Raw genomic sequence first — 72,089 nt, 5'->3', positions numbered from 1 at the left:
CTCTGAGTCCCCTAACAAATGAAGTGACTAGCAGATTCTGTTGGATCCTCTGACCTTCATCGAACCCTTGGTCCTTGAAAAGAGTATAGATTCTGGTGTAAAAATTTTTGACATTCTCCCCTGATTCTTGAGTACAGTCCGATACACTGGTAGATGAGCACATTGCTGAAGTTGTGGACAAAAAGCTCCTCCTGATTGGTAAGTCTCATTGTCTATCATTTGGCTGTCATTCAGAGCTACTTAATTATTGGCCAGAAGGCATCTTCCGCTTTAATGCTAGTTATTTCATGAAGATCTTTCCAAGTGGCTGAATAAGTTTGTTGAATTTGTAGATGAGTCTTCAGTAGAACGCCATAGGGTGTCTGTTTGGGTCAGGTAGTTGACTAATCACTTGATTAACTTGCGAGGGTGTGAATGCCACATATCTATCATGGTGATCTGGCATTGGAGATTCTGACTGAGAAGATGTTGAAGGAGATACCTACAACACAGCAACAGGAGGTGGGCTTGTTTGTCTAGGAAATAGTTAATTTGGGTTATCTTCTGAGGTCATCTGGCGGCTGGGTGGGTCTAATCTATCTGTGTGTCTATCTGTGTGTCTATCTATCATTGCTGATTAGTCTTATCTCCTCCAACATAGTTAGTCCTCTATACTCCTGTATAGCTTGGATTATTGCTTGGGCACAGGCTTGCATGAGAAATCCATACATTCCATGACTTGTAGCAGTAAGAGAAATAGAAGTAAGGTTTCTTGTTCCAGCATAGTTGAGAATATTGTTGATTGTAGCTCTAAGTTGTGACACACACTAATCATGATGATCTTCATCATACACTGGACCTACTGCATGAATGATAAGCCTGCATGGTAATCTCCCAGGTCTGGTGGCTACCAGGTCTGTTGCCTCCACCGGTCCTGAAGAATGTACAATGCTGTTACAGTCTTCCTGAATAGCATTACCTCCAGCTTGCACAATAGTCTTAGCCCTATGTTGTAATCTAGGGTTTGCTGCATTAACTATTGCATCCACCCGCTGTGTTACCAGATCCCCCAGACCTGCTGTTAGTACCGTTGATGACTTCCAAATCATTCTTTATGTCCATTGGTTCCACACCTGTGGGTATTCTTCATCTGAAAGGGTAGCACAGGAATCCTCCCGATCCAGAGAAAATTCTGATATTGGTGTACGAAATGTCACATGTGCCGGTTTACCTTCTAGATCGCTTATTGGTGTGGACGCTGCTGGTGGTGGTGGTGCTGCCGCCTCTTCATCCCACAGCTCCTCCGGTTCAATAGTATTTCTCCTTCGGTTAAGGGCCTGCCAGAATTCCGGATTATTAAATACAGTTTCGGCACTAGGCAAATGAGGATTGAGAGGGACATAGTCTTTTGGGGCATAATACCCACCATCCGAAGTGACAATCGGACACACTGGTATAGGAGTAAATGTTGCGGTTGATGTTCCGGGTGTAGTGTGTATTGCGGCCAGTATTCTGGGTGTGCCAAGATGGCGGCCACCGGAAGGAAGCACACTACAGGAAGGGTGCGTGCCACTGGGAAGGAGCACACCCACTGACATCTGGTCAGAGGCCGGAGGTGATGCAATGGGTGTAGTAACATGGCCGCTGCAGGATGAGGATGGGGCACTAGGAGTGGCTTGGGTAGTAGCGAGGGATGGGCCTCCTGGACGGGGCGCGTGACATGCAACACAATAATCTGTTGACAATGGATTCTGCTGGCCACAATTAGAACACACCCTACAATTCATTGCGCCATCATTATAGGGCGGTGGCGGAGGCATCTCTCTAACATAGAAATAACCAGTTATGTTTCCTTTGTTATCCATATCCTCAATCTCCACAAACCCTTCTTTCGATTGACTCAGTGCAACCTTTTTCCACATGTATGCACTTTGCAACAACTCAGTATCTTCCAGTTTTCCCCTGTTTTCACAAATTGCTGCATTCAACATCTCGTACTGTAATCTACCCCCCCGGCTACAGCCCACACAATCACATTACTTTTTTTGGTTTTCTCTACATATTTCCTTCCTTCTCTTCTAGCAACTATATCTTTAGGGTCCTGTCGCTCCTGATCGAGTGACCCCTGCGACACAAACAATGTCTCTAGTTTCCTCATGATTTTGGTTCCCCTTAGACTTATGATCAGACCAGGCAGCTGATACACAAGTAGAATTGTAACAGGTCCCTACACTCTCTATCAAGCACTGAATTGATTCTTTTACAACTTAATGAAGCACTGAACACCCCGCGCACCTGCGTCCTAGTGACGTCTTAATATACGGCTTAACGATGCAGTTGACTCCCCTCGTATCCCACGTCTTAATAGAGGATTGGTTAACCCCATGTGCCCATGCCCTAATGGCGTCCTAATACACGACTTATCAGTAACTTCACTCCCCACGTGTCCCACAACTTAATACACAACTTAATAGAGGCCCCGCGTGCCCGTGCCCTAATGGCGTCTTAATATACAACTTATCAGCAACATCACCCCCACATGCCCGCGTTATAAACAAAGAAATTTTCCTAAATTTTCAAGTGTATACTTTACATCCCTGCGTACAAAGATCGTTCTAATGGGGCGGAACACCTCAGACACCACAGAGCAGCAGTTAGCCAGGAGCGACTACACACCAGAGTTCTTGGAATCACACAGCAGGGACCCGCCTAGTCGCACAGGGCTGTCCCTAAGGGCCAATCTAGACACCACAAACTCACCAGAGACCGCTCAAAACACGAATAAGCACTATGGATTCATTAAATCTGCAGACTTACCATATTCAGTGATGAGAGTTGATCAGGCTCTCGCTTTGAGCAGTCCCGGCTCGTCCGTAGTTGGTCCGGTGATGAGCACCCCAAGACCTAGAGTCCCCTCGAGTATGATCCGAGTCACGGCACCATTTGTGGAGGTTTCACCAATTTAAGATACACCAGGTAACTGCTCTCCTCCAAATTAAAGATGTCTGAGTGCATGCAGAGAAGCTAATTAACCAAATCTGCTAATCAAAAAACTTCACTCAGAGACTGAACCACGCAAAATGGCATACTTTATTACGTAGACATGGGGTTATATAGTATTCGACTTCTAGGTGGGATTAGTAAAATTCATTGCTTTTTTTGATAACTTGGCACACTGCAATTTGCTCATCCATGTATCTCTTAATCTCAGTAACGCCTTAGGAATTCTGATGGGAGGGGTGAGTTCGTCTCTCAGCGACATCTTTGCCAACTCAACATGAATCTCTCTGTTATCAGCCATGCACATGCATACATCATTCTCAGGAAATCATTTACTTGTTCATGTCTACAATAAGAACCGGAACTGTTAGTTATATATTCATTAACTATTAACATAATCCATGTGCATATACACATTTGCATACATACATACACATAGATTATTCCATCATCTCTAAATTAATTCACATTGATTAGGTTATCTATTAAAAGAAACTAATTGATTTTCTAAAATATATATATTTTACCTTGAAGCCTGCACCGGCAACTGATGTCCTTGCAAAAAACGTTTCAGGTCGAAACGTTGGACAAGATCTGTTTTTGACTCCTTGCTGGATCAAAATAAATTAACACTGCAAAAAGACCCACAGACTCATTTAATTTTCTTTTGTGGTGCTGAGGTTCCAACCTCAACAAGTCTGGACCACGAGTCCTTTCCTCAAGCATGCAATTCTTTTAAAAGGACAGTGTGATGGTCTTTCTCCTTCTAACCTTTTAGCGCTCTCGTGGAGCCAGCGCATGTAGCTTCAGAGGTCTGCAACGGCTCCATAATTGATATCTTTTCCATTGGAAAGTTACCAAAACCATTGGCTGCAGCAGTCAAGATTCCATTTCTATTTAGATAGCTGAAAGGTATTATGTCAAATAATTATAACAGTTTAGCTACAATTGGTTAATTTCATAACGAGAGTGTTGGACCAAATTTTCCTTGGACTCCACTAATGCCATTAGTTAATGCCATTATTTAATTAGTTAATTGGTACCTTCAGTCACTACTCTAGTGAGCCAATCTAACTTTAATGACAACTCCTTTTAATGCGCCCTTTAAGATTTCAAAGAGCATCTCCTGTCTGACTAAATATGATATGGGGTACTATTTGAGATTCATACAACATCAAACTACACATTATACATTTCCCATTCAGTGGCCATTGGGAGATGCATGACTAATCTGTAATTCCAAAAAGATTTTCTGAAGCCGGACTCATGACATATAGATGATTATTGGGCTCGCTACAGTTTAAAAAGGCAGTGAACCCCTTTCATATTCTTTATGATTAAAAGTTTTGCATGACATACTTCCCCCTGTTCTTGCAAGTGGAGTTCTCAGGTCATAATAGCCCAGTTGCAGGATTGGACAAATTCTAAACACCTAAACTCTGAGTCATCAATCGGAGTAAAAAAGTTTTAAATTTAAAATGGTGTAAAATTGACCATTTTTTTTGTGCAATTTGTTTCTATGACTGACAAATTCATCAAAATTTATGACAAAACAGTGGTGTAAATTATAACAAAGAAGCACTCCAGTTTTTGATTGATTGCATTATTTGTGGTCATACATGGCAGCTGAAGAGATACTGAATTTTACCAGGTACACTTTTCTTAATGTATTTGGTGAGTCTTACTCCCGCGCACTCTTCATCAAGCCTGGCATACAATACACCAATCTTTATAAATCTGTGCCAATTCCCAAATTTCTCACTAAAAATTAGATCTTTATACAGAAATCGGAGACCCTTGTTTTGGGATATGTGAAAATTAGAGATGATTGATTCTTTTGAAATTTGAACTCACCAGGTTCCACAAATTGTTGCAAAAAATCAATTTGAAGCAAATTAAATTCTTTGAGAATTGCTATAGTACAAAGCCTCCAATAGCCTGAAAAGACAGGTGGAAAACTCTTAAGCCTCTTAGAACTGTATCCAAACCCTTTCAAGTTCTTTAACTCAAACATAGGTTTAGCTATGTCAAAGTGATCTCACCATAACTTGGCAGTAACCAATTTAATAACACAGTGCACTCACAAACTTTTCATGTCTTAAATTAGAAAATGGTTGAAAAATTTGTAATTTCTAATCAGGTAGACCGTTCTGTGCAGAACACTGACTCAAACATACGGTGTTGCTGTCAGAGGTAACATCCTCCTGCTGTGAGTGAGATGAGTGATGTATGATTTGCCATATAGTCGATAACTCTTTTTGCTTCTTACCACTAAAATTCTTACTGGATGAAAAGGAGGCCAACTCTGACCTGCGTTTTGTAGATCTACTGCCCAATGGCTGGTACCAGTAGTGGTGCTTCTGTTGCTTCCCCTTCAAACTGAATAGCATAGTCTGCTACATTATTTTTTTACATTAGTAAAAGGCCATAAAAAAAGAAAGAATCAAACACACTATTTTAATTAGTTAATCTGCTTCATATTTCAAGAGTCTGTTAAGAGGGCTGGTGGACCTATTTTTTTGGAAACTGCACCACTCTTTTCCATAACCTTTGTCTGTTATTTCCGGTCATTCAAGAATCAATTGATTAAAATGAACTGCAATAACAGAGACAGTTTAGAAACCAAATGCTGATGTTTCTAGAAAAAAAAACCCTTATTCTATTCTTGGACAACCTGTTAAGGTTTGACCTTTATCTGTGCTTGCAGATGTGTACTGATAAGGTTCCTACTTATACATGCCATGTCATATGCAGGGATTTTTTTTTTCATTGAATAACCTAAGGATTTGTATTTGTTGCCATGTTCATAGCATTTCAATACAGGCACTCTGTTTTGAAACACGTCCAAATCTGGAAAACATAACTTTATTTTTCTTGTGAAGACGTCTCATGCTTTGAAAAATTCACCTACCAAAATGTGCCTGTAGTATTCCCGCAAAGAGTTAAAGGTGTTTGTTTCATAGGAAATTGGAAGAAATTTATGTGCGCAAGTGAAATTGAAAGGTCGAATGTATGAGTCATATCTATTGACAGATGGAATGAGCATAATATAAGCAGACAGACTAAGAAACGAGCAGGTTGTGTGAAATTATTTTTAGAGGATAATTTCTACCCAGCTGTGTCATCTATGAATGGGAAAAGTTTCAAAAAGTTAGCTAGTAACTGTCTAATTTATACTAATTGATATATCATAAAACCAATCACATTTAACTTATATAATTCTGCACCAGTATGAAAAGAGCAAGACTAATTCAATAAGCAGCTGAGTGAATAAATGCATATGTTTTCTGTCTCCCCACATCACAAAGTAATAATATCCACAGAATAGGCAATCTTTTGGAACATATACAGACAATATGTACTACTCTACACTATAACAGTAATCTACTCCTATTCTACATGCTAAACCAACCAACATGTGGCTCTTGCAAAACTACAACAGAAAGTGAGAAATTCAATGTGACGTGAAATAAGCCCAAATTCGATCTGAGAAATAAGGTACTTTGGTGTCTGTTTGGCAATTGGTCTTTTTAAAATAATTGTCGGCATACAATGAAAAATATAAAAGTTGTATAAAAAATATTTTCATATTATTTCCTGCTAAATTTATTTAAAAAATAAACTCATCACTATAGGAGTGATGAGCGAGCACTAAAATGCTCAGGTACTCGTTGCACGGGTCGAGCAAATTGGAATACTCAGGTGCTCGACCTGAGCGACCAGTCCAATGTAAGTCTATGGGAAACGCAAGCATTTTTCAGGCGGCTCCCCCCGGCGGTCTGCAGAGGGCCTAAAATTTGCCCAAATCGATGGGAACAGTGCTCAAATGACATTGGAACAGAATGGGGAAGAAACCTGGAAGCATCTCTGACTCCCAGATCACTGCTGTCAACAACGTGGTCAGAGTATTTCGCCACTTTTACGGACTCACAATAAAACATACAAAAACGAAACCAAAATGGATTTTCCAGGGAAATATGTTAAGGAGCATCCTTTCCAGGGTGATGACTTGTATATAAGGTAAAATAAATAGCCAAAAACCAAAATACTCCTCCACAACTTGGGCTATGTTCACACGTAGCATTTTTGATGCGTTTTTGCCCTTTTGCATTGCTTTCAACCCAGACAAATGCATTTACCAGGAAATGTCATTTTAACATTTTACAACCTTATATGGCCATGTGGTGTGAGACACATCATCAGACACATACATACAGTGCTGAAAAGACATGGGAACAGCATGGGGAAGACCCCTGGAAGCATCTCTGACTACCAGGTCACTGCATAAAAGTGTGCCCATCATAAGTGATCCTTGGCGCATGCGAAGATGCCTCCCACCATGCACCTGTCGTTGCAGACTTGCAACAATCACCATCCACGTCCTTGTCCCACTGCAGCGTTCAGTTGTCCCTACTAGTGATGAGCGAGTATGTTCTGTTAACCCTTTCGCCGAGTATGCTCGGGCCGAGCTCAGAGTATTTACAGCTGCTCGGTGATATGTTTGTGCATGATTTGCAACTGTGTGACAGCTTTATTACATGTGAGGAATGTGTAAGAAATAGACTTTCCTCCCATGTATTAAAACTGTCAAACAGTCGCAAATCATGCACACGGGAGCGATTCAAACATATCACCGAGAAGCTGTAAATACTTGGAGCTCGGCCCGAGCATACTCGGCGAAAGGATTAACAGAACATACTCGCTCATCACTAGTCCTACCCCATTCCTTGGAATGAAAACGCAAGTATGCAGGCATCCACCAACCCACCCACAGGCTACAATACTATACTGCCAAATTTTTGACAGCTGCTTGCACTTGAAATGTGGCCTTTTAGGCTCATGGAGGCGGAAGCTTTTCATAAACTCATGCCGGTGGTGGCCGGGTGTCCATACTAGAGATGAGCGGTGTTCAACTCGAACTGTTCGCCAATCTCAAATTCGAGCTGTTTTGGGCAGTGTTCGTGCCGTTCGGCGAACACGAACGATTTGAAAAAAATTTGGCTGTTCGAGGTTATGTTCGATAACTGTTCGTGCACCAAAATCATAACTGGAATTTTTCTCAGTAATGCTGAAAATTAATGTTAATACGCAGTTTGAGTGTACAGCGGGGCGGGGGGAGGGGCAGGGGATGGATCTCTGCAGAAATAATGAAGATCTCCATTTTTTTTTCTCTTTCCCGCATTTACAGTGGGGAGGTGCAATCTGTCAGCCTATCAGCAGTGCACACACGGAGCGAACTGCTTTTTTTCACACAAGCAAGGGCATGTGTCATTGGCAGTGTATGTCACATGTCCTTGCCCTATAAGACCCAGCCATTTTCCCCGTCGCCACCATTTTCTCACTGCTGCAGCTGCGTGTTAGACGGCACCGCTGTTGCTGTGTGCGCTATACTTTGTTAATTTCAAGCCAATTTTCGCACAAATCTACAGATAGCTTGGGAGTAGGGAATAGTTGTGATTGCAGTCCTTTTAAGGACTAGGTTACATAATTTCCTATGACTTTTATCAGGCAGGTCTGTGCTCTTAAATAGATAGGTTGGGAGTAAAGACTAATTGTAATTGCTGTCCTTTTCATGGCTAGGTTACATCAGTTCCTATCACTTTTATCAGGCAGGTCTGTGCTCTTAAATAGATAGGTTGGGAGTAAAGACTAATTGTAGTTGCAGTCCTTTTCAAGGCTAGGTTACATCAGTTTCTATCACTTTTTGCAAGGCAGGTCTGTGCCAGTGCTGTGCAAGTTTTTTTCACAGCATTTGGCTAAATCTAGCAAAGCTAATCCTTTGTGTCCTCTTGCAGTGTGTGCTAGTCAGTGGAGAAGCCTATCTGTGTTGCAAGCTACACCACCTGTCTGTAGAATACAAATTTTTTTTACTGCACCTAGTGAAGTAAAACCTTTTGGGCATAGCATCATTCTATTAGTCCATCTATACTAACCTCCATCAGGTTGCAAATTCAATATAATTTTTTTCTGCAACTAGCTCTGAAAAACTATTTCGGCTTCTAGCAGTGTGTGGGACTTGTTCTATTAGTCCATCTATACTAACCTCCATCAGGTTGCAAATTCAATATAATTTTTTTCTGCATCTAGCTCTGAAAAAATATTTCGGCTTCTAGCAGTGTGTGGGACTTGTTCTATTAGTCCATCTATACTAACCTCCATAAGGTGGCAAATTCAAAATAATTTTTTTCTGCATCTAGCTCTGAAAAAATATTGCGGCTTCTAGCAGTGTGTGGGACTTGTTCTATTAGTCCATCTATACTAACCTCCATCAGGTAGCAAATTCAATATAATTTTTTTCTGCATCTAGCTCTGAAAAAATATTTCGGCTTCTAGCAGTGTGTGGGACTTGTTCTATTAGTCCATCTATACTAACCTCCAGCAGGTTGCAAATTCAATATAATTTTTTTCTGCATCTAGCTCTGAAAAACTATTTCGGCTCCTATCAGTGTGTGGGACTTGTTCTATTAGTCCATCTATACTAACCTCCAGCAGGTTGCAAATTCAATATAATTTTTTTCTGCATCTAGCTCTGAAAAAATATTTCGGCTTCTAGCAGTGTGTGGGACTTGTTCTATTAGTCCATCTATACTAACCTCCACCAGGTTGCAAATTCAATATATTTTTTTTCTGCATCTAGCTCTGAAAAACTATTTTGGCTTCTAGCAGTGTGTGGGACTTGTTCTATTAGTCGATCTATACTAACCTCCATCAGGTTGCAAATTCAATATAATTTTTTTCTGCATCTAGCTCTGAAATACTATTTCGGCTTCTAGCAGTGTGTGGGACTTGTTCTTTTAGTCCATCTATACTAACCTCCAGCAGGTTGCAAATTCAATATAATTTTTTTCTGCATCTAGCTCTGAAAAAATATTTCGGCTTCTAGCAGTGTGTGGGACTTGTTCTATTAGTCCATCTATACTAACCTCCAGCAGGTTGCAAATTCAAAATAATTTTTATCTGCATCTAGCTCTGAAAAAATATTTGGGCTTGGGCTTGTAGCAGTGTGTGGGACTTGTTCTATTAGTCCATCTATACTAACCTCCACCAGGTTGCAAATTCAATCTAATTTTTTTCTGCATCTAGCTCTGAAAAAATATTTCGGCTTGTAGCAGTGTGTGGGACTTGTTCTATTAGTCGATCTATACTAACCTCCATCAGGTTGCAAATTCAATATAATTTTTTTCTGCCTCTAGCTCTGAAAAACTATTTCGGCTTCTAGCAGTGTGTGGGACTTGTTCTATTAGTCCATCTGTACTAACCTCAATCAGGTTGCAAATTCAATATAATTTTTTTCTGCATCTAGCTCTGAAAAACTATTTCGGCTTCTAGCAGTGTGTGGGACTTTTTCTATTAGTCCATCTATACTAACCTCCATCAACTTGCAAATTCAATATAATTTTTTTCTGCATCTAACTCTGAAATACTATTTCGGCTTCTAGCAGTGTGTGGGACTTGTTCTATTAGTCCATCTATACTAACCTCCATCAGGTTGCAAATTCAATATAATTTTTTCTGCATTTAGCTCTGAAAAAATCTTTCGGCTTGTAGCAGTGTGTGGGACTTGTTCTATTAGTCCATCTATACTAACCTCCAGCATGTTGCAAATTCAAAATAATTTTTATCTGCATCTAACCCAGCCAATACTTTTGGGCTAATACCACAGTTTGGCCACTCAGCTCTGCTCGGTTCCCATCCATTGTTTTTTGTGCAAACAACTCCAGAGTTGTGAATTAGTTAACCACCAAAATGAGTGGAAAAAGGCCTGCTGCTGGTGGAAAGGGGAATAGGCGTGTTGGGAAGGGAAAAAAAGGTTGTGTCCATGGGGTAGGTGTTAAAGCAACAGTAACATCTGCAGAAGAAAGAACATCTTCCAGCCAAACTAAAATGTCTACTTCTTTTAGCGGACAATGTGATAAGATCCCTTTCTTACGGCCACGCCAATCGCTACAAATTCCAGATGAGGCACAAAAACAGCAGGTGCTTCAACGGATATCAAGTGCTCCTTTAAGTGGGCTCTCCTCCACCTCAACTTCAACATCACAAATACTCCAGTCCTCAGAGGTGTCACCCCAATCGCACTTGCTTCCTCACAGCTCCCAAGTCTCCAGTAGAGATGAGCGTTGTTCTACTCGAACTGTTCGCCAATCTCAAGTTCGAGCTGTTTTGGGCGGTGTTCGAGCCGGTCGGCGAACACGAACAATTTGAGAAAAATTCGGCTGTTCGAGGTTATGTTCGATAACTGTTCGTGCACCAAAATCATAACTGGATTTTTTCTCAGTAATGATGAAAATTAATGTTAATACGCAGTTTGAGTGTACAGCGGGGCGGGGGGAGGGGCAGGGGATGGATCTCTGCAGGAACAATGAAGATCTCCATTTTTTTTTCTCTTTCCCGCATTTGCAGTGGGGAGGTGCAATCTGTCAGCCTATCAGCAGCGCACACACGGAGCGAAGTGCTTTTTTTCACACAAGCAAGGGCATGTGTGATTGGCAGTGTATGTCACATGTCCTTGCCCTATAAGACCAAGCCATTTTCCCCGTCGCCACCATTTTCTCACTGCTGCTGCTGCGTGTTAGACGGCACCGCTGTTGCTGTGTGCGCTATACCTTGTTAATTTCAAGCCAATTTTCGCACAAATATACAGATAGCTTGGGAGTAGGGAATAGTTGTGATTGCAGTCCTTTTAAGGACTAGGTTACAGCATTTCCTACGACTTTTATCAAGCAGGTCTGTGCTCTTAAATAGATAGATTGTGGGAGTAAAGACTAATTGTAATTGGAGTCCTTTTCAGGACTAGGTTACATCAGTTCCTATCAGTTTTTGCCAGGCAGGTCTGTGCCAGTGCTGTGCAAGTTTTTTTCACAGCATTTGGCTGAATCTAGCAAAGCTAATCCTTTTTGGCCTATTGCAGAGTGTGTTAGTCAGTGGAGTAGCCTATCTGTGTTGCAAGATATACCACCTGTGTATAGAATACCAATTTTTTTACTGCACCTAGTGAAGTAAAATCTTTTGGGCATAGCATCATTCTATTAGTCCATCTATACTGACCTCCATCAGGTTGCAAATTAAAAATAATTTTTTTCTGCATCTAGCTCTGAAAAAATATTTGGGCTTCTAGCAGTGTGTGGGACTTGGTCTATTAGTCCATCTATACTGACCTCCATCAGGTTGCAAATTAAAAATAATTTTTTTCTTCATTTATCTCTGAAAAAATATTTGGGCTTCTAGCAGCATGTGGGACTTGTTCTATTAGTCCATCTATACTGACCTCCATCAGGTTGCAAATTAAAAATAATTTTTTTCTGCATCTAGCTCTGAAAAAATATTTGGGCTTCTAGCAGTGTGTGGGACTTGGTCTATTAGTCCATCTATACTGACCTCCATCAGGTTGCAAATTAAAAATAATTTTTTTCTGCATCTAGCTCTGAAAAAATATTTGGGCTTCTAGCAGTGTGTGGGACTTGGTCTATTAGTCCATCTATACTGACCTCCATCAGGTTGCAAATTGAATAAAAAAATTTTCTGCATCTAGCTCTGAAAAAATATTTGGGCTTCTAGCGGTGTGTGGGACTTGGTCTATTAGTCCATCTATACTGACCTCCATCAGGTTGCAAATTAAAAATAATTTTTTTCTGCATCTAGCTCTGAAAAAATATTTGGGCTTCTAGCAGTGTGTGGGACTTGGTCTATTAGTCCATCTATACTGACCTCCATCAGGTTGCAAATAGTGTTGAGCCACCCCCGTAGTGTTCGGGTTCGGTTCGGTTCGTCGAACACCGGGATGTTCGAGGAACTGTTCGTCGAACTGTTCGTCGAACACCTTAGAACACCGTCGAACACCGTTAAAACCAATGGCAGGCAAACAAAAACACATAGAAACACATAGAAAACACCTGCAAAGGTGTCCAAAAGCTGACAAACTGCTCAGAAGACACTCTCTTTAAAAAAGCCGGCCGGCAAATTCAGCAGCGGCATACACCGGTACCCGACAATTTAGACAAGAAGGAATAGAGCATCACACATAGATTAGATAGATAGAAACATGTCAGTCACACATATAAGAAGCACAGTGACAGTGTTGGTTACTGCACTTGTCATTTAGTGTAAAGGATTTATTAAAAAAAATATTAGTGTTTTCATGCACCGTCTCTTTAAAAAAGCCGGCCGGCAATTCAGCATCTGTACCCGACAATTTAGAACAGAAAGAATAGAGCTTCACACATAGATTAGATAGATAGAAACATGTCAGTCACATATATAATAAGTACAGTGATAGTGTTGCTTACTGTACTTGTCATTTAGTGTAAAGGATTTATTTAAAAAAATAATAGTGTTTTCATGCACTGTCTCTTTAAAAAAGCCGTCCGGCAATTCAGCAGCGGTACCCGACAATTTAGAACAGAAAGATAGAGCATCACACATAGATTAGATAGATAGAAACATGTCAGTCACATATATATGAAGTACAGTGATAGTGTTGGTTACTGTACTTGTCATTTAGTATTAAAATAAAGGATTTATTATTAAAAAAATTGGCGTGGGGTTCCCCTTAATTTTAGGCTCTAGCGGAGGTTAAGCAGACGGCTGGGGCAGATGTTTGAAGCCTGGGAAGGGGGTAATACCCACGGAGCTTCCCAGGCTACTAATATCAGCCCCCAGCTGAATACATAGCCTTTACTAGCTATTAAAATGGGGGACCCCCCAAAAAAAATGACGTGGGGTCCCCCCTAATTTAATAGCTAGCAAAGGCTAGGCAGACAGCTGGGGGCTGATATTAATAGCCCAGGAAGGGAGCCATGAATATTGGCCCCCTCCCAGGCTAGAAACACCTGCCGTCAGCCGCCCCAGAAATGGCGCATTCATAGGATGCGCCAATTCTGGCACTTAGCCTCGCTCTTCCACGCTGCCCTGGTGCGGTGGCAGGGGGTAATAGGGTTGGGGTTGATGTCAGCTTATAATGCCAGCTGACATCAAGCCCAGGTTAGTAATAGAGAGGCGTCTATAAGACACCCCCATTACTAACCCCATAGTCAAAGTTAAAAAAAACACAAACACCCAGAATAAAGTCCTTTAATTGAAATAAAGACACAATCCTTTATTGTTCTAAATTAAACCATACTTACCATCACGCCCATTCCAGCTGAAGCCAACGATCTCCTGCAATAAAAGAAAAATAATAAAGCAACCTCATCCTTACCTTTCCATGGTTCCCACGACAGCTTCAGCTCTGCTACATCGAGATGACAGGCTGGACCGCAGCAGAACGCTGCCATCCAGCCTGTCATCCCGCAGACACTGAGAAGCGCAGGCTTGCTTGCGCTGCTCAGCGTCTCTCTGTGACGACATCCAGATGAGCCGAGTTCATGTCCAATGAACTCGGCTCACCTCATGCACGTCACTGACAGCGTGGGAAAATTCTCACGCTGAAGCGCTGATTGCAGGAGAATTTTCCCACGCTGTCAGTGACGTGCAGGAGGTGAGCTGAGTTCATTGGACATGAGCTCACCTCATGCACATCACTGACAGCGTGGGAGAATTCTCCTGCACTCAGCACTTCAGCGTGAGAATTTTCCCACGCTGTCAGTGACGTGCATGAGGTGAGCCGAGTTCATTGGACATGACCTCGGCTCATCTGGATGCCGTCACAGCGAGACAGTGAGGAGCGCAAGCAAGCCTGCGCTTCTCAGTGTCTGCGGGATGACAGACTGGATGGCAGCGTTCTGCTGCGGTCCAGCCAGTCATCTCGATGTAGCAGAGCTGAAGCTGTCGTGGGAACCATGGAAAGGTAAGGATGAGGTTGGTTTATTATTTTTCTTTTATTGCAGGAGATCGTTGGCTTCAGCTGGAATGGGTGTGATGGTAAGTATGGTTTAATTTAGAACAATAAAGAATTGTGTCTTTATTTCAATTAAAGGACTTTATTCTGGGTGTTGTGTTTTTTTTAAATACATTACTAGAAATTCATGGCGGTCATGTCTAATACTGGCGTGACCCCATGAATTTTGGGCTTGGGGCCAGCTGATAATACCAAGCTGGCCCTAACCCCTTTATTACCCAGTGAGCCACCGCACCAGGGCCCTGGATGAGTTGGGTACAGCGCCAGAAGATGGCGCTTCTATGAACGCGCCATTTTCCGGGGTGGCTGCGGACTGCAATTTGTAGCGGGGGGGGGCCCAGAAAGCTTGGGCCTCCCTGCGCTGCAGATTCCAGCCCCCAGCTGCCTAGTTGTACCTGGCTGGACACAAAAATAGGGCGAAGCCCCACGTACTTTTTTTTAATTATTTCATGAAATTCATGAAATAATTAAGAAAAAAAGGGCTTCCCTATATTGTTGTGTCCGGCCAGGTACAAATAGGCAGCTGGTGGTTGGGGGCAGCCCGTTCCTGCCTGCTGTACCTGGCTGGACACAAATATAGTGCGAAGCCCCACTTCAATTTTTTTTAATTATTTCATGAAATTCATGAAATAATTAAGAAAAAAAGGGCTTCCCTATATTGTTGTGTCCGGCCAGGTATAAATAGGCAGCTGGTGGATGGGGGCAGCCCGTTCCTGCCTGCTGTACCTGGCTGGACACAAATATAGTGCGAAGCCCCACTTCAATTTTTTTTTATTATTTCATGAAATTCATGAAATAATTAAGAAAAAAAGGGCTTCCCTATATTGTTGTTTCCGGCCAGGTACAAATAGGCAGCTGGTGGATGGGGGCAGCCCGTTCCTGCCTGCTGTACCTGGCTGGACACAAATATAGTGCGAAGCCCCACTTCAATTTTTTTAAATTATTTCAGGAAATTCATGAAATAATTTAAAAAAAATTGACGTGGGGCTTCGCACTATATTTGTGTCCAGCCAGGTACAACTAGGCAGGAACGGGCTGCCCCCAACCACCAGCTGCCTATTTGTACCTGGCCGGACACAACAATATAGGGAAGCCCTTTTTTTCTTAATTATTTCATGAAATAATTTAAAGAAAATTGACGTGGGGCTTCGCCCTGTTTTTGTGTCCAGCCAGGTACAACTAGGCAGCTGGGGGCTGGAATCCGCAGCGCAGGGAGACCCAAGCATTCTGGGCCACCCCCGCTGCAAATTGCAGTCCGCAGCCACCCCGGAAAATGGCGCGTTCATAGAAGCGCCATCTTCTGGCGCTGTACCCAACTCATCCAGGGCCCTGATGCGGTGGCTCACTGGGTAATAAAGGGGTTAGGGCCAGCTTGGCATTATCAGCTGGCCCTAAGCCCGAAATTCATGGGGTCACGCCAATATTAGACATGACCACCATGAATTTCTAGTAAAGTATTTAAAAAAAACACAACACCCAGAAAAAAGTCCTTTAATTGAAATAAACACACAATTCTTTATTGTTCTAAATTAAACCATACTTACCATCACGCCCATTCCAGCTGAAGCCAACAATCTCCTGAAATAAAAGAAAAATAATAAAGCAACATCATCCTTACCTTTCCATGGTTCCCATGACAGCTTCAGCTCTGCTACATCGAGATGACAGGCTGGACCGCTGCAGAACGCTGCCATCCAGCCTGTCATCCCGCAGACACTGAGAAGCGCAGGCTTGCTTGCGCTCCACAGTGTCTCTCTGTGAGGGCATCCAGATGAGCCGAGTTAATGTCCAATGAACTCGGCTCACCTCATGCACGTCACTGACAGCGTGGGAAAATTCTCCTGCACTCAGCGCTTCAGCGTGGGAGAATTCTCACACTGAAGCGCTGAGTGCAGGAGAATTCTCCCACGCTGTCAGTGACGTGCAGGAGGTGAGCTGAGTTCATTGGACATGAGCTCACCTTATGCACGTCACTGACAGCGTGGGAAAATTCTCCTGCACTCAGCGCTTCAGCGGGAGAATTCTCACCCTGAAGCACTGAGTGCAGGAGAATTCTCCCACGCTGTCAGTGACGTGCAGGAGGTGAGCTGAGTTCATTGGACATGAGCTCACCTTATGCACGTCACTGACAGCGTGGGAGAATTCTCCTGCACTCACCGCTTCAGCTTGAGAATTTTCCCACGCTGTCAGTGACGTGCATGAGGTGAGCCGAGTTCATTGGACATGAACTCGGCTCATCTGGATGTCGTCACAGAGAGACGCTGAGCAGCGCAAGCAAGCCTGCGCTTCTCAGTGTCTGCGGGATGAGAGGCTGGATGGCAGCGTTCTGCTGCGCTCCAGCCTGTCATCTCGATGTAGCAGAGCTGAAGCTGTCGTGGGAACCATGGAAAGGTAAGGATGAGGTTGCTTTATTATTTTTCTTTTATTGCAGGAGATCGTTGGCTTCAGCTGGAATGGGCGTGACGGTAAGTATGGTTTAATTTAGAACAATAAAGGATTGTGTCTTTATTTCAATTAAAGGACTTTATTCTGGGTGTTTGTGCTTTTTTTAACTTTGACTATGGGGTTAGTAATGGGGGTGTCTTATAGACGCCTCTCCATTACTAACCTGGGCTTGATGTCAGCTGGCATTATAAGCTGACATCAACCCCAACCCTATTACCCCCTGCCACCGCACCAGGGCAGCGTGGAAGAGCGAGGCTAAGTGCCAGAATTGGCGCATCCTATGAATGCGCCATTTCTGGGGCGGCTGACGGCTGGTGTTTCTAGCCTGGGAGGGGGCCAATATTCATGGCTCCCTTCCTGGGCTATTAATATCAGCCCCCAACTGTCTGCCTAGCCTTTGCTAGCTATTAAATTAGGGGGGACCCCACGTCATTTTTTTTGGGGGGTCCCCCATTTTAATAGCTAGTAAAGGCTATGTATTCAGCTGGGGGCTGATATTAGTAGCCTGGGAAGCTCCGTGGGTATTACCCCCTTCCCAGGCTTCAAACATCTGCCCCAGCCGTCTGCTTAACCTCCGCTAGAGCCTAAAATTAAGGGGAACCCCACGCCATTTTTTTTAATAATAAATCCTTTATTTTAATACTAAATGACAAGTACAGTAACCAACACTATCACTGTATTTCATATATATGTGACTGACATGTTTCTATCTATCTAATCTATGTGTGAAGCTCTATTCTGTCTGTTATAAATTGTCGGGTACAGATGCTGAATTGCCGGCCGGCTTTTTTAAAGAGACGGTGCATGAAAACACTATTATTTTTTTTGATAAATCCTTTACGCTAAATGACAAGTACAGTAAGCAGCACTGTCACTGTACTTCGTATATATGTGGCTGACATGTTTATATCTATCTAATCTATGTGTGAAGCTCTATTCTTTCGGTTCTAAATTGTCGGGTACAGGTGTATGCCTCTGCTGAATTGCCGGCTTTTCATGTTTCACTGTTGGCACTGTTCCCATCGATTTGGGCAATCACTGTAATGCCACAACCACCATGGCTGTGGCATTACAGTGAGTGGCAGACAATCCCTGCATGATTGGTGCTCTAAATAGCGCCAGACATGCAGGACACGCTTTTGGTGCACGAACAGTTATCGAACATAACCTCGAACAGCCGAATTTTTTGCAAATCGTTCGGGTTCGTCGAGCAACTCGAACACCGCCCAAAACAGCTCGAATTTGAGATTGGCGAACAGTTCTAGTCGAACACCGCTCATCTCTAGTTGCAAATTAAAAATAATTTTTTTCTTCATTTAGCTCTGAAAAAATATTTGGGCTTCTAGCAGTGTGTGGGACTTGTTCTATTAGTCCTTCTATACTGACCTCCAGCAGGTTGCAAATTGAATATAATTTTTTTCTGCATCTAGCTCTGAAAAAATATTTGGGCTTCTAGCGGTGTGTGGGACTTGGTCTATTAGTCCATCTATACTGACCTCCATCAGGTTGCAAATTAAAAATAATTTTTTTCTGCATCTAGCTCTGAAAAAATATTTGGGCTTCTAGCAGTGTGTGGGACTTGGTCTATTAGTCCATCTATACTGACCTCCATCAGGTTGCAAATTAAAAATAATTTTTTTCTTCATTTATCTCTGAAAAAATATTTGGGCTTCTAGCAGCGTGTGGGACTTGTTCTATTAGTCCATCTATACTGACCTCCATCAGGTTGCAAATTAAAAATAATTTTTTTCTGCATCTAGCTCTGAAAAAATATTTGGGCTTCTAGCAGTGTGTGGGACTTGGTCTATTAGTCCATCTATACTGACCTCCATCAGGTTGCAAATTAAAAATAATTTTTTTCTTCATTTAGCTCTGAAAAAATATTTGGGCTTCTAGCAGTGTGTGGGACTTGTTCTATTAGTCCTTCTATACTGACCTCCAGCAGGTTGCAAATTGAATATAATTTTTTTCTGCATCTAGCTCTGAAAAAATATTTGGGCTTCTAGCGGTGTGTGGGACTTGGTCTATTAGTCCATCTATACTGACCTCCATCAGGTTGCAAATTAAAAATAATTTTTTTCTGCATCTAGCTCTGAAAAAATATTTGGGCTTCTAGCAGTGTGTGGGACTTGGTCTATTAGTCCATCTATACTGACCTCCATCAGGTTGCAAATTGAATAAAAAAATTTTCTGCATCTAGCTCTGAAAAAATATTTGGGCTTCTAGCGGTGTGTGGGACTTGGTCTATTAGTCCATCTATACTGACCTCCATCAGGTTGCAAATTAAAAATATTTTTTTTCTGCATCTAACCCAGCCAATAGTTTTGGCCTAATACCACAGTTTGGCCACTCAGCTCTGCTCGGTTACCATCCATTGTTTTTTTGTGCAAACAACTCCAGAGTTGTGAATTAGTTAACCACCAAAATGAGTGGAAAAAGGCCTGCTGCTGGTGGAAAGGGGAATAGGCGTGTTGGGAAGGGGAAAAAAGGTTGTGTCCGTGGGGTAGGTGCAGAAGAAAGACCATCTTCCAGCCAAACTAAAATGTCTACTTCTTTTAGCGGACAATGTGATAAGATCCCTTTCTTACGGCCACGCCAATCGCTACAAATTCCAGATGAGGCACAAAAACAGCAGGTGCTTCAACGGATATCAAGTGCTCCTTTAAGTGGGCTCTCCTCCACATCAACTTCAACATCACAAATACTCCAGTCCTCAAAGGTGTCACCCAAATCGCACTTGCTTCCTCACAGCTCCCAAATCTCCAGCTGCCCGTCTGAGTATGAGGTAGAACAGATGGTTGAGTCTGCAGAGCTGTTTACTCATACTATAGCCTGGGAATCAGAGGTCGACTCCAGCGCTTCTGTGAATCCAGACGAGGAAATGATCTGCACTGATGCCCAGAATCTTTATGAGTCGGATCCAAGACCAGACGCAGAAGGTTCTGACCATAATGTAGACCCTCATTCCCAAACTGTAACTCCTGTTGGTGGAGACAATGAGGAAGACGATGATAAGACTCAAATACCTGATTGGAGCGACAACTTTAGTTTTTTGTCAGGGCAGGAACAGGTTGGCTCTGAGGACGACGGGTGTGATAACGCACAGGGTGATGATGATGAGGTCGGAGATCCCACTTACTGTCAACCCACAGTCAGCCAAGAGATGAGGTCAGCAGAGGAGGTGGAGGAAGATGCTAGTGACGACGAGGTCAGGTTGCGCCTTCCTGGACAGAGACGTAGTACTGGAAGCACGTCAACAACTGCATCCTCAAACACAACTCTGCCTCTCACCACAAGTCGTGGTGGCTCTTCAGGTCGCATGGGTGCTAAGCCTTGCATAGCCTGGGCATTTTTTCAGATCGATAAAGATGACCCAACTCGTGTTATCTGTAACATTTGTCAGCAAAAGCTAAGTAGAGGCCAAAAAATACATAGTTTGAGTACTTCATGCATGAACCGGCACATGAACATGAAGCATAAGTTGCAGTGGGAAGCTCAGTGTGCTACAATGCGGCCTAGCCGGCCGGGCCAACCACCGTCTGCCATATCTTGTGCATCCGCGGCCTCTTCATCCTCTGTGACTGGGGGGACAGCAGTCACACCTGTTTTGGGGCGCAGACCTGCCACCTCTTTACCCACAACAGCCAGCGTGATTGGCAGGTCATCATTTTCTTTGGAGGTGGTAACACCAGCTGGTCTTGAGCGCTGTCCGACATCGATAGCACCACCTTTGGATCAAGGCAACCTAACATGTCCGCCTGCATCTTCCTCACAGACCGGCAGTTTGCCGGGGACACCCTTATCAACCCCGTCTAAGCACAATAGCCAGCCCTCGGTCCCTCAGATGTGGACAAGTAAAAGACCATTTCCTCCTAGCCATGAGAAAGCTAAGAGGTTGAATTTCACCATCTGCAAGCTCTTGGCTACAGAAATGCTGCCTTTCCGCCTGGTGGACACAGAGGATTTTCGAGACCTTATGTCCGTCGCAGTGCCCCAGTACCAGATGCCCAGTCGGCACTACTTCTCAAAGAAAGGTGTGCCTGCGCTCCACCAGCATGTCGCACACAACATCACCGCTTCTTTGAGAAACTCTGTGTGTGACAGGGTGCATTTCACCACAGACACTTGGACGAGTAGGCATGGACAGGGACGTTACATGTCGCTGACTGGGCACTGGGTAACTATGGTGACAGCAGGACAAGGGGCTGCTGTCCAAGTCTTGCCGTCCCCACGAGTTGTGCGTCAATCCTCTTTATGTAAAAGTTCCTCCACTGCTTCTGCCTCCTCAACCTCCTCTCGGTCTTCCACCTGCACCCAAAGCCTGTCTGGTCATGCCACAAGCTTTCTAACTGCGCAGAAGGGATCCTGCACACCTCCTTACTATGCTGGCAGTAGGGCTCAACGTCATCAGGCGGTTTTTACATTGAAATGTCTGGGAAATGTGAGTCACACAGCTGAGGAGTTGTGGTCAGCTATGGAGAACCAATTTCATGAATGGTTGTCTCCACTGGACCTGAAACCAGGGAAGGCCGTGTGCGACAATGCTGCAAACCTGGGTGCGGCCCTTCGCCGGGGCAATGTCACACACGTGCCTTGTATGGCTCACGTGTTGAACCTGGTTGTCCAGCAATTTTTAGCCCACTATCCCAGACTAGATGGCCTTCTGCAGAGGGCACGGTCGCTGTGTGCTCACTTCCGCCGTTCGCATCCCGCAGCTCAGCGACTTACATCTCTACAGAAGTCGTTGGGCCTGCCACTTCACTGGCTAAAATGCGATGTGCCTACCCGGTGGAATTCAACTCTGCACATGTTGCAGTGACTGTGGCAGCACCGACAAGCCCTGGTGCAATACGTTCTGACATATACCCTGGGCCAACGAGATTCAGAGGTGGGGCAAATCACGCTGGAGGAGTGGTCTCAGATCAGGGACCTATGCACCCTTCTGCACAGTTTTGAAATGGCGACGAAGATGTTTAGTGCTGACGATGCCATTATCAGCATGACTATTCCGGTGATTTACATGCTGGAGCACAAGTTAAACAGAATTCGGAGTCAGGTGGTGGCACAAGAGGAGGTGGAGGAAGTAGAGGAGGAGGAGTTGTATGCGGAAGGGCTAACATCTGCAAGGTCCAGACGGTCGGCAGCACCAAGGCGGCAGGCATGTGAGGGTGGGGGAGATGATTTCACCAGGGCGCATGGTAGCAGCCAAACTAGTGAGGAAGGTGCAGGAGCCCAGGAAGAAGTGGAGGACGAACTGATGGAAGACTCATCAGATGAGGGAGACCTTGATCACATTTCTGTTGTGCGAGGTTGGGGGGAGAGGACAGAGGAAGGAAGCATGATTGTTACCTCGCCACCAACACAACAGGGACTTGGTGCTCCTGGATGCGCAACACACATGAGTGCCTTCTTGCTGCACTACCTGCAACATGACCCTCGAATTGTGAGAATTAGAAATAATCCTGACTACTGGGTTGCCACACTGTTAGATCCCCGGTACAAAAGTAAATGTGCAGAAATTATTCCTGCCATAGAAAGGGATGCACGCATGCAGGAGTATCAGCAGAGACTGTTGCAGAATCTTACATGTGCTTTTCCACAAAATACCAGTGGTGCACGTAGTGAATCTCACAGTTCCAACTTGCCAACCGTGGGACCGTCAAGTGTTCAGCACTCAAACCGTAACAGAACCACAGTATCTGGTGGTAACATCAATTTTGCGGAATCATTTCACCACTTTTTTAGCCCATCCTTTGCAAGGCCACAGGAGACAAGAAGTCTGACACATAGTCAACGCCTAGAGACGATGGTACAGGAGTATCTCCAAGTAAACATTGAAGCCACGACTGTGTCACTGGACCCTTGCTCTTTTTGGGCTTCCAATCTGGATAAATGGCCGGAGCTAGCCACTTACGCCTTGGAGATCTTGTCATGCCCCGCAGCCAGCGTTCTGTCTGAACGTGTGTTCAGCGCTGCTGGTGGTGTGCTGACAGATAAGCGCACGCGGCTCTCCACTGATAATGTAGACAGACTCACGTTCATAAAGATGAACAAATCATGGATCCGAAACGACTTTTCTACCCCTGTGTCATCCTGGGGAGAGTAAAAGCTTGATGATTGGTTAAAATCACCCTACCAACCGTTTTAAGCTTTCAAATTACTAATCATGTTTATCTGTATCTTGACTGGAAAATAATTTGGGCTTTGTAGCAGTGTGCAGCACTGATCCTATTAGGCCATCTATAATAAGCTTCACCAGATTTAAAATTAAAAATAATTTTTAGCTGCATCTAGCCCGGAAAATAATTTTGGGGCTCCGAGATGCGCAAGACACATAAGTGCCTTCTTGCTGCACTACCTGCAGCATGACCCTCATATTGTCAGAATTCGAAGTAATCATGACTACTGGGTTGCCACACTCTTAGATCCCCCAAACTTTTCGATCAACCTTTTCATTTTAATAAAGACCAAAAAAATGGTCATTTTGGAAATTATAAGCATTAGCAGGTTGTTAGAAACTGAAATCAAACAGTTTTCAACTCAAAACTTTATTCTAGGTGATGTTACATTTTCACATAGGACCCCTTGTTCGAAAGGAGCTTCTGAACTCTCTCGTCCATTGAATTTGTCAGGTTTTGGATGGTTTCTGCTTCAATTGTTTTGCATGAGGACAGAATACCCTCCCAGAGCTGTTGCTTAGATGTGAACTGCCTCCCGCCATCATAGACACTCCTTTTAATGATGCTCCAAAGGTTCTGAATGGGGTAGAGGTCAGGGGAGCATGGGGGTCACACCATAAGTTTGTCCCCTTTTATGCCCATATCAGCCAGAGATGCAGATGTTTTATGTGCAGCATGAGATGGTGCATTATCATGCAGAAAAATGATCTTGCTGTGAAACACACGGTTCTTCTTCTTGAACCATGGCAGGAAGTGCTGTTTGAGAAAATCCACATACATTATGGAGTTCATCTTTAGCGCCTTCAGGGATCCTAAAGGGGCCGACAATCTCTCTCCCCATGATTCCAGCCCAAAACATTACTCCACCTCCTCCTTGTTGGCGCTGTAGCCGTGTTTGCGTGGGGTGTCCATCAACCAGCCATCCTCCACTCCATTCATCTGGACCATCGAGCGCTGCACGGCACTCATCCGTGAACAAAACAGTTTTGAAATCAGTCTTCATGTAATGTTTGGCCCACTGGAGCCGTTTCTGCTTGTGTGAAGTGGATAGAGGAGGTCGACAGGATGGCATATGCATAGCTGCAAACCTCTGAAGGACCCTGCATCTTGTTGTTCGGGGGACGTTGGAGGCACAAGCAGCTTCAAAAACTTGTCTGCTGCTATGACAAGGCTTTTTTGCCGCTGCTCTTTCAACCTGACGTAATTGCCTGTAGGAAAGAGTCCTCAATTTGCCCTTATCAGCACGCACACGTGTGTACTGTGAATCAGCTACATACTTCTTGATTGCCAAGACACTTCATCCTGATCATCGCACAATGTTGATTGTAGTCATGCCTTGACCTAAACACTCCACAATTTGTTGCTTCTCAGCAGCCGACACATCCTTTTTCTTTCCCATTTTGGCAGAAAATGTAGGCTGCTTAATAATGTGAGAGAGCCTTCTTAAGTAGTCTTGCCTTTCATTGGACACACCTGCCAAACTAATTAGCACAGGTGTCTGCAATTGCTTACAGTGATATAAAGAGCCCTGACACACATCACCATCAATGAGTTTAACTGACAAACAAACAAATTCTTCCCTTATCACTCCTAAACACTTTTTGCATAATAATTTGGAACGCGGTGTACATGTGCTTTTCCACAAAACACCAGTGGTTCACGTAGTGAATCTTACAGTTCTAACTTGCCAACCGTGGACTGTATGGAATTGTTCAATAAAGGGCCCAAAATTAAGATAACATAGATGGGAGAGGTCTCTATGAATAGGAATTCCTAAGTATTTGATACCCTGTGAGGGCCAGGCAAAGGGAAAGTTGGACTGGATGGAATCCTATATGGATTTAGGGAGGGAGACATCGAGGGCCTCAGACTTCGCTGCATTGATTTTAAAATTTTACCATGTAACAAAGTGATCTATTTCAGCCATAACAGCAGGGATGGATATATGTGATTGAGTGATATATACTAGGACATCATCAGCAAATAGAGAGCACTTGTACTCGGTGCCTCCCACCTCAATCCACCTAATATTGGGGTTATGGCGAATTGATGAGAGCAGGTGCTCCGTCACTAGGATGTATAAGAGAGGGGACAGAGGAGATCCCTGCCTTGTCCCATTGGTGATTGTGAAAGGTGATGAAAATGTTCTGACGCACCCCCTGGGCCTTGGGACACCCGGAGCCGGACCCTTTTTGGTGGATGCTGGTGGTTGTAGTCTTCGTGGCGGCGATCCGGTTCCGTGGCTCAGGGCGGTCAAACCAGTGGCGGAACTATTTATGTGGTTTTGATGTTTAAATGTCCGACTACGCCACCCGTGGATTGCGGTCAGAGTGAACCGCCGCTACAGGGCAGACCGCTAAGGCTGGTGTTGTGGGTGCAGCAGAGCGTAGCATAACTCCCCACGGGAGGAGTATAGCCTCAGGGCAGTGTATGCGGAGGATGGGGGTGATGGTGCAGGGCAGCAGCAGTAACGACACGGAGTCAGTGATGCAGTTCAGGGCCTTTACTCACAGTTCTTATTATCCAGACCACGTCTGCAGGTAACGGCTGCCCACGTCGTACTGTGCTCACCAGGTGAGGGGCTCAGACAACTCCCAGATAACTTTGGAGCGCTTCACAGGACCCCCTTTGTGTGTCCTTTGTCTGGCCTTTCTTACCAACACTTCTGTCCGGCTGCCTCGGGCCTCCTCTTGGTAAACTTGGCGCCAGTTTACCTGACCCTATGTGGTGCCTTCCTAGCGGGTGGAGCAAGGGGCTGCGCCACATAAAATGTCAGAGCCTCCGGTTTCTAGCTGAGGGTCGTTTCCTGCCTCCACTAGTTCGAGGACCGGTCTCCCCCTTTGGCCTGACCCCTCCACGCAGGTGGATTCGGGCGTGCGGTGGCGACTCGCCCGTCCGCACCCCTGGGATCCCTTCATTCCTCGTTCCTGGAGCCTTCTCCGCTCCTCTTCCTTCCTTCTCCCTCTTGCAGGCCTGGGCCTCTGTTACTAGGCCCACCTCCGGAGCAGAGCTCATGCAGAGCCCCTGCTCCCTGCCACTTCTGCTCAGACTTCTCTGCACTGAACTAAGATGGTGCCCACCTTTTATACTCCCTTCTCAATGCACCCAGGAACTGCTTCCTCCCTGCTCCTGCACTGCAGGGTTCCCCTTCCTCAGTGTTCCCTCCCCCCACTCCAGCCAGGGACAGGGACTGTCGTGCCCATCTCAGGGGCATATTGGTCGCCCTGCCCCACGGCAATGTGGTGTAATGCATGCAGGTGTCGGGTCCTGATCCACACTCCATCCTTATTTGAGAGTGAGATATCACACCTCTGGGTGAGGTGCAATACGTCTGTAGCAACCGAGCCCTCGGTGCTACAGTTCCATTTATCTTCAGCCTAGGTGACGTATTGTGATACAGGGCCGTGATTTTGGCTATAAAAGGGTCCCCTAGACCCCTACCCCAAGCTATTTAAGAGAATCATATATGGCGTGCCAGGAGACTCTATGGAATGCTTTCTCAGCATCCAACGAGAGTATCTACTTACAAATTTTTAACTGCATCTAGCCCAGGAAATACTTTGTGCCTAGTAGCAGTGTCTGCTAGTCAGCGGATTATCCCGGCTGTTAAGCAAGCTACACCACCTGTAGTTTGGACACTTAATTTTTTCAAAGGAAATGCTTCGGGACCACGGGATACTCAGTGAAGAGCATCAGGAGGCACCCCAAGGCATAGGGGCTGGGACTGGCACTAGGATGCCTTGCGGTGGACAGCCAAGCTCGATCCTTATAAAAGCTTTTTAACTGCAGCAGCTTTAGTGGACGCTACTGGAGCTGGAATTACGCGGCTGCTGGCATGAGACTTGCCCTCCAATAGATCCTTGTAAATGGATTTAAAGTGTATTCATTCAAATTAGAGGGACAATTTAAATTAAAAAGCTTAGAGCTGCCTCCACCACAAGGGAGCTCTCTCGACCCACCAGCGGACAGGCACCAGTATTGGGAGAGGGGGGCTGGCCGTCAGGGTTCACCGCGGCTCTGGCACAAACCCGGCGACACGGAGGTGGCACGGGCAGGAGCGGACTGGCCGTCTCGGCTTCTCACTTTTTGGATTTTAGAAGGGCATGACATGCCTATATCTGTGTCTCCCCCTCCTTTTACTCCTCCACCTCTTTTCTTTTCGCATGACTATATGTACTTGTCACTTTTCCATGTGTTAGTTGTGTCTTCTGAGCAGTTTGTCAGCTTTTGGACACCTTTGAAGGTGTTTTCTATGTGTTTCTATGTGTTTTTGTTTGCCTGCCATTGGTTTTAACGGTGTTCGAAGGTGTTCGACGAACAGTTCGACGAACAGTTCGGCGAACACACGGGTGTTCGACGAACCGAACCGAACTCGAACACTACGGGGGTGGCTCAACACTAGTCTCCAGCTGCCTGTCTGAGTATGGGGTAGAACAGATGGTTGAGTCTGCAGAGCTGTTTACTCATACTATAGGCTGGAAATCAGAGGTCGGCTCCAGAGCTTCTGTGAATCCAGACGAGGAAATGATCTGCATTGATGCCCTGAATCTTTATGAGTCGGATCCAGGACCAGACGCAGAAGGTTCTGACCATAAAGTAGACCCTCGTTCCCAAACTGTAACTCCTGTTGGTGGAGACAATGAGGAAGACGATGATGAGACTCAAATACCTGATTGGAGCGACAACTTTAGTTTTTTGTCAGGGCAGGAAGAGGTTGGCTCTGAGGACGACGGGTGTGATAACACACAGGGTGATGATGACGAGGTTGGAGATCCCACTTACTGTCAACCCACAGTCAGCCAAGAGTTGAGGTCAGCAGAGGAGGTGGAGGAGGATGCTAGTGATGACGAGGTCAGGTTGCGCCTTCCTGGACAGAGACGTAGTACTGGAAGCACGTCAACAACTGCATCCTCAAACACAACTCTGCCTCTGACCACAAGTCGTGGTGGCTCTTCAGGTCGCATGGGTGATAAGCCTTGCATAGCCTGGGCATTTTTTCAGATCGATAAAGATGACCCAACTCGTGTTATCTGTAACATTTGTCAGCAAAAGCTAAGTAGAGGCCAAAAAATACATAGTTTGAGTACTTCATGCATGAACCGGCACATGGATATGAAGCATAAGTTGCAGTGGGAAGCTCACTGTGATACAATTCGGCCTAGCCGGCCGGGCCAACCACCGTCTGCCACATCTTCTGCATCCGCGGCCTCTTCATCCTCTGTGCCTGGGGGGACAGCAGTCACACCTGTTTTGGGACGCAGACCTGCCACCTCTTTACCCGCAACAGCCAACGTGATGGGCAGGTCATCATTTTCTTTGGAGGTGGAAACACCAGCTGGTGTTCAGCGCTGTCTGATGTCGATAGCACCACCTTTGGATCAAGGAAACCTAACATGTCCGCCTGCATCTTCCTCACAGACCGGCAGTGTGCCGGGGACACCCTTCTCAACCTCGTCTTAGCACAACAGCCAGCCCTCGGTCCCTCAGATGTGGACAAGTAAAAGACCATTTCCCCCTAGCCATGAGAAAGCTAAGAGGTTGAATTTCACCATCTGCAAGATCTTGGCTACAGAAATGCTGCCTTTCCGCCTGGTGGACACAGAGGATTTTTGAGACCTTATGTCCGTCGCAGTGCCCCAATACCAGATGCCCAGTCGGCACTACTTCTCAAAGAAAGGTGTGCCTGCGCTCCACCAGCATGTCGCACACAACATCACCGCTTCTTTGAGAAACTCTGTGTGTGACAGGGTGCATTTCACCACAGACACTTGGACGATTAGGCATGGACAGGGGCGTTACATGTCGCTGACTGGGCACCGGGAAACTATGGTGACAGCAGGACAAGGGGCTGCTGTCCAAGTCTTGCCGTCCCCACGAGTTGTGCGTCAATCCTCTTTATCTCAAAGTTCCTCCACTGCTTCTGCCTCCTCCACCTCCTCTCGGTCCTCCACCTGCACCCAAAGCCTGTCTGGTCATGCCACAAGCTTTCTAACTGCGCAGAAGGGATCCTGCATACCTCCTTACTATGCTGGCAGCAGGGCTCAACGTCATCAGGCGGTTTTTACTTTGAAATGTCTGGGAAATGTGAGTCACACAGCTGAGGAGTTGTGGTCAGCTCTGGAGAACCAGTTTCATGAATGGTTGTCTCCACTGGACCTGAAACCAGGGAAGGCCGTGTGCGACAATGCTGCAAACCTGGGTGCGGCCCTGCGCCGGGGCAATGTCACACACGTGCCTTGTACGGCTCACGTGTTGAACCTGGTTGTTCAGCAATTTTTAGCCCACTATCCCAGACTAGATGGCCTTCTGCAGAGGGCACGGTCGCTGTGTGCTCACTTCCGCCATTCGCATCCCGCAGCTCAGCGACTTACATCTCTACAGAAGTCGTTGGGCCTGCCACTTCACTGGCTAAAATGCGATGTGCCTACCCGGTTGAATTCAACTCTGCACATGTTGCAGCGACTGTGGCAGCACCGACAAGCCCTGGTGCAATACGTTGTAACCTATAGCCTGGGCCAACGAGATCCAGAGGTGGGGCAAATCACGCTGGAGGAGTGGTCTCAGATCAGGGACCTATGCACCCTTCTGCACAGTTTTGAAATGGCGACGAAGATGTTTAGTGCTGACGATGCCATTATCAGCATGACTATTCCGGAGATTTACATGCTGGAGCACATGTTAAACAGAATTCGAAGTCAGGTGGTGGCACAAGAGGAGGTGGAGGAAGTAGAGGAGGAGGAGTTGTATGCGGAAGGGCTAACATCTGCAAGGTCCAGACGGTCGGCAGCACCAAGGCGGCAGGCATGTGAAGGTGGGGGAGATGGTTTTACCAGGGCGCATGGTAGCAGCCAAACTAGTGAGGAAGGTGCAGGAGCCCAGGAAGAAGTGGAGGATGAACTGATGGAAGACTCATCAGATGAGGGACACCTTGATCACATTTCTGTTGTGCGAGTTTGGAGGGAGAGGGCAGAGGAAGGAAGCATGATTGTTACCTCGCCACCAACACAACAGGGACTTGGTGCTCCTGGATGCGCAAGACACATGAGTGCCTTCTTGCTGCACTACCTGCAACATGACCCTCGAATTGTGAGAATTAGAAATAATCCTGACTACTGGGTTGCCATACTGTTAGATCCCCGGTACAAAAGTAAATTTGCAGAAATAATTCCTGCCATAGAAAGGGATGCACGCATGCAGGAGTATCAGCAGAGACTGTTGCAGAATCTTACATGTGCTTTTCCACAAAACACCAGTGGTGCACATAGTGAATCTCACAGTTCCAACTTACCAACCATGGGACCGTCGAGTGTTCAGCTCTCAAAACGTAACAGAAACACAGTATCTGCTGGTAGCATCAATTTTGCGGAATCATTTCACCACTTTTTTAGCCCATCCTTTGCAAGGCCAGAGGAGACAAGAAGTCTGACACATAATCAACGCCTAGAGACGATGGTACAGGAGTATCTCCAAGTAAACATTGAAGCCATTACTATGTCACTGGACCCTTGCTCTTTTTGGGCTTCCAATCTGGATAAATGGCCGGAGCTCGCCACTTATTCCTTGGAGATCTTGTCATGCCCCGCAGACAGCGTTCTGTCTGAACGTGTGTTCAGCGCTTCTGGTGGTGTGCTGACAGATAAGCGCACGCGGCTCTCCACTGATAATGTAGACAGACTCACATTCATAAAGATGAACAAATCATGGATCCGAAATGACTTTTCTACCCCTGTGTCATCCTGGGGAGAGTAAAAGCTTGATGATTTGTTAAAATCACCTCACCAACCGTTTTAAGCTTTAAAATTACTAATCATGTTTATCTGTATCTTGGCTGCAAAATAATTTTGGCCTTGTAGCAGTGTGCAGTACTGATTCTATTAGGCCATCTATACTAAACTCCACCAGATTTAAAATTACTAATCATGTTTATCTGTATCTTGGCTGGAAAATAATTTGTGCTTTGTAGCAGTTTGCAGTACTGATTCTATTAGGCCATCTATACTAAGCTCCACCGGCTTTCAAATTAATAATAATTTTTAGCTTTATCTAGCCCGGAAAATAATTTTTGGGCTCCTAAATGCGCAGGACACATGAGTGCCTTCTTGCTGCACTACCTGCAACATGACCCTCAGATTGTCAGAATTCGAAGAAATCCTGACTACTGGGTTGTCAAACTCTTAGATCCCCCACACTCTTCGATCAACCTTTTCATTTTAATAAAGAACAAAAAAATGGTCATTTTTGAAATTATAAGCATTAGCAGGTTATTAGAAACTGAAATCAAACAGTTTTCAACTCAAAACTTTATTCTAGGTGATGTTACATTTGCACATAGGACCCCTTGTTCGAAAGGAGCTTCTCAACTCTCTCGTCCATTGAATTTGTCAGGTTTTGGATGGTTTCTGCTTCAATTGTTTAGCATGAGGACAGAATACCCTCCCAGAGCTGTTGCTTAGATGTGAACTGCCTCCCGCCATCATTGACACTCCTTTTGAAGATGCTCCAGAGGTTCTGAATGGGGTTGAGGTCAGGGGAGCATGGGGGTCACACCATAAGTTTGTCCCCTTTTATGCCCATATCAGCCAGAGATTCAGATGTGTTATGTGCAGCATGAGACGGTGCATTATCATGCATGAAAATGATCTTGCTGCGGAATACTCAGTTCTTCTTCTTGAACCATGGCAGGAAGTGCTGTTTGAGAAACTCCACATACATTATGGAGTTCATCTTTACCCCTTCAGGGATCCTAAAGGCGCCGACAATCTCTCTCCCCATGATTCCAGCCCAAAACATTACTCCACCTCCTCCTTGTTGGCGCCGTAGCTGTGTTTGTGTGGGGTGTCCATCAACCAGCCATCCTCCACTCCATCCATCTGGACCATCGAGCGTTGCACAGCACTCATCGGTGAACAAAACAGTTTTGAAGTCAGTCTTCATGTATTGTTTGGCCCACTGGAGCCGTTTCTGCTTGTGTGCAGTGGATAGAGGAGGTCGACAGGATGGCTTACGCACAGCTGCAAACCTCTGAAGGACTCTGCATCTTGTTGTTCGGGGGACGTTGGAGGCACCAGAAGCTTCAAAAACTTGTCTGGTGCTATGACAAGGCTTTTTTGCCGCTGCTCTTTTAACCTGATGTAATTGCCTGTAGGAAAGAGTCCTCAATTTTCCCTTATCAGCACGCACACATGTGTACTGTGAATCAGCTACATACTTCTTGATTGTGCGATGATCAGGATGAAGTGTCTTGGCAATGTTGATTGTAGTCATGCCTTGACCTAAACACTCCACAATTTGTAGCTTCTCAGCATCCGACACATCTTTTTTCTTTCCCATTTTGGCAGAAAATGTAGGCTGCTTAATAATGTGGGACAGCCTTCTTAAGTAGTCTTGCCTTTCATTGGACACACCTGCCAAACTAATTAGAACAGGTGTCTGCAATTGCTTACAGTGATATAAAGAGCTCTGACACACATCACCATCAATGAGTCTAACTGACAAACAAAAAAATTCTTCCCTTATCACTCCTAAACACTTTTTGCATAATAATTTGGAACACAGTGTACATGTGCTTTCCACAAAACACCAGTGGTTCACGTAGTGAATCTTACAGTTCTAACTTGCCAACCGTGGTCTTTATGGAGTTGTTCAATAAAGGGCCCAAAATTAAGATACCATAGATGGAAGAGGTCTCTATGAATAGGAATTCCTAAGTATTTGATACCCTGTGAGGGCCAGGCAAAGGGAAAGTTGGACTGGATGGAATCCTGTATGGATTTGGGAAGGGAGACATCGAGGGCCTCAGACTTCACTGCATTGATTTTAAAATTTGACAATGTAACAAGGTGATCTATTTCAGCCATAACCGCAGGGATGGATATATGTGATTGAGTAATATATGCTAGGACATCATCAGCAAATGCAGAGCACTTGTACTCGGTGCCTCCCACCTCAATCCACCCAATATTGGGGTTATGGCGAATTGATGATAGCAGGTGCTCCGTCACTAGGTTGTATAAGAGAAGGGACAGAGGACATCCCTGCCTTGTCCCATTGGTGATTATGAAAGGTGATGAAAATGTTCCATTTATCTTCAGCTTAGGTGACATATTGCGATACAGGGCCGTGATTTTGCCTATAAAAAGGTCCCCTAGACCCCTACCCCAAACTTTTTAAGGGAATAATATATGGCATGCCAGGAAACTCTATGGTGTGCTTTCTCAGCTTCCAACAAGAGTATCTAATTACAAATTTTTAACTGCATCTAGCCTTGGAAATACTTTGTGCCTAGTAGCAGTGTCTGCTAGTCAGCGGTTTATCCCAGCTGTTAAGCAAGCTACACCACCTGTAGTTTGGACACTTAATTTTTTCAAAGGAATGGTTCGAGCCCCCGGGACACTCAGTGAAGAGCATCGGGGAGGCACCCCAAGGCATAGGGGCTGGGACTGGCGGTAGGACGCCTTGCGGTGGACCGTCGAGCTCGATCCTTATAAAAGCTTTTTAACTGCAGCAGTTTTAGTGGACGCTACTGTGGCTGGAATTCCGCGGCTGCAGGCATGAGACTTGCCCTCCAATAGATCCTTGTAAAAGGATTTAAAGTGTATTCATTCAAATTAGAGAGACAATTTAATTTAAAAAGTAGTGTTGAGCGATACCTTCCGATATCAGGAAATATCGTATCGGATTGGATCGGGCCGATACCCAAAAAGTATCGGATATCGCCGATTCCGATACCGGAAACCAATGCAAGTCAATGGGACACAAATATCGGAATGAAAATAAACCCTTTCTTTCCTTGTAGGTTAATTCTACATGAAGTAAAACAACTAAGAATAATGTAGAATGACATGAAAAGCCGGCAATTCATCAGCGGCATTCACCGGTACCCGACAATTTACAACAGAAAGAATAGAGCTTCACACATAGATTAGATAGATAGAAACATGTCAGTCACATATATATGAAGTACAGTGACAGTGTTGCTTACTGTACTTGTCATTTAGTGTAAAGGATTTATTAAAAAAAATATTAGTGTTTTCGTGCACCGTCTCTTTAAAAAAGCCGGCCGGCAATTCAGCATCTGTACCCGACAATTTATAACAGACAGAATAGAGCTTCACACATAGATTAGATAGATAGAAACATGTCAGTCACATATATAAGAAGTACAGTGACAGTGTTGCTTACAGAACTTGTCATTTAGTGTAAAGGATTTATTTAAAAAAATAATAGTGTTTTCATGCACCGTCTCTTTAAGAAAGCCGGCCGGCAATTCAGCATCTGTACCCGACAATTTAGAATAGAAGGAATAGAGAATCACACATAGATTAGATAGATAGAAACATGTCAGTCACATATATATGAAGTACAGTGACAGTGTTGATTACTGTACTTGTCATTTAGTGTTAAAATAAAGGATTTATTTAAAAAAAAATTGGCGTGGGGTTCCCCTTAATTTTAGGCTCTAGCGGAGGTTAAGCAGACAGCTGGGGCAAATGTTTGAAGCCTGGGAAGGGGGTAATACCCACGGAGCTTCCCAGGCTACTAATATCAGCCCCCAGCTGAATACCTAGCCTTTACTAGCTATTAAAATGGGGGACCCCCCCAAAAAAATGACGTGGGGTCCCCCCTAATTTAATAGCTAGCACAGGCTAGGCAGACAGCTGGGGGCTGATATTAATAGCCCAGGAAGGGTGCCATGAATATTGGCCCCCTCCCAGGCTAGAAACACCAGCCGTCAGCCGCCCCAGAAATGGCGCATCCATAGGATGCGCCAATTCTGGCACTTAGCCTCGCTCTTCCACGCTGCCCTGGTGCGGTGGCAGGGGGTAATAGGGTTGGGGTTGATGTCAGCTTATAATGCCAGCTGACATCAAGCCCAGGTTAGTAATGGAGAGGCGTCTATAAGACACCCCCATTACTAACCCCATAGTCAAAGTTAAAAGAAAACACAAACACCCAGAGTAAAGTCCTTTAATTGAAATAAAGACACAATTCTTTATTGTTCTAAATTAAACCATACTTACCATCACGCCCATTCCAGCTGAAGCCAACGATCTCCTGCAATAAAAGAAAAATAATAAAGCAACCTCATCCTTACCTTTCGATGGTTCCCAGGACAGCTCCAGCTCTGCTACATCGAGATGACAGGCTGGACCGCAGCAGAAAGCTGCCATCCAGCCTGTCATCCCGCAGACACTGAGAAGCGCAGGCATGCTTGCGCTCCTCAGTGTCTCTCTGTGACGTCATCCAGATGAGCCGAGTTCATGTCCAATGAACTCAGCTCACCTCATGCACGTCACTGACAGCGTGGGAAAATTCTCCTGCACTCAGCGCTTCAGCGTGAGAATTCTCCCACGCTGTCAGTGACATACATGAGGTGAGGTCATGTCCAATGAACTCAGCTCACCTCATGCACGTCACTGACAGCGTGGGAAAATTCTCACGCTGAAGTGCTGAGTGCAGGAGAATTTTCCCACGCTGTCAGTGACGTACATGAAGTGAGCGGAGTTCATTGGACATGACCTCGGCTCATCTGGATGCCGTCACAGCCAGACACTGAGGAGTGGAAGTATGCCTGCGCTTCTCAGTGTCTGCGGGATGACAGGATGGATGGCAGCGTTCTGCTGCGGTCCAGCCTGTCATCTCGATGTAGCAGAGCTGAAGCTGTCGTGGGAGCCATGGAAAGGTAAGGATGAGGTTGCTTTATTATTTTACTTTTATTGCAGGAGATCGTTGGCTTCAGCTGGAATGGGCGTGGTGGTAAGTATGGTTTAATTTAGAACAATAAAGAATTGTGTGTTTATTTCAATTAAAGGACTTTTTTCTGGGTGTTGTGTTTTTTTAAATACTTTACTAGAAATTCATGGTGGTCATGTCTAATATTGGCGTGACCCCATGAATTTTGGGCTTAGGGCCAGCTGATAATGCCAAGCTGGCCTTAACCCCTTTATTACCCAGTGAGCCACCGCACCAGGGCCCTGGATGAGTTGGGTACAGCGCCAGAAGATGGCGCTTCTATGAACGCGCCATTTTCTGGGGCGGCTGCGGACTGCAATTTGCAGCGGGGGTGGCCCAGAAAGCTTGGGTCTCCCTGCGCTGCGGATTCCAGCCCCCAGCTGCCTAGTTGTATCTGGCTGGGCACAAAAATAGGGCGAAGCCCCACGCATTTTTTTTTTAAATTATTTCATGAAATTCATGGAATAATTAAGAAAAAAAGGGCTTCCCTATATTGTTGTGTCCAACCAGGTACAAATAGGCAGCTGGTGGTTGGGGGCAGCCCATTCCTGCCTGCTGTACCTGGCTGGACACAAATATAGTGCGAAGCCCCACGTCAATTTTTTTTTAATTATTTCATGAAATAATTTTTTTAAAAAAGGGCTTCCCTATATTGTTGTGTCCGGCCAGGTACAAATAGGCAGCTGGTGGTTGGGGGCAGCCTGTTCCTGCCTGCTGTACCTGGCTGGACACAAATATAGGGCGAAGCCCCACGTCAATTTTTTTTAAAATAAGTCCTTTATTTTAACACTAAATGACATTTGAGGAGTTAATAAAGATGCAGTCCCTAAATTATTATTTATTTTTTAATTAATTTTTCCCAAAACTTTTGACGTGGGCTTCGCCATATTTTTGTATGCCAGCCAGGTACAGCATCCAGCTTCTATGAACGCGCCATTTTCCGGGGTGGCTGCGCACTGCAATTTTCAGCGGGGGGAGGGGGGGGGGGCAGAAAGCTTGGGCCTCCCTGCGCTGCAGATTCCATCCCCCAGCTGCCTAGTTGTACCTGGCTGGACACAAAAATAGGGAGAAGCTTCACGTATTTTTTTTTTTTAATTATTTCATGAAATTCATGAAATAATTAAGAAAAAAAGGGCTTCCCTATATTGTTGTGTCCAACCAGGTACAAATAGGCAGCTGGTGGTTGGGGGCAGCCCGTTCCTGCCTGCTGTACCTGGCTGGACACAAATATAGTGCGAAGCCCCACGTCAATTTTTTTTAAATCATTTCAGGAAATTCATGAAATAATTTAAAAAAATTGATGTGGGGCTTCGCCCTATATTTGTGTCCAGTCAGGTACAGCAGGCAGGAACGGGCTGCCCCCAACCACCAGCAGCCTATTTGTACCTAGCCGGACACAACAATATAGGGAAGCCCTTTTTTTCTGAATTATTCCATGAATTTCATGAATTTAAAAAAAAAAAAACGTGGAGCTTCGCCCTATTTTTGTGTCCAGCCAGGTACAACTAGGCAGCTGGGGGCTGGAATCTGCAGCGCAGGGAGGCCCAAGCTTTCTGGGCCCCACCCGCTGCAAATTGCAGTCCGCAGCCGCCCCGGAAAATGGCGCGTTCATAGAAGCGCCATCTTCTGGCGCTGTACCCAACTCATCCAGGGCCCTGATGCGGTGGCTCACTGGGTAATAAAGGGGTTAAGGCCAGCTTGGCATTATCAGCTGGCCCTAAGCCCGAAATTCATGGGGTCACGCCAATATTAGACATGACCACCATGAATTTCTAGTAAAGTATTTAAAAAAAACACAAACACCCAGAAAAAAGTCCTTTAATTGAAATAAACACACAATTCTTTATTGTTCTAAATTAAACCATACTTACCATCACGCCCATTCCAGCTGAAGCCAACGATCTCCTGCAATAAAAGAAAAATAATAAAGCAACCTCATCCTTACCTTTCCATGGCTCCCACGACGGCTCCAGCTCTGCTACATCGAGATGACAGGCTGGACCGCAGCAGAACGCTGCCATCCAGCCTGTCATCCCGCAGACACTGAGAAGCGCAGGCATACTTCCACTCCTCAGTGTCTGGCTGTGACGGCATCCAGATGAGCCGACAATGAACTCGGCTCACCTCATGTACGTCACTGACAGCGTGGGAGAATTCTCCTGCACTCAGCGCTTCAGCGTGAGAATTTTCCCACGCTGTCAGTGACGTGCATGAGGTGAGGTCATGTCCCATGAACTCGGCGCACCTCATGCACGTCACTGACAGCGTGGGAGAATTCTCACGCTGAAGCGCTGAGTGCAGGAGAATTTTCCCACGCTGTCAGTGACGTGCATGAGGTGAGCTGAGTTCATTGGACATGACCTCGGCTCATCTGGATGACGTCACAGAAAGACACTGAGGAGCGCAAGCATGCCTGCGCTTCTCAGTGTCCGCGGGATGACAGGCTGGATGGCAGCGTTCTGCTGCGGTCCAGCCTGTCATCTCGATGTAGCAGAGCTGAAGCTGTCCTGGGAACCATGGAAAGGTAAGGATGAGGTTGCTTTATTATTTTACTTTTATTGCAGGAGATCGTTGGCTTCAGCTGGAATGGGTGTGGCGGTAAGTATGGTTTAATTTAGAACAATAAAGAATTGTGTCTTTATTTCAATTAAAGGACTTTTTTCTGGGTGTTTGTGTTTTTTTTAAATACTTTACTAGAAATTCATGGCGGTCATGTCTAATATTGGCGTGACCCCATGAATTTCGGGCTTAGGGCCAGCTGATAATGCCAAGCTGGCCTTAACCCCTTTATTACCCAGTGAGCCACCGCACCAGGGCCCTGGATGAGTTGGGTACAGCGCCAGAAGATGGCGCTTCTATGAACGCGCCATTTTCCGGGGCGGCTGCGGACTGCAATTTGCAGCGGGTGGGACCCAGAAAGCTTGGGTCTCCCTGCGCTGCAGATTCCAGCCCCCAGCTGCCTAGTTGTACCTGGCTGGACACAAAAATAGGGCGAAGCGCCACACATTTTTTTTTTTAATTATTTCATGAAATTCATGGAATAATTAAGAAAAAAAGGGCTTCCCTATATTGTTGTGTCCGGCTAGGTACAAATAGGCAGCTGGTGGTTGGGGGCAGCCCGTTCCTGCCTGCTGTACCTGGCTGGACACAATTATAGGGCGAAGCCCCACATAATTTTTTTTTAATTATTTCATGAATTTCCTGAAATAATTAAAAAAAAATTGACGTGGGGCTTCACACTATATTTGTGTCCAGCCAGGTACAGCAGGCAGGAACGGGCTGCCCCCAACCACCAGCTGCCTATTTGTACCTAGCCGGACACAACAATATAGGGAAGCCCTTTTTTTCTTAATTATTCCATGAATTTCATGAAATAATTAAAAAAAAAAAAACGTGGAGCTTCTCCCTATTTTTGTGTCCAGCCAGGTACAACTAGGCAGCTGGGGGATGGAATCTGCAGCGCAGGGAGGCCCAAGCTTTTTGCCCTCCCCCCCCCCGCTGAAAATTGCAGTCCGCGGCCTCCCCGGAAAATGGCGCGTTCATAGAAGCTGGATGCTGTACCTGGCTGGCATACAAAAATATGGCGAAGCCCACGTCAAAAGTTTTGGGAAAAATTTATTAAAAAATAAATAATAATTTAGGGACTGCATCTTTATTAAGTCCTCAAATGTCATTTAGTGTTAAAATAAAGGATTTATTTAAAAAAAAAATGGCGTGGGATCCCCCATAATTTTAGTCTCTAGCGGAGGTTAAGCAGACGGCTGGGGCAGATGTTTGAAGCCTGGGAAGGGGGTAAAACCCACGGAGCTTCCCAGGCTACTAATATCAGCCCCCAGCTGAATACCTAGCCTTTACTAGCTATTAAAATGGGGGACCCCCCAAAAAAAAATGACGTGGGGTCCCCTCTATTTTAATAGCTAGCAAAGGCTAGGCAGACAGCTGGGGGCTGATATTAATAGCTCAGGAAGGGTGCCATGAATATTGGCCCCCTCCCAGGCTAGAAACACCAGCAGTCAGCCGCCCCAGAAATGGCGCATCCATAGGATGCGCCAATTCTGGCACTTAGCCTCGCTCTTCCACGCTGCCCTGGTGCGGTGGCAGGGGGTAACAGTGGTGGGGTTCATGTCAGCGCCAGCTGCCATGAAGCCCAGGTTAGTAATGATGGCCGTCTATATGACACCCCCATTACTAACCTACAAAGTGTTAAAAAGAAAAAACACACTACACCCAGAAAAAAATAATTTATTTGAAATAAAACACCATTTTATTTAATTCTTAGTTTACTAAAAAAAAAATAGTTACCTGTCCACGTTCCTGCGCTGATCTCCCATGCACAGCTGTCACATCTGGAGATGGTGACAGCTGTGCATGGCTGCTGTAAGCTCACGCTGCCGGGAACACGTCCGCTCCCGGCAGCGGGAGCCACTGACTGAGGTCACCGGAGTGCATTCAGGCAGCGCAGCTCCGGAGACCTCCTTTACGGCAGTGCTGTACCGTGGGAATTTCTCACGATACAGCAGTGCCGTAAAGGAGCTAACCGGAGCAGCGCTGCCTGAACTCCGGTGAACCCTTACGGCCCCGTCATTCTAGCGGCGGCAGCGGTTCAGAGCGGTCACATTCTATGTGGCCGCTCTGAACTGGAGATCTTCGTGGGACACTCGTGGACTACTACGGAGGGGTAAGGATAAGGTTGTGGTTTATTATTTTATATTTTATTACAGGAGATCGATGGCTTCGGGGAATTAGGTGTCTTGGTGAGTATAGGTGTAGTTTTTTATTTTTTACTTTATTTTAGGTGGCGATCGGCGGGGACAGGTAATGTATGAACTAATTTCTTTTAGGTAACCACTGGCCACCAATGACATGTATTTAACATTTATTGGGGACACAGTAGGGCAATTTAAATAGCAGGATCAGGCTGATGGGAACTACTGCTCCCATCGAGCTGATCCTGCTGGCAGGAGTGGACGGGGGACAGACATAGGCCGATGGGAGTAGTAGTGTCACATCGGCCTATGTCTGCCCGCACACACACCCGCACACACACCCGCACACACACACCCCGCACACACACCCGCACACACACCCCGCACACACACACACCCCGCACACACTAATCATGACGGGTCCGGGAGGTGAGGCTGACCTGTGCGGCCGTGGGAAAGTTGATGTGAGTTCATGCAGTCAAGCATGAACTCACATGAACCCTCTGAGGGCACCGCGGCTACTTCAAATGAACAGCTGATCGGCATCACCTGATACCTCAGCTGTTCATTTGAAATAACCGGCGGGAAAGCGCAGCACAGAACGGGAAAGCCGGCGGTGAAGTCTTTTCACTGCCGGCTTCCCCGCCCGGGTCCTTCGCTCCTTGGTGCTGCGCTCCCCGCCCGGTCCTAATTTACGATCGGGATGGGAGGTGGCGAGGGGAGCGGAGGATCGGGGTGGGAGGCTGCGGGGAAGCAGTATGGGGCTGCGTGATTGTTTAAAAGCCGGCGGCTTTTTACCGCGCGCCGGCTTTTAAACAATCAGGAGAATTCTCCCACGCTGGGATGGCATTCTGATGACAAGCTGGATCGCAGCTGAGCGCTGCCATCCAGCTTGTCATCCTTCAGAGACACTGCAGAGCGCAGGCATTATGGGAACTTCCGATTCCGGTATTCGATATTATAAAAGTATCGGAATTAAGTATCGGAATTCCGATACAGTGAATATCGGCCGATACCCGATATTTCAGTATCGGAATGCTCAACACTATTAAAAAGCTTAGACCTGCCTCCACCGCAGGGGGGCTCGCTCAACCCACCAGCGGACAGGCACCAATATTGGGAGAGGGGGGCTGGCCGTCAGGGTCCACCACAGCTCTCGCACAAACCCGGCGACACCGAGGTTGCACGGGCAGGAACGGACTGGCCGTGTCGGCTTTGCTCCTTTTTGGTTTTAGAAGGGCATGACATGCCTATATCTGTGTCTCCCCCTCCTTTTACTCCTCCACCTCTTTTCTTTTCGCATGACTACATGTATTTGTCACTTTTCCATGTGTTAGTTGTGTCTTCTGAGCAGTTTGTCAGCTTTTGGACACCTTTGAAGGTGTTTTCTATGTGTTTCTATGTGTTTTTGTTTGCCTGCCATTGGTTCTAATGGTGTTTGAAGGTGTTCGACGATCAGTTCGACGAACAGTTCGGCGAACATACGGGTGTTCGACGGACTGAACCGAACTCGAACACTACGGGGGTGGCTCAACACTAGTCCATACTCGGTCCCCTCCGCCACTATATTTCCCGGTATCACCTCCGCCTTCCACGGGTCCCACAACATTACCCGTGCCCCCCCCAGTGCACTTACTGGGAAGGACCGCCTAACCACAAACACGTGGACAGGTGAATGTGGCCAGGGACGGTACGGAGCCTTTCCACAACTTTTTTTGCTGAGAGTTGTATTCAGTTCAGTGAAAGGACTGGCATAGAGGGAAACCGTATCTACCCTGCATGTCATTTCTCCCAGGAAGTCCTGTAATTGAGCTTGTTGCAGAAGCAATGGCAGCCGGTCCAACATCAACTCGCACTTGTGGGTGGTGCTTTGACACAAAAAACATCTTTCTTTGCGCATTTAATTTCTTGAATACAGAGTTGGACAATGGTCTGATCTGTAATGCATTTGGGAAATAACATGCATAAGCATGGCCAATCCACATTAAAAAAGCAGCCAGAGATTGTCCGGGAACCTTCCCCCACACTTTTATAAGCCAGGACTGCTTTTCGGCAGGGTTGGAAGGGCCCAACAGAGAACCGGAGAATCCTCCGGCGGGCCCTGGCTTCTCCTTCAGGAGAGTTCATAGTGCCGAGGTGGGGCCATGATGATGATAGAGGTCACCATCTTCTTAGTTTTCTGTCACTTGTAATGCAAGTGCTAGTATGCAGCCGCCCACCCACCCACAGGCCGCAACAAAAAACTGCCAGATTTCTGGGCAGCTCTTTGCAGGGCTGCCAAATTTGGGAAAAACCCCACTAAGAATTTAAAGGCACATAGAGCAGGGTCACAGTAACGACAAATTCCATTTAGAAAGGAGAGAGTCTGCTATATAGTTATAGGGTATGCAGTGAGTGCAACGGCTGACCAATTTTAGGAAAAACCCCACTAAGAATTTAAAGACACACAGAGCAGGGCCACAGTAACAAGTACAACATGTTCCCATTAGAAAGGAGAGGGTCTGCTATACAGTTATAGGGTATGCAGTGAGTCCAACGGCTGACCAATTTTAGGAAAAACGCCACTAAGAATTTAAAGACACACAGAGCAGGGCCACAGTAGCGACAAATTTCCATAAGAAAGGAGAGAGTCTGCTTTACAGTTATAGGGTATGCAGTGAGCCCAACGGATGACCAAATTTAGGAAAAACCCCACTAAGAAATTAAAGACTCATAGAGCAGGGCCAAAGTAACGACAAATTTCCATTAGAAAGGAGAGGGTCTGCTATACAGTTATAGGGTATGCAGTGAGTCCAACGGCTGACCAAATTTAGGAAAAACCCCACTAAGAAATTAAAGACACACAGAGCAGGGCCACAGTAACAACAAATTCAAATTAGAAAGGAGAGAGTCTGCAATACAGTTATAGGGTACGCAGTGAGTCCAACGGCTGACCAATTTTAGGAAAAACCCCACTGAGAATTTAAAGACACACCGAGCAGGGCCACAGTAACAAGTACGACATGTTCCCATTAGAAAGGAGACGGTCTGCTATACAGTTATAGGGTAAGTAGTGAGTCCAATGGCTAACCAATTTTAGGAAAAACTCCTTTAAGAATTTAGAGACACATAGAGTAGGGCCACAGTAACTAGGTATGACATTTTCCCATTAGAAAGGAGAGAGTCTGCTATACAGTTATAGAGTAAGCAGTGAGTCCAACGGCTGACGAATTTTAGGAAATACCGCACTAAGAAATTAAAGACTCATAGAGCAGGGCCACAGGAACAAGGTACGACATGTTCCTATTAGAAAGGAGAGAGTCTGCTATACAGTTATAAGGTATGCAGTGAGTCCAACGGCTGACGAATTTTAGGAAAAACCCCACTAAGAATTTAAAGACACATAGAGCACGGCCACAGTCACAAGGTACGACATGTTCCCATTAGAAAGGAGAGAGTCTCCTATACAGTTATAGGGTATTCAGTGAGTCCAACGGCTGACCAAATTTAGGAAAAACCCCACTAACAAATTAAAGACATGTAGAGCAGGGCCACAGTAACGACAAATTCCATTAGAAAGGAGAGAGTCTGCAATACAGTTATAGGGTACGCAGTGAGTCCAACGGCTGACCAATTTTAGGAAAAACCCCACTGAGAATTTAAAGACACACCGAGCAGGGCCACAGTAACAAGTACGACATGTTCCCATTAGAAAGGAGACGGTCTGCTATACAGTTATAGGGTAAGTAGTGAGTCCAACGGCTAACCAATTTTAGGAAAAACTCCTTTAAGAATTTAAAGACACATAGAGTAGGGCCACAGTAACTAGGTATGACATTTTCCCATTAGAAAGGAGAGAGTCTGCTATACAGTTATAGAGTAAGCAGTGAGTCCAACGGCTGACGAATTTTAGGAAATACCGCACTAAGAAATTAAAGACTCATAGAGCAGGGCCACAGGAACAAGGTACGACATGTTCCCATTAGAAAGGAGAGAGTCTGCTATACAGTTATAGGGTATGCAGTGAGTCCAACGGCTGACGAATTTTAGGAAAAACCCCACTAAGAATTTAAAGACACATAGAGCATGGCCACAGTCACAAGGTACGACATGTTCCCATTAGAAAGGAGAGAGTCTCCTATACACTTATAGGGTATTCAGTGAGTCCAATGGCTGACCAAATTTAGGAAAAACCCCACTAACAAATTAAAGACATGTAGAGCAGGGCCACAGTAAGGACAAATTCCATTAGAAAGGAGAGAGTCTGCTATACAGTTAAAGGGTATGCAGTGATTCCAACGGCTGACCAATTTTAGGAAAAACCCCACTGAGAATTTAAAGACACACCGAGCAGGGCAACAGTAACAAGTACGACATGTTCCCATTAGAAAGGAGACGGTCTGCTATACAGTTATAGGGTAAGTAGTGAGTCCAACGGCTAACCAATTTTTGGAAGAACTCCTCTAAGAATTTAAAGACACAAGAAGCAGGGTCACAGTAACGACAAATTCCCATTAAAAAGGAGAGAGTCTGCTATACAGTTATAGGGTATGCAGTGAGTCCAACGGCTGACGAATTTTAGGAAAAACCCCGCTAAGAATTTAAAGACACATAGAACAGGGCCACAGTAACAAGGTACGACATGTTCCCATTAGAAAGGAGAGGATCTGCTATACCGTTATAGGGTATGCATTGAGTCCAACGGCTGACGAATTTTAGAAAAAAACCCACTAAGAATTTAAAGACACACAGAGCAGGGCCACAGTAACAAGGTACGACATGTTCCCATTAGAAAGGAGAGGGTCTGCTATACAGTTATAAGGCATGCAGAGAGTCCAACGGCTGACCAAATTTCGGAAAAACCCCACTAAGAAATTAAAGACACATAGAGCAGGGCCACAGTAACGACAATTTCCCATTAGAAAGGAGAGAGTCTGCTATACAGTTATAGGGTATGCAGTGAGTACAACGGCTGACCAATTTTAGGAAAAACCCCACTAAGATTTTAAAGACACACAAAGCGGGGCCACAGTAACAAGTACGACATGTTCCCATTAGAAAGGAGAGGGTCTGCTATACAGTTATAGGGTATGCAGTTAGTCAAACGGCTGACCAATTTTAAGAAAAACTCCACTAAGAATTTAAAGACACATAGAGCAGGGCCACAGTAGCAAGGTACGACATGTTCCCATTAGAAATGAGAGGGTCTGCTATTCAGTTACAGGGTATGCAGTGAGTCCAACAGTTGACCAAATTTAGGAAAAACCCCACTAAGAAATTAAAGACACATGGAGCAGGGCCACAGTAACGACAAATTCCCATTAGAAAGGAGAGAGTCTGCCATACAGTTATAGGGTATGCAGTGAGTACAACGGCTGACCAATTTTAGGAAAAACCCCACTAAGATTTTAAAGACACACAAGGCGGGGCCACAGTAACAAGTACGACATGTTCCCATTAGAAAGGAGAGGGTCTGCTATACAATTATAGGGTTTGCAATGAGTCCAACAGCTGACGAATATTAGAAAAAACACCACTAAGAATTTAAAGACACACAGAGCAGGGCACAGTAACAAGGTACGACATGTTCCCATTAGAAAATAGAGAGTTTGCTGTACAGTTATAGGGTATGCAGTGAGTCCAACGGCTGACCAATTTTAGGAAAAACCCCACTAAGATTTAAAAGACACATAGAGCAGGGCCACAGTAACAAGTACGACATGTTCCCATTAGAAAGGAGAGGGTCTGCTATACAGTTATAGAGTAAGCAGTGAGTCCGACGGCTGACGAATTTTAGGAAATACCGCACTAAGAAATTAAAGACTCATAGAGCAGGGCCACAGGAACAAGGTACGACATGTTCCTATTAGAAAGGAGAGAGTCTGCTATACAGTTATAGGGTATGCAGTTGACGCGCCCCCTGGGACATATTCCTTTTTGAGGGGAATACCCGGCACCGGATCAGATGGGGGGTTGTAGTCTCCGAGCGGCTGTGACCCGGCCCCGTGCCCAGGGCGTCAAGCTCAGTGTTATGTGGCAGTCCTACAGATGTTATTAAGAGTTCTTTTGTGTCGACTACGCCACCCGTTGTGATGCGGTCACTGTGGCCGCCGCTGCAGCAGGGTCCGCTGAGGCTGATGGTGGGTGCGCAGCTTGGTGGGATAACCCCCAACGGGAGGGGTATAGCCTCAGGGGGGACAGGTGCAGAGGATGGGGGTTGTGGTGGTGCAGTGCAGACGGCAATGAAGACAGAGTCGGGTTGTGCAGTTAAGGATGTTTACTTACTGCAGATGTTGTACTGGTCACTCCAGCTGCTAGTGACCACCCGAGCCGTGCTGCGTCCACCAGGTCCTGGATCCAGCCAACCCCCAAACAAGTCCGGAGCGTGGCCCTGAGCTCTCCTTCTGTCCCGTTCTCTGGCCGTCCCCACCAGTGATCCACCTAGGTCCAGCTCCCTCGGGCCTTCTGTTGGGACACCCTTGGCCTTGGGTTCCCTGACCCTTCATGTGGTGTGCCTTCGGGGTGGATGTGATGGGTGACCGTGACAAACGCTGCCCACGGTCTCCGGTCTCTGGCTGGGGTGTGTTTTCTGCCCCCACCAGCTTGGGATCCGGTACCCTGTGCCGACTCCTCACCCAGTGCTTTAATTTGGGTTCTTGGGTCCTCTCTGTTTTCCCCTCTGGGTACTCCTTCTTTGCTCCTCTCTCACTCAGGGTCTTTGTCTTTCTTGCTGCAGGCTGACTTCCTCTCTGCTTGCTGTCTGCTCCTCTGCAGCTGTCTTGTTCTCTGCATCTGACTTGTTCTCTGCATCTGACCCTGATCTTAGTTGGTGCCCACCTTATATACACCCTCTATGTGTGAGCTCAGGTGACCAGCACCCAATGAGCTCCTATCACTACCCAGACTGCACCCCCTATCTGCCCCTACACTACATGGGATGTACCACCCCCCTCCCACTCCAGCCAGGAACAGACTCGGTCGTACCTGCACATTTCTAAGTGGGAGTACCGTCGGCCTGTTCCTCGGAAATGGGATGTATGTAGTGCATGCAGCCTACCGAGCTCAGTTCCACACTCCTTCCTTACCCGGGAGTGGAATATCACACCTCTGGGTTGAGGTGCAATACCCCTGTAGCAGCCGAATCCTCAGGGTGCTACATTCCCCCCTGGTAAATCACAGCACGTCCTCGGGCTGTAAAGACAAAAACACCAAAACATACAAAAATTTTTTTTTCATATAAACATAATAAAACATATAAAACATTATATATATAAAACTTTTCATATAAACATTCTCGTAGTCGTTTCTTGTTTCAGGTTCTTCCTCCGGACACTGTGCAACGTGTGTCCGGGAAAAGTGCGACAGTCTCTTAGAAAAACTGGTTTTCTATAAAACCGGTAGGGGGCGCTTTAGGACGCGCAACTATTTACAGGGGAAGTTGGCCGCTCTCAGTCCTCGGCCAGGTAGAGGGAAGGGAATGGCTGCTCACAGTCCTCAGCCTGTAGGATGAAGGGGTTAACGGGTAAACAGTTCACTTAGCTGGTCCCAACGGGGACTATATATATGTATCAACAGTTTCTTTGGTACCCGGTCGGGTAACTATTTACATCACTTCTCTGCCGCACTCAACGGCGTCTTCCTCCTGCTCTTTGCTTATAGCTGGTTGTAACTTCAGACCCGTCCGGCCATGTGAGCTGGCTGAACAAGTCCTCCCCCAGGTGTGGCACCCTTGGTTTTACGGGCGCGGGCGCGGTGGTGGTGGCCCCCGGGTTGCCCAGGCCTTGCGGCCAGGCCTGGGGCACCTGGAAGGTGAAGGGCACCGTTAGGACGGCGGCGCCCTGGGCTACCTGGCCTTGCGGCCAGGCCGGAGGCTCCGCGGAGGTAGGGGGCGCTGTTGGTGATGCGGGGCCCGGGAGTACCGGGCCTTGCGACCAGGCCGGAGGCTCTTCCTGCTTGGTCACGCTCCGGGTCGGTGCGTGTGACGTCACAGGGGTCGCGGCGGCGGCTTCTGGTCGGGGCCTAGTCATTAGCGGTGACATGGCGGTTACTGGCACGGACGGGGGACTTTCGGGCTCTGCGACGGGGAACCGGGGCAGGTGGGCGGTCTCTCGGTATGGGGTATAAGCGTCCCCTTTACCTGCCTTCATACGTTCGGCTCCCTTCTCAGCGCCGTCTCCGACCTTGGGTCCTCCCGCGTCATCCGTAGAGGCAGTTGGTGTCCTCTCCCAGGGGAGCATGCTCCGTGGACGGGTTCCAGCTTGCTGGGCCATCTCCCGGCTCCACTCCGCCAGTATCTCTCGCTGTACCCGGGCCATCCTCCTTGCGAGGCCCTCCAAGGCAGTTTGTGCACACTCCCGGTCTCGGGGGAGCTGCGCTAAGATCTCCGCTAGACCTAGCGGGGTTGTGGACTCTAGCAGGCTCCTGACCATCGGGTCGGTGCTGCTCTGCTCTTCTTCCGGCAGGCTCCTGGCCAGCGGGCCGGTGCTGCTCTGCCCTCCTTCCTCGGTCTCTAGCAGACTCCTGGCCAGCGGGCCGGTGCTGTTCTGCTTTCTCTCCATATCCGGGTAAGCTCCTCCGCTACTCCTCGTTAGACTTCTTGCCTCCGGGTGCGCTCGCTCCAGACTGCTCCAGGCGGCACCCATCTTCGTTCTTTTCTTTCGTCTCCTCCCACTTCGAGGGCGGTCCCGGGGCAACTCGGTGACTGTCAGCTCCAGGGGTAGTTCATTCACGCTGACAGACACCTCCAGCATCACAGTCTCTGTTGGTGGGGGCGGTTTCCACTTTTGGCGCCATTTTCTGTCCCGGCCCACGATGGGAGGTGGCCTCTTGCCCTCCTTTGGCACGCCCATAATGGCGTCCGCTGCTCTTCCAAGGCGGGAAATCTGCGGTTTTGGCGGGAAGCGTCGCCCAGTGGCGGGAAACTCTGCAGATGGCGGGAACAAGCTGGAAATGGCGGACAATCGGCGGGAAACGACTGGTGATGGAGTCCGATGGCGTGGACCCTCCGGAACCGGCGGGAGACTTCTTTCTGAGGTAAACTTGCACTTTTCTTCAGGCACGCAGTACCCGGGTGTTGCGGGCACGTAATCCTGCCGACTGCGCCAAAGTTGACGCGCCCCCTGGGACATATTCCTTTTTGAGGGGAATACCCGGCACCGGATCAGATGGGGGGTTGTAGTCTCCGAGCGGCTGTGACCCGGCCCCGTGCCCAGGGCGTCAAGCTCAGTGTTATGTGGCAGTCCTACAGATGTTATTAAGAGTTCTTTTGTGTCGACTACGCCACCCGTTGTGATGCGGTCACTGTGGCCGCCGCTGCAGCAGGGTCCGCTGAGGCTGATGGTGGGTGCGCAGCTTGGTGGGATAACCCCCAACGGGAGGGGTATAGCCTCAGGGGGGACAGGTGCAGAGGATGGGGGTTGTGGTGGTGCAGTGCAGACGGCAATGAAGACAGAGTCGGGTTGTGCAGTTAAGGATGTTTACTTACTGCAGATGTTGTACTGGTCACTCCAGCTGCTAGTGACCACCCGAGCCGTGCTGCGTCCACCAGGTCCTGGATCCAGCCAACCCCCAAACAAGTCCGGAGCGTGGCCCTGAGCTCTCCTTCTGTCCCGTTCTCTGGCCGTCCCCACCAGTGATCCACCTAGGTCCAGCTCCCTCGGGCCTTCTGTTGGGACACCCTTGGCCTTGGGTTCCCTGACCCTTCATGTGGTGTGCCTTCGGGGTGGATGTGATGGGTGACCGTGACAAACGCTGCCCACGGTCTCCGGTCTCTGGCTGGGGTGTGTTTTCTGCCCCCACCAGCTTGGGATCCGGTACCCTGTGCCGACTCCTCACCCAGTGCTTTAATTTGGGTTCTTGGGTCCTCTCTGTTTTCCCCTCTGGGTACTCCTTCTTTGCTCCTCTCTCACTCAGGGTCTTTGTCTTTCTTGCTGCAGGCTGACTTCCTCTCTGCTTGCTGTCTGCTCCTCTGCAGCTGTCTTGTTCTCTGCATCTGACTTGTTCTCTGCATCTGACCCTGATCTTAGTTGGTGCCCACCTTATATACACCCTCTATGTGTGAGCTCAGGTGACCAGCACCCAATGAGCTCCTATCACTACCCAGACTGCACCCCCTATCTGCCCCTACACTACATGGGATGTACCACCCCCCTCCCACTCCAGCCAGGAACAGACTCGGTCGTACCTGCACATTTCTAAGTGGGAGTACCGTCGGCCTGTTCCTCGGAAATGGGATGTATGTAGTGCATGCAGCCTACCGAGCTCAGTTCCACACTCCTTCCTTACCCGGGAGTGGAATATCACACCTCTGGGTTGAGGTGCAATACCCCTGTAGCAGCCGAATCCTCAGGGTGCTACACAGTGAGTCCAACGGCTGACGAATTTTAGGAAAAACCCCACTAAGAATTTAAAGACACATAGAGCACGGCCACAGTCACAAGGTACGACATGTTCCCATTAGAAAGGAGAGAGTCTCCTATACAGTTATAGGGTATTCAGTGAGTCCAACGGCTGACCAAATTTAGGAAAAACCCCACTAACAAATTAAAGACATGTAGAGCAGGGCCACAGTAACGACAAATTCCATTAGAAAGGAGAGAGTCTGCAATACAGTTATAGGGTACGCAGTGAGTCCAACGGCTGACCAATTTTAGGAAAAACCCCACTGAGAATTTAAAGACACACCAAGCAGGGCCACAGTAACAAGTACGACATGTTCCCATTAGAAAGGAGACGGTCTGCTATACAGTTATAGGGTAAGTAGTGAGTCCAACGGCTAACCAATTTTAGGAAAAACTCCTTTAAGAATTTAAAGACACATAGAGTAGGGCCACAGTAACTAGGTATGACATTTTCCCATTAGAAAGGAGAGAGTCTGCTATACAGTTATAGAGTAAGCAGTGAGTCCAACGGCTGACGAATTTTAGGAAATACCGCACTAAGAAATTAAAGACTCATAGAGCAGGGCCACAGGATCAAGGTACGACATGTTCCCATTAGAAAGGAGAGAGTCTGCTATACAGTTATAGGGTATGCAGTGAGTCCAACAGCTGACGAATTTTAGGAAAAACCCCACTAAGAATTTAAAGACACATAGAGCATGGCCACAGTCACAAGGTACGACATGTTCCCATTAGAAAGGAGAGAGTCTCCTATACAGTTATAGGGTATTCAGTGAGTCCAATGGCTGACCAAATTTAGGAAAAACCCCACTAACAAATTAAAGACATGTAGAGCAGGGCCACAGTAAGGACAAATTCCATTAGAAAGGAGAGAGTCTGCTATACAGTTAAAGGGTATGCAGTGAGTCCAATGGCTGACCAATTTTAGGAAAAACCCCACTGAGAATTTAAAGACACACCGAGCAGGGCAACAGTAACAAGTACGACATGTTCCCATTAGAAAGGAGACGGTCTGCTATACAGTTATAGGGTAAGTAGTGAGTCCAACGGCTAACCAATTTTTGGAAAAACTCCTCTAAGAATTTAAAGACACATGAAGCAGGGCCACAGTAACGACAAATTCCCATTAGAAAGGAGAGAGTCTGCTATACAGTTATAGGGTATGCAGTGAGTCCAACGGCTGACGAATTTTAGGAAAAACCCCGCTAAGAATTTAAAGACACATAGAACAGGGCCACAGTAACAAGGTACGACATGTTCCCATTAGAAAGGAGAGGATCTGCTATACCGTTATAGGGTATGTGTAGCACCCCGAGGACTCGGCTGCTACAGGAGTATTGCACCTCAAACCAGAGGTGTGGTATTCCACTCCCGGTTAAGGATGGAGTGTGGGACAGAGCTCAGATAGCTGCATGCACTACACTCACCCCATTTCCGGGGGACAGAACAACGGTACTCCCACCAGATAGATGTGCAGGTACGACAGCGTCTGTCCCTGGCTGGAGTGGGGGGGGGGAGGAACATCTCAGTAGTGTAGGAGCAGATAGGGGAGGGACTCTGGGCATAGGTAGGAGCCCATTGGGTGCTAGTCACCTGGGCTCGGGTGTCAGAGGGAGTATATAAGTTGGGCACCATCTTTAGACAGGGTCTGTTCAGCCTGGAGGAGTGGAGAGAGGAGCTCAGCCAGAGAGGGCTGAGGGGGAGCTGTGGCTCCGTCTGGGCCCAGCTCCAGAGCCAGGCCTGAAGCAAAGAGAGGGAAGGGAGAAGAGGAACACTAGGAAAGGCCCAGAGACGCAAGCAGAAGGAACCCTGAGATCCCACGAGTGAACTAAAACGGGTGAAGGGTTGGCAGAGAAGGGTACCGGATCCCAAACTGGTGGAGGTCAATCATCCTTAGCCAGGAACCAGAGGTCGTGGTCAAGCTTTGGCACGACCCCTCGCCACATCCACCAGGAAGGCACGCCACATAGGGTCAGGAAAGCCGGAGAGAGGTTTTGCCCCATAAGGCCCGAGGAAGCCGGACATAGGTGGGTCCCTGGTGAGGACGGCCAGTAGGAAGGAAGAGAGGGGAGCTCTGGACCACGCTCTGGAATCGCCTGGGAGTTGGCCGAGTCCCTGACCTGGTGGACGCAGCACGGCTCGGGTGGTCCTACTGTGCACAAGGATCTGATAAAGAACTGTGAGTAAAGCTTTTGAAACTGCACTTCCCGCCTCTGTGTTCCTGCCGTCACACCTGCACCCTCAGCACTGGGACACCCGCACCATCACTCCCATCATCATCTCTAACAGATCTGCCCTGAGGCCATACTCCTCCCGTGGGGAGTCATCTCATTCTCAGCTGCACAAACAACACCGGCCTCAGCGGACTGCCGTGCAGCGGCGGTTCCGTGACCGCAATCCACGGGTGGCGTAGTCGAACATTCTAACATCTACTGCTAAATACTGCCGCTCAGTTTGACTCCCTGGGCACGGACCGGGTCACTGCCACGAGACCACTACCCCCATCTGATCCGGCTCCGGGTAAGCCCCCGTGCGCGCGATGCCGCACGACACAGCAGGCCCAGGGGCGCGTCAACTTTGGCGTAGTCGGCAGGACTACGTGCCCGCAACCGACGGGTACTGCGTGCCTGAAGAAAAGTTTACATTTACCGTAAAAAGGAGTCTCCCGCCAATTCCAGAGGATTCCCGCCATCGGACGCCATCTCGGGTCGTTTCCCGCCGTTTGCCCGCCATCTGCAGCCTTTTCCCGCCATCCACGGAGTTTCCCGCCATAGGGAGACGATTCCCGCCATCTGAGACGATTTCCCGCCCTGGCAGAGCGGACTCCATTATGGGCGTGCCAGAGGGTGGCAAGAGGCCACCTCCCATCGTGGGCCAGGTCCAGGAATGGCGCCAAAGGCGGAAACCGCCCCCACCAGCAGAGACTGCAATGATAGAGATGTCCATCATCATGAGGGGGCTGCCCCTGGAACTGACTGTCACCAAGTTGCCCCGGGACCACCCTCAAGGGGGACGGACAGAGAACCAAACAGAGAAGATGGGTGCGGCCTGGAGGAGTCTGGACAGATCGCACCCGGAGATGGAGGAAGAGTCGAGCAGCACTGACCCTGTGGTCCGAAACCTGTTGCAGGCTGCCACCCCAGAAGGCCTGGTGGAGATCCTGGCACAGCTCCCCAGAGATCGGGAGCGTGCACAAACCGCGCTGGAGACCTTGGCCCGGAAGATGGCCCGGGTACAGCAGGAAGCGCTGGCCGAGTGGAGGAGAGAGATGGTCCAGCAGGCTGGAACCCGCCAGCAGAAGACGCCACCCGCAACGTGGAGCATGTCTGCCCCTGAGGATGGTGCAGGAGGAACGGAGGCAGGAGACGACGCCGCAGAGGGAGCCGCAGAGATGGAAGCAGGTAATGGGGACGTCATCACCCCGTACCCAGTAGCCGCAAGCCTGCCCCAGCTCCCCGTCGCAGAGCCCGAAGTTCCACTCACCGCGCCCGTTGCTGCACCGCCGCTGCTCCCGACTAGGCCTCGAGCGGCAGGAGCCGCGGTCGCGCCCTCTGTTACGCCACGCCCCTTGACCCTGAGCGCGGCAAAAGAGGAAGTGCCCCCGGCCTGGTCGCAGGGCCGAGTACCCCCGGGCGCCGCAGTCTCCACAGCGCCCTCTACCTCCACTGCGCCACCGGCCTGGTCGCAAGGCCTAGTGGATCGGGGCGCCGCTGCCCCTCCAGCGCCCTCTTTCCCAAAAGTGCCATACTTGAACCCAGACAGGATGCCTACGGCCTGGACGCAAGGCCGAGTACCTCCGGGTGCCGCTGCCCCTCCAGTGCCCTCAACTTCCACAGTGCTGCCCCTGGGCGAAGATCTCTTTGCGAAGCATACTAGCCCGGACGGGCTGCCTTTCGTTTGGCCACCGGAGTACGTCAACCCCCGACTCCGGAAGGAACGACCCCTGTGCGAGCCTTTGATCCCGGCACCGGCACCCGCCAAAATTGTCCCGCTCCCGTTGGAGGAGGCCCAATTTGCATGGGACCCCACCGGTGAGGACCTCATGGGGTTCACCAAGGAGACCCGGGCGGCCGCAGCCCAGCGGGAGGAGTGATGCCGTCAGCAGTTAGAGGTCTTCGGGAGAGAACGGCGAGAGAGGCGGATCCGCGAGGAACGGCTGCAGGTCCAAAGCGCGGAGCAGAAACGCCGGGCCCGACGAAACCCCCGTACGGCCCACGGTCCCCGCGCCACCGGGACGGTAATAAAGTTTCAACTGGAGAATGGCTGGGGCTTTATCCGGGATCACCGAACCCCCGGCGACGTCCTTGTCACCCGCAGGGATGTCGAGTCTCACCTGCCGGAGGGACACCGAGGACGTGACCCTTACTCAGGTGATGAGGTCACCTTCACCCGGCACCAGTGTGCCAAAGGACCATACGCCCTTCACGTGCACCGGTTGACGGAGAAGGAGATACAGGATGAGGAAGATCAAGAGGACCCGGACGGGTCTGAAGACTACCCTCAGGAGGGGACAAGGGGAGGACATCGCCACTAAAGGGGAGTAGCATAAACAAAGTACTGTATATAGTTACCCGTCAGGGTATGAGAACTGTTGCTGAAACTGTTGCTAATTGAAGTGTGGTCCCCGTTGGGACTAGTGTGGAACTGTTTAAAGGAACTGTTTCCTGTGTGCCCCTATCCCCAATCAGGCTGAGGACTGTGAGCAGCCGTTCTCCTATTCCCACTGGCCGAGGACTGAGAGCGGCCATACCCTGTAAATAGTTGCGCTTTTTCAGGCGCCCCCTACTGGTTTTATAAGGAACTGTTTTTTTTCTACTAGTGACTGTTGCACTTTACCCGGTCACAAGTTGCACCGTGGCCGGAAGAACAAGAACGTTTTATATAAAAGAGTGTTATATTGAAAGTTTATACTGCTAAAATGATAATATAAGAAGTTACCTGTAATGTTATATTTTCTGATAATGTTTTTTATAATGTTTTATATGTTAGTGTGTACTTTAAAAATTTTGTATGTTTTATAATGTTATGCTCTTTTCCAGCCCGAAGACGTGCTGTGGTTTACCAGGGGGGAATGTAGCACCCCGAGGACTCGGCTGCTACAGGAGTATTGCACCTCAAACCAGAGGTGTGGTATTCCACTCCCGGGTAAGGATAGAGTGTGGGACAGAGCTCAGATAGCTGCATGCACTACACTCACCCCATTTCTGGGGGACAGAACAACGGTACTCCCACCAGATAGATGTGCAGGTACGACAGCATCTGTCCCTGGCTGGAGTGGGGGGGGGGGGGGAACATCCCAGTAGTGTAGGAGCAGATAGGGGAGGGACTCTGGGCATAGGTAGGAGCCCATTGGGTGCTAGTCACCTGGGCTCGGGTGTCAGAGGGAGTATATAAGGTGGGCACCATCTTTAGACAGGGTCTGTTCAGCCTGGAGGAGTGGAGAGAGGAGCTCAGCCAGAGAGGGCTGAGGGGGAGCTGTGGCTCCGTCTGGGCCCACCTCCAGAGCCAGGCCTGAAGCAAAGAGAGGGAAGGGAGAAGAGGAACACTAGGAAAGGCCCAGAGACGCAAGCAGAAGGAACCCTGAGATCCCACGAGTGAACTAAAACGGGTGAAGGGTTGGCAGAGAAGGGTACCGGATCCCAAACTGGTGGAGGTCAATCATCCTTAGCCAGGAACCGGAGGTCGTGGTCAAGCTTTGGCACGACCCCTCGCCACATCCACCAGGAAGGCACGCCACATAGGGTCAGGAAAGCCGGAGAGAGGTTTTTCCCCATAAGGCCCGAGGAAGCCGGACATAGGTGGCTCCCTGGTGAGGACGGCCAGTAGGAAGGAAGAGAGGGGAGCTCTGGACCACGCTCTGGAATCGCCTGGGAGTTGGCCGAGTCCCTGACCTGGTGGACGCAGCACGGCTCGGGTGGTCCTACTGTGCACAAGGATCTGATAAAGAACTGTGAGTAAAGCTTTTGAAACTGCACTTCCCGCCTCTGTGTTCCTGCCGTCACACCTGCACCCTCAGCACTGGGACACCCGCACCATCACTCCCATCATCATCTCTAACAGATCTGCCCTGAGGCCACACTCCTCCCGTGGGGAGTCATCTCATTCTCAGCTGCACAAACAACACCGGCCTCAGCAGACTGCCGTGCAGCGGCGGTTCCGTGACCGCAATCCACGGGTGGCATAGTCGAACATTCTAACATCTACTGCTAAATACTGCCGCTCAGTTTGACTCCCTGGGCACGGACCGGGTCACTGCCACGAGACCACTACCCCCATCTGATCCGGCTCCGGGTAAGCCCCCGTGCGCGCGATGCCGCACGACACAGCAGGCCCAGGGGCGCGTCATATGCATTGAGTCCAACGGCTGACGAATTTTAGAAAAAACCCCACTAAGAATTTAAAGACACACAGAGCAGGGCCACAGTAACAAGGTACAACATGTTCCCATTAGAAAGGAGAGGGTCTGCTATACAGTTATAGGGCATGCAGAGAGTCCAATGGCTGACCAAATTTCGGAAAAACCCCACTAAGAAATTAAAGACACATAGAGCAGGGCCACAGTAACGACAAATTCCCATTAGAAAGGAGAGAGTCTGCTATACAGTTATAGGGTATGCAGTGAGTACAACGGCTGACCAATTTTAGGAAAAACCCCACTAAGATTTTAAAGACACACAAAGCGGGGCCACAGTAACAAGTACGACATGTTCCCATTAGAAAGGAGAGGGTCTGCTATACAGTTATAGGGTATGCAGTTAGTCAAACGGCTGACCAATTTTAAGAAAAACTCTACTAAGAATTTAAAGACACATAGAGCAGGGCCACAGTAGCAAGGTACGACATGTTCCCATTAGAAATGAGAGGGTTTGCTATTCAGTTACAGGGTATGCAGTGAGTCCAACAGTTGACCAAATTTAGGAAAAACCCCACTAAGAATTTAAAGACACATGGAGCAGGGCCACAGTAACGACAAATTCCCATTAGAAAGGAGAGAGTCTGCTATACAGTTATACGGTATGCAGTGAGTACAACGGCTGACCAATTTTAGGAAAAACCCCACTAAGATTTTAAAGACACACAAAGCGGGGCCACAGTAACAAGTACGACATGTTCCCATTAGAATGGAGAGGGTCTGCTATACAATTATAGGGTTTGCAATGAGTCCAACGGCTGACGAATATTAGAAAAAAAACCACTAAGAATTTAAAGACACACAGAGCAGGGCACAGTAACAAGGTACGACATGTTCCCATTAGAAAATAGAGAGTTTGCTGTACAGTTATAGGGTTGCAGTGAGTCCAACGGCTGACCAATTTTAGGAAAAACCCCACTAAGGTTTAAAAGACACACAAAGCGGGGCCACAGTAACAAGTACGACATGTTCCCATTAGAAAGGAGAGGGTCTGCTATACAATTATAGGGTTTGCAATGAGTCCAACGGCTGACGAATATTAGAAAAAAACCCACTAAGAATTTAAAGACACACAGAGCAGGGCACAGTAACAAGGTACGACATGTTCCCATTAGAAAATAGAGAGTTTGCTGTACAGTTATAGGGTTGCAGTGAGTCCAACGGCTGACCAATTTTAGGAAAAACCCCACTAAGGTTTAAAAGACACACAAAGCGGGGCCACAGTAACAAGTACGACATGTTCCCATTAGAAAGGAGAGGGTCTGCTATACAATTATAGGGTTTGCAATGAGTCCAACGGCTGACGAATATTAGAAAAAAAACCACTAAGAATTTAAAGACACACAGAGCAGGGCACAGTAACAAGGTACGGCGTGTTCCCATAGAAAATAGAGAGTTTGCTGTACAGTTATAGGGTATGCAGTGAGTCCAACGGCTGACCAATTTTAGGAAAAACCCCACTAAGATTTAAAAGACACACAAAGCGGGGCCACAGTAACAAGTACGACATGTTCCCATTAGAAGGGAGAGGGTCTGATATACAGTTAGAAGCAGGGGCGGACACAGACTGTAGTGGGACCCTGTGCAAGAAATTTTTGGGGGCCCCCCCCTGCTCTTCATAAGGCAACAAAGTTATGTAAACATAACCCCCCCATGTGCAGCTCACCCCACCGTGCATCTCACCCCACCGTGCATCTCTCATCCCCCCGTGCATCTCTCACCCCCCCGTGCATCTCTCACCCCCCCGTGCATCTCTCATCCCGCCATGTGCATCTCTCATCCCCCCCATCTGCATCTCTCATCCCCCCCATGTGCATCTCTCATCCCCCCCATGTGCATCTCTCATCCCCCCCATGTGCATCTCTCACCCCCCCCATGTGCATCTCTCATCCCCCCATGTGCATCTCTCACCCCCCCATAGTGCATCTCTCATCCCCCCCCATAGTGCATCTCTCATCCCCCCATAGTGCATCTCTCATCCCCCCCACCATAGTGCATCTCTCATCCCCCCCCATAGTGCATCTCTCATCCCCCCCACCATAGTGCATCTCTCATCCCCCCCATAGTGCATCTCTCACCCCCCCACCATAGTGCATCTCTCATCCCCCCCACCATAGTGCATCTCTCACCCCCCCACCATAGTGCATCCCTCATCTCCCCCCCCCACATGTGCATCTCTCATCTCCCCCCATAGTGCATCTCTCATCCCCCCACCATAGTGCATCTCTCATCCCCCCACCATAGTGCATCTCTCACCCCCCCACCATAGTCCATCTCTCACCCCCCCATAGTGCATCTCTCACCCCCCCCCCCACCATAGTGCATCTCTCATCCCCCCCACCATAGTGCATCTCTCATCCCAACCACCATAATGCATCTCTCACCCCCCCCACCATAGTGCATCTCTCATCCCCCCCACCATAGTGCATCTCTCATCTCCCCCCATAGTGCATCTCTCATCCCCCCCATAGTGCATCTCTCACCCCCCCACCATAGTGCATCTCTCACCCCCCCACCATAGTGCATCTCTCACCCCCCCACATAGTGCATCTCTCATCCCCCCCACCATAGTGCATCTCTCATCCCCCCCACCATAGTGCATCTCTCATCCCCACCACCATAGTGCATCTCTCATCCCCCCCCACCATAGTGCACCTCTCACCCCCCCCACCATAGTGCATCTCTCATCCCCCACCATAGTGCATCTCTCATCCCCCCCCCATAGTGCATCTCTCACCCCCCCCCCATAGTGCATCTCTCACCCTCCCATAGTGCATCTCTCATCCCCCCCCATAGTGCATCTCTCATCCACCCCCCATAGTGCATCTCTCACCCCCCCCCCCCATAGTGCATCTCTCATCCCCCCCACTCCTAGTTAATTGTATTTAAAAAAAAATAAAACTTGTTATACTTACCCCCATGCGATCCCTGCAGAATCCTGGCACTCGTCCAAATCGCTGACACCAGGTTCTCCTGACTTCCGGCCATGTGATGGCGCCGTCACATGACCGGAAATCAGGGGAATCATGAAGGCACTGCCGCAGCATCGCAGCACAGCGCTGAGATGTCCCGGACCCGGCGCTTAGCATGGGGCCGGGGGCCCCATGAGGAGAGAGACGCACAAGAGGGCGGGCCCCAACCGGCCGGGCCCCATACTGGAGTCAGGACAGTCATGCCCTGATGGCGGCCCTGCTGGAGGGGCCCCCTCTCCCTCGGGGCCCCCGTTCAATGAACCGGCTGCACGGGCGGTAGTTCCGCCCCTGGTTAGAAGGTATGCAGTGAGTCCAACGGCTGACAAATTTTATGAAAAACTCCACTAAGAATTTAAAGACACACAGAACAGGGCCACAGTAACAATGTACGACATTTTCCCATTAGAAAGGAGAGGGTCTGCTATTCAGTTATAGGGTATGCAGTGAGTCCAACAGTTGACCAAATTTAGGAAAAACCCCACCGGGAAATTAAAGACACACAAAGCAGGGCCACAGTAACAATTACGACAAATTCCTATTAGAAAGGAGAGAGTCTGCTATACAGTTATAGGGTATGCAGTGAGTCCAACGGCTGACCAAATTTAGGAAAAACCCCACTGATAAATTAAAGACACACAGAGCAGGGTCACAGTAATGACAAATTCCCATTAGAAAGGAGAGCGTCTGCTATACAGTTATAGGGTATGCAGTGAGTCCAACGGCTGACCAAATTTAGGAAAAACCCCACTGATAAATTAAAGACACACAGAGCAGGGTCACAGTAATGACAAATTCCCATTAGAAAGGAGAGCGTCTGCTATACAGTTATAGGGTATGTAGTGAGTTCAACGGCTAACCAATTTTAGGAAAAACCCCACTAAGAATTTAAAGACACATAGAGCAGTGCCACAGTAACTAGGTACGACATGTTCCCATTAGAAAGGAGAGGGTCTGCTATACAGTTGTAGGGTATGTGTAGCACCCTGAGGATTCGGCTGCTACAGGGGTATTGCACCTCAACCCAGAGGTGTGATATTCCACTCCCGGGTAAGGATGGAGTGTGGAACTGAGCTCAGAAAGCTGCATGCACTACACACATCCCATTTCCGAGGAGCAGACCAACGGTACTCCCACTTAGAAATGTGCAGGTACGACCGAGTCTGTTCCTGGCTGGAGTGGGAGGGGGGTGGTACATCCCAGTAGTGTAGGGGCAGATAGGGGGAGCAGCCTGGGTAAAGATAGGAGCTCATTGGGTGCTGGTCACCTGAGCTCACACATAGAGGGAGTATTTAAGGTGGGCACCATCTAAGATCAGGGTCAGTCTGCCAGTCTTTGCAGAGTCAGAGGAAGAAAGCAGAGGAGCAGAGCAGCCCAAGGCCCAGAGAGAGAGGAGAACAAGAAAGACCCAGAGAGGGGGAGACAGAAGGAACTCTGAGAACCCATATACAAACCTAGGGTGAAGAGTTGGCAACAGGGTACCGGATCCCAAACTGGTGGGGGCTAAAGCATACCTCAGCCAGAGACCGGAGGCCGTGGGCAGGATCTGCCACGGCCACCCACCACATCCACCCTGAAGGCAAACCACGTGTAGGGTCAGGGAACCCAAGGCCAAGGGTCTCCCAACAGAAGGCCCGAGGGAGCTGGACCTAGGTGGATCCCTGGTGGGGACGGCCAGAAGAAAGGACAAGAAGGAGGGCTCAGGGACACGCTCCGGACTTGCTTGGGGGTTGGCTGAATCCAGGACCTGGTGGACGCAGCACGGCTCGGGTGGTCACTCAAGGCCGGAGTGACCGGAACATCTGCAGTAAGTAAACACCCTGAACTGCACAACCCGACTCTGTCTTTACTTATCATCTACGCTGCACCACCACAACCCCCATCCTCTGCACCTGACCCCCTGAGGCCATACCCCTCCCGTTGGGGGTTATACTATCTAAAGCTGCACCAACACCATCAGCCTCAGCGGACCCTGCTGCAGCGGCGGCCGTAGTGACCGCAATCCAACGGGTGGCGTAGTCGACATAACGAACTTTGTAACATCTGTAGGACTGCCACATACTCTGAGCTTGACACCCTGGGCACGGACCGGGTCACAGCCACTCGGAGACTACAACCCCCATCTGATCCGGCTCCGGGTATTCCCCTAAAGAATATGGCCCAGGGGGTGCGTTAACTTTGGCGTAGTCGGCAGGATTACGTGCCCGCAACACCCGGGTACTGCGTGCCTGAAGAAAAGAACGAGTTTACCTCAAAAAGAAGTCTCCTGCCGGTTCCGGAGGGTCCCCGCCATCGGACTCCATCACAGATCGATTCCCGCCGGTTGTCCGCCATTAACAGCTTTTTCCCGCCATCTGCAGAGTTTCCCGCCACTGGGAGACGATTCCCGCCATTTCCGAAGATTTCCCGCCTTGGGGTAGCGGACGCCATTATGGGCGTGCCAGAGGGTGGCAAGAGGCCACCTCCCATCGTGGGCCAGGACCGAAAATGGCGCCAAAAGTGGAAACCGCCCCCACCAACAGAGACTGTGATGCTAGAGGTGTCTGTCAGCGTGAAAGAACTGCCCCTGGAGCTGACAATCACCAAGTGGCCCCGGAACCGCCCTCGAAGTGGGAGGACTGAGAAGAAGAGAGCAAAGATGGGTGTCGCCTGGAGCAGTCTGGAGAGAGCGCACCCGGAGACAAGACGTCTGGAGGAGAGTCCAGAAGAAGCTTACCCGGAGATGGAAGAAGAGCAGAGCAGCACCGGCCCGCTGGCCAGGAGCCTGCTGGAGACAACGAAAGGAGAGCAGAGCAGCACCGACCCGTTGGTCAGGAGCCTGCTAGAAGCAACGACCCCACTAGGCTTAGTGGAGGTCCTGGCACAGCTCCCCCGAGATCGGGAGTGTGCACAGACCGCGCTGGAGGGCCTCGCACGGAGGATGGCCCGGGTGCAGCGAGAGACGTTGGCGGAGTGGAGCCGTGAGATGGCCCAGCAGACAAGAACCCGTCAGCGGAGCACGCTACCCGAGACGAGGAGACAGACCGCCTCTGAGGATGGCGCAGGAGGACTGAAGGCAGGAGACGGCGCCGAGAAGGGAGCCGAACGAAAGGAGGCAGGTAAAGGGGACGTCTCTACCCCAAACCGGGAAACCGCGCACCTGCCCCAGCTCCCCGTCGCAGAGCCCGAAGTATCCCCTGCCGTGCCCGTAACCGCAACGTCACCGCCACAGACTAGGCCTCAACCGGAAGCCGCAGCCGCGACCCCTGTGACGTCACATGCCTCGACCCCGAGCGTGACCAAGCAGGAAGTACCACCAGCCTGGTCGCAGGGCCTAGTACCCCCGGGCGCCGCAATACCAACAGCGCCCCCTACCTCCGCGGAGCCACCGGCCTGGTCGCAGGGCCAAGTAGCCCAGGGCGCCGCCGTCCTTACGGTGCCCTTCACTTTCCAGGTGCCCCAGGCCTGGCCGCAAGGCCTGGGCAACCCGGGCGCCACCACCACCGCGCCCATAAAACCAAGAGTGCCGCATCTGGGAGAAGATCTGTTCGCCCAACATACGTGCCCGGATGGGCAGCCCTTTATATGGCCACCGGAGTTTCACCATCCCCGACTCCGGAAAGAGAGACCCCTAGGCGAGCCCCTGATTCCGGTTCCAAAGCCCGTAAAAAGGACCTCGCCCCCGCTAGAGGAGGCACAGTTTGAGTGGGACCCCACCGGAGAAGACCTCATGGGGTTCACTCAGGAGACTCGGGCAGCCGCAGCGGAGCGTGCAGAGTGCTGCCGCCAGCAGCTCGAGGTCTTTGAGAGGGAGCGGAGAGAGAGGCGGGTCCGGGAACAACAAGCCCAGATAAGGAGCGCGGAGCAGAAGAGCCGGGCCAGGAGGAGTCCCCGTGCAGCTCATGGTCCCCCTTCCACCGGGACTGTGATCAAGTTTAATATGCAGCACGGGTGGGGCTTCATCCGAGATCACCGCACCCCAGGCGACGTCTTCGTGACCAGGAGAGACGTTGAGTCCCACCTACCGGAGGGACACAGAGGACGTGACCTGTATATAGGGGACGAGGTCACCTTCACCCGGCACAAGTGTGCCAAAGGACCCTACGCCTTCCATGTGCATCGCCTGACGGAGGAGGAGCTGCGGTGTGAGGAAGAGCAAGAGGACCCGGACGGGTCTGAAGCTAAAGGTAACCACAAAGAAAGAGCAGGAGGACGTCGTCGTTAAGTACAGCAGAGTACAAGCTGTATATAGTTGCCCGTCGGAGCACAGTGAACCGTTGTTGCTAATATAGTCCCCGTTGGGACCAGAGAATTGAACTGTTACCCGTATTTCCCTTAATCCCTCTGACCGAGGACTGAGAGCGGTCATCCCTTTCCTAATACCTGGCCGAGGACTGAGAGCGGCCATATCCCTTGTAAATAGTTGCGCTTCCTAAAGCGCCCCCTACCGGTTTTATAGGAAAACCATTTTTTCTAAGAGAAACTGTTGCACTTTTCCCGGGCACACGTTGCACAGTGTCCGGAGGAGGAACCAGAAGACGAGAATGCTATTTATGAAAAAGTTTTATGATGCTGCTAATATATGTTTTATATGTTTTATTATGTTGTTTATGAAAAAAAAAAAATTGTATGTTTGGATGATGTTTTATATCTTACAGCCCGAGGACGTGCTGTGATTTACCAGGGGGGAATGTAGCACCCTGAGGATTCGGCTGCTACAGGGGTATTGCACCTCAACCCAGAGGTGTGATATTCCACTCCCGGGTAAGGATGGAGTGTGGAACTGAGCTCAGAAAGCTGCATGCACTACACACATCCCATTTCCGAGGAGCAGACCAACGGTACTCCCACTTAGAAATGTGCAGGTACGACCGAGTCTGTTCCTGGCTGGAGTGGGAGGGGGGTGGTACATCCCAGTAGTGTAGGGACAGATAGGGGGAGCAGCCTGGGTAAAGATAGGAGCTCATTGGGTGCTGGTCACCTGAGCTCACACATAGAGGGAGTATTTAAGGTGGGCACCATCTAAGATCAGGGTCAGTCTGCCAGTCTTTGCAGAGTCAGAGGAAGAAAGCAGAGGAGCAGAGCAGCCCAAGGCCCAGAGAGAGAGGAGAACAAGAAAGACCCAGAGAGGGGGAGACAGAAGGAACTCTGAGAACCCATATACAAACCTAGGGTGAAGAGTTGGCAACAGGGTACCGGATCCCAAACTGGTGGGGGCTAAAGCATACCTCAGCCAGAGACCGGAGGCCGTGGGCAGGATCTGCCACGGCCACCCACCACATCCACCCTGAAGGCAAACCACGTGTAGGGTCAGGGAACCCAAGGCCAAGGGTCTCCCAACAGAAGGCCCGAGGGAGCTGGACCTAGGTGGATCCCTGGTGGGGACGGCCAGAAGAAAGGACAAGAAGGAGGGCTCAGGGACACGCTCCGGACTTGCTTGTGGGTTGGCTGAATCCAGGACCTGGTGGACGCAGCACGGCTCGGGTGGTCACTCAAGGCCGGAGTGACCGGAACATCTGCAGTAAGTAAACACCCTGAACTGCACAACCCGACTCTGTCTTTACTTATCATCTACGCTGCACCACCACAACCCCCATCCTCTGCACCTGACCCCCTGAGGCCATACCCCTCCCGTTGGGGGTTATACTATCTAAAGCTGCACCAACACCATCAGCCTCAGCGGACCCTGCTGCAGCGGCGGCCGTAGTGACCGCAATCCAACGGGTGGCGTAGTCGACATAACGAACTTTGTAACATCTGTAGGACTGCCACATACTCTGAGCTTGACACCCTGGGCACGGACCGGGTCACAGCCACTCGGAGACTACAACCCCCATCTGATCCGGCTCCGGGTATTCCCCTAAAGAATATGGCCCAGGGGGTGCGTCATATGCAGTGAGTCGAACGGCTGAAAAAATTTAGGAAAAACCCCACTAAGAAATTAAAGACACATAGAGCAGGGTCACAGTAAAGACAAATTCCTATTAGAAAGGAGAGAGTCTGCTATACAGTTATAGGGTATGCAGTGAGTCCAACGGCTGACGAATTTTTAGGAAAAACCCCACTAAGAATTTAAAGACACACAGAGCAGGGCCACAGTAACAAGGTACGACATGTTTCCATTGGAAAGGAGAGGGTCTGCTATACAGTTGTAGGGTATGCAGTGAGTCCAACGGCTGACCAATTTTAGGAAAAACCTCACTAAGAATTTAAAGACACTAAGAGCAGGGCCACAGTAACAAGGTACGACATTTTCCCATTAGAAATGAGAGGGCCTCCTATACAGTTATAGGGTATGCAGTGAGTCCAACGGCTGACCAAATTTAGGAAAAACCCCACTAATAAATTAAAGACACATAGAGCAGGGCCAAAGTAATGACAAATTCCCATTAGAAAGGAGAGAGTCTGCTATACAGTTATAGGGTATGCAGTGAGTCCAACGGCTGACCAATTTTAGGAAAAACCCCACTAAGATTTTAAAGACACACAAAGCAGGGCCACAGTAACAAGTACGACATGTTCCCATTAGAAAGGAGAGGGTCTGCTACACAGTTATAGGGTATGCAGTGAGTCCAACGGCTGACCAATTTTAGGAAAAACTCCACTAAGAATTTAAAGACACACAGAGCAGGGCCACAGTAACAAGATACGACATGTTCCCTTTAGAAAGGAGAGGGTCTGCTATTCAGTTATAGGGTATGCAGTTAGTCCAGCGGCTGACCAAATTTAGGAAAAACCTCACTAATAAATTAAAGACACATAGAGCAGGGCCACAGTAACGACAAATTCCCTTTAGAAAGGAGAGAGTCTGCTTTACAGTTATAGGGTATGCAGTGAGTCCAACGGCTGACAAATTTTAGGAAAAACTCCACTAAGAATTTAAAGACACATAGAGCAGGGCCACAGTAACAAGGTACGACATGTTCCCATTAGAAAGGAGAGGGTCTGCTATACAGTTATAGGGTATGCAGTGAGTCCAACGGCTGACCAAATTTAGGAAAAACCCCACTAATAAATTAAAGACACATAGAGCAGGGCCAAAGTAATGACAAATTCCCATTAGAAAGGAGAGAGTCTGCTATACAGTTATAGGGTATGCAGTGAGTCCAACGGCTGACCAATTTTAGGAAAAACCCCACTAAAATTTTAAAGACACACAAAGCAGGGCCACAGTAACAAGTACGACATGTTCCCATTAGAAAGGAGAGGGTCTGCTACACAGTTATAGGGTATGCAGTGAGTCCAACGGCTGACAAATTTTAGGAAAAACTCCACTAAGAAATTAAAGACACATAGAGCAGGGCCACAGTAACAAGGTACGACATGTTCCCATTAGAAAGGAGAGGGTCTGCTATACAGTTATAGGGTATGCAGTGAGTCCAACGGCTGACCAATTTTAGGAAAACCCCACAAAGAATTTAAAGACACCTAGAGCAGGGCCACAGTAAACACAAATTCCCATTAGAAAGTTGAGAGTCTCCCATAGTGTTGGCCTATGCAGTGAATACAAGGACTGCCAAAAATTTGGAGGCACTTCAATGACCCTTCGAAGAGACGTGGAGGAGGGCCTCTTAAAAAAATGTTCCCATTAGAAAGGAGTCGGCCTCCTATACTTGTAATGCCCATGCACTAAGTGTATGGGCTGACAAACATTTACCCCTGGGGGGTATGCGTGAACATACTGTATAAAAAATTTTTTTTACGGGCATCATAAACACCTTTTAAAAAAATTATGTGGGTGTTGCATCACAGACCACGGTCACCCTGGTGATATGGTGATGAAGGATGAGGAGAAGGAGGAGGACAAGACCAAATAGCCAAAATCAGGAAGCGCATACCCATGTGTAGGTGTGAAAAGGTGCATGAGGATACACCTCCCAAGAAAAGACACTAGATTTGAGTTTATGTTACGCTGCTATCATTCGGTGGTGTTGAGAAGTCTGGCCCAATACAGCCCTTGTTCATTTTTATAAGAGTCAGCCTGTCAGCATTTTCAGTTGACAGGCGGATGCGCATATCATTTATAATTCCACCAGTGGCACTAAAATCCCGCTCTGATAAAACGCTGGTGGCAGGGCAGGCCAGGACCTCCAAGGCATAGAAAGCCAGTTCATTCCACTTATCCAGCTTGGATACCCAATAATTATAAAGCGCAGAGGAATCACGGAGGACGTTTGTACAGTCGGCAAGGTGCTCCCTCAGCATCTTCCCAAACTTTGCACTCCTTGTGAGAGTACCCCGAGCCTCAGGGCCTGTGCGATGGGAGAGTCTGAGAAAACTCTCAAAGAACTTTGACAGTGCTCCCCTGCCTCTGCTGGATTGAAGTTGTGTCTCTCTCGCCAGTACTCCTTGGTTGTACAACGTAGTGTGCCCTCTGCCGCCTGCGTTTTCAGATGGGAATTTTTTTAATAGTTCTGCAACAAGGGCCTTCTGGTACAGCCCCATTTTTGTAGACCTGTCCGCCTCAGGAATAAGAGATATAAAGTTCTCCTTGTAGCGTGGGTCTAGTAGTGTCACCAACCAATAATGACTGTCACCCAAAATTTTGAGAACTCAAGGGTTATGGGAAAGGCAGCCTAACATATACTCAGCCATGCGTGCCTGACTACTAACAGGTAAGACTTCCGTGTCCTCACCAAGAGGATGACTGACCATGCTCTCCTCCTCCTCCTCTCTGTCCTCTGGCCATCCACGCTGAGCAGACGGTATGACAGCTGTGCAGGTAGTACCGTCTATAGTGCATGAAACTAGCTCCTGTCCTTCCTCCTCCTCTTCCTCATTGTCACCCAATCCACGTTGAGATGAGGCTTGGCTGAGTGTAATCACCCTGTATGGGTCCTTGCTCCATCTCATCGTGCTCTGCCTGCAATGCATCCTCTTTGATTGTGAGCAGAGAGCGTTTCAGAAGACAGAGAAGCGGGATGGTGACGCTAATTATGGCATCAACGCTGCTCACCATCTTGGTGGATTCCTCAAAGTTTTGGAGGATGGTACATACAGTTAGGTCCATATATATTTGGACAGAGACAACATTTTTCTAATCTTAGTTCTAGACTTTACCAATTCAGATGCAGTTGAAGTTCAGACTTTCAGCTTTCATTTGAGGGTATCCACATTAAAATTGGATGAAGGGTTTAGGAGTTTCAGCTCCTTAACATGTGCCACCCTGTTTTTAAAGGGACCAAAATTAATTGGACAATTGACTCCAAGGCTATTTCATGGACAGGTGTGGGCAATCCCTTCATTATGTCATTCTCAATTAAGCAGATAAAAGGCCTGGAGTTGATTTGAGGTGTGGTTCTTGCATTTGGAAGGCTTTGCTGTGAAGTAAACATTCGGTCAAAGGAGCTCTCCATGCAGGTGAAATAAGCCATCCTTAAGCTGCAAAAACAGAAAAAACCCATCCGAGAAATTGCTACAATATTAGGAGTGGCAAAATCTACAGTTTGGTACATCCTGAGAAAGAAAGAAAGCACTGGTGAACTCATCAATGCAAAAAGACCTGGGCGCCCACGGAAGACAACAGTAGTGGATGATCGCAGAATAATCTCCATGGTGAAGAGAAACCCCATCACAACAGCCAACCAAGTGCACAACACTCTCCAGGAGGTAGGCGTATCAATATCCAAATCTACCATAAAGAGAAGACTGCATGAGAGTAAATACAGAGGGTTCACTGCACGGTGCAAGCCACTCATAAGCATCAAGAATAAAAAGGCTAGACTGGACTTTGCTAAAAAACATCTAAAAAAGCCAGCACAGTTCTGGAAGAGCATTCTTTGGACAGGTGAAACCAAGATCAACCTCTACCAGAATGATGGAAAGAGAAAAGTATGGCGAAGGCGTGGTACTGCTCATGATCCAAAGCATACCACATCATCTGTAAAACACGGCGGAGGCAGTGTGATGGCTTGGGCATGCATGGCTGCCAGTGGCACTGGGTCACTAGTGTTTATTGATGATGTGACACAGGACAGAAGCAGCTAAATTAATTCTGATGTATTCAGAGCCATACTGTGTGCTCAGATCCAGCCAAATGCAGCCAAACTGATTGGTCATCGTTTCATACTACAGATGGACAATGACCCAAAACATAAAGCCAAAGCGACCCAGGAGTTTATTAAAGCAAAGAAGTGGAATATTCTTGAATGGCCAAGTCAGTCACCTGATCTCAACCCAATTGAGCATGCATTTCACTTGTTAAAGACTAAACTTCAGACAGAAAGGCCCACAAACAAACAGCAACTGAAAACCACCACAGTGAAGGCCTGGCAGAGCATCAAAAAGGTGGAAACACAGCGTCTGGTGATGTCCATGAGTTGAAGACTTCAGGCAGTCATTGCCAACAAAGGGTTTTCAACCAAGTACTATAAATGAACATTTTATTTACAATTATTTAATCTGTCCAAATACTTTTTGTCCCTTTAAAAACAGGGTGGCACATGTTAAGGAGCTGAAACTCCTAAACCCTTCATCCAATTTTAATGTGGATACCTTCAAATGAAAGCTGAAAGTCTGAACTTCAACTGCATCTGAATTGTTTTGTTTAAAATTCATTGTGGTAATATCTAGAACCAAAATTAGAAAAATGTTGTCTCTGTCCAAATATAAATGGACCTAACTGTATGTCTGACATCCACTCCTGAGGTCTTATGTGTGGAGTCTGAACTGAATACCGATGGCTTTGTTGATGCTGGTACTCAACAACTGCCCTCTTCTGCTCACAAATCCTTCCCAACATCTGCAGTGTAGAGTTCCAACATGTGGGGACATCACACACCAGTCTGTGAGAAGGAAGCTGCATACGCTGCTGAAACACTGTAAGGGCGGCGGAAGCTGTAGCTGATGTTCTAAAGTGGGCACGCAGGCGGTGTACTTTAACAAGCAGATCCGGCAGCTCCGGGTAGGATTTGAGAAACCGCTGAACCACGAGGTTTAGCACATGGGCCAGGCATGGTACGTGTATGAGCTCGCCTCGCCTCAGAGCTGCCACCAGGTTCTGGCCATTGTCACACACGACCATGCCTGGCTGTAGGTTCAGCGGTGTGAGCCACAGATCTGCCTGCTCTTTCAGAGCTGTCCACAACTCTTCAGCATTGTGCGGTTTTTCACCTAAGCATATTAGCTTCAGCACAGCCTGTTGCCGCTTGGCCGAGGCAGTGCTGCAGTGCTTCCAGCTTGTGACTGATGTGGTCATTTTGGAGATGGAGGCTGAAGAGGAGGAGGAAGCTGAGGAGGATGAGGTGCAGGAGCTGTAGACCGTGGGGGCAACACTGATTGACCTAGGGCCCGCAATCCTTGGAGTCGGGAGGACATGTTCCGTCCCAAGGTCCAACTGGGTCCCGGCTTCCACTATGTTAACCCAGTGTGTCATCAGCGAGATGTACCGTCCCTGCCCACAAACACTTGTCCACGTGTCCATGGTTAGGTGAACTTTACCGGTAACTGTGTTGTTGAGAGCACGGCTAATGTT

This window comes from Phyllobates terribilis, unplaced genomic scaffold, assembly GCF_046119375.1.
Source record: "Phyllobates terribilis strain yellow unplaced genomic scaffold, ASM4611937v1 Scaffold_13__5_contigs__length_258822181, whole genome shotgun sequence".
In the NCBI taxonomy this organism is placed as follows: Eukaryota; Metazoa; Chordata; class Amphibia; order Anura; family Dendrobatidae; genus Phyllobates; species Phyllobates terribilis.
This window is presented reverse-complemented; position numbering follows the sequence as displayed.